The sequence below is a fragment of the Plutella xylostella genome, chromosome 21 (genome assembly GCF_932276165.1).
Source record: "Plutella xylostella chromosome 21, ilPluXylo3.1, whole genome shotgun sequence".
NCBI classification, from domain to species: domain Eukaryota; kingdom Metazoa; phylum Arthropoda; class Insecta; order Lepidoptera; family Plutellidae; genus Plutella; species Plutella xylostella.
In genome coordinates this window covers 4,877,279-4,949,367 of record NC_064001.1, presented here as the reverse complement: position 1 = coordinate 4,949,367, position 72,089 = coordinate 4,877,279, and the positions used below count along the sequence as shown (strand labels likewise).

At 36.1% G+C, this 72,089-nt stretch overlaps 2 protein-coding genes across 2 annotated transcripts; one reads left to right on the top strand and one right to left on the bottom strand.

The window, feature by feature from the left end:
* Window positions 1-7,239: 7,239 nt before the first annotated feature.
* Window positions 7,240-9,779, top strand: LOC125490196 (uncharacterized protein K02A2.6-like). Its single transcript, XM_048628663.1, has 4 exons — window positions 7,240-7,408; window positions 7,655-7,810; window positions 7,853-8,227; window positions 8,605-9,779. The coding sequence occupies exons 1-4, from the start codon at window positions 7,240-7,242 to the stop codon at window positions 9,777-9,779; spliced, it is 1,875 nt and encodes a 624-aa protein (XP_048484620.1).
* A 25,904-nt stretch (window positions 9,780-35,683) lies between these two features.
* On the bottom strand, window positions 35,684-61,741 carry LOC119693224. Its single transcript, XM_038116055.2, has 8 exons — window positions 61,553-61,741; window positions 53,001-53,100; window positions 45,859-46,026; window positions 43,068-43,243; window positions 40,679-40,892; window positions 39,798-40,230; window positions 39,254-39,357; window positions 35,684-36,443 (listed from the first exon to the last, which is right to left on the bottom strand). Exons 2-8 carry the CDS (start codon window positions 53,059-53,061, stop codon window positions 36,322-36,324), a joined length of 1,278 nt encoding a protein of 425 aa, XP_037971983.2. The 5' UTR covers window positions 53,062-53,100; window positions 61,553-61,741; the 3' UTR covers window positions 35,684-36,321.
* Window positions 61,742-72,089: the final 10,348 nt, after the last annotated feature.

The following is a 72,089-nucleotide window of genomic DNA, read 5'->3' as shown; positions in this document are numbered from 1 at the left end:
GATAAAATTCCATGTCGCTATCAATAAAAGAAACTGGTTTCCCGTCTTGAAACACATTTAGGAAATTATATTAGAGTAGGATCTACTTAGCTGACAGTAACTTTTATGCGACGTAAATTTCCGAGTATTCATCTACCTATGTATCAAAGCGGCGGGTATGTTTAAACGTATCCAGAATTAATTCAAACTTGGTTCCACTCATGCATATCAATTAGCTATACGTAGTTATAATTTATGTTAAGGAGTTTGACGTGTTCAGATACTCAACTGATAGGCGCCTGGAGGGTTACTTTATACTGACGAAAAACAAACGAACGAGAGCTGTCGTGCAATCGGCACGCTTACTACAACGAGATAGAGTAGCTCGCGCAGCAGCGCTCTGAAACTTCGTTTGTCATCGTATAGAGTGACCTCCCTGGCTACATTGTGGAACTTGTGCGGGACTATGAAGTATGACAATTATATGCTAAACAGTGGCAGCCCGTATTTGGGATTATTTACTGTGAGACTGCAAGGCAATGCCGGAATATACCTAATCGTTGAAAGTGATTTTACACGAGAAGTGGTTAAAGAAGAGGTTTTTTTTGTACCAGCCAAATTTCTGAAAGCTGTAGCACAAACGACGATCAAAATTTCAAGTTTTGTAACTTAGTATACTTTTGGAGTTTTTCACTCACTCGTCGTGAAATGTCATGGTCAGGTTTTAGATCTTGCATAATTATATCTGTCGTGAGAAACGGGCTCTTGAACGACTGCCGCTCTTTGGACTGCCACTGACCTATAGTATCCCAAAGATATAACCTCTATATAATAATATTATATTAAAGTAGTTCATCATCCTGTGAGAGTAAACTGAATTATTTTTCTTCCGCACGGGTTTAGACAAATGGCCCAAAGGGTCGCCATGACAGCTTGTATAATAAATATAAGTAGTTTGGGGCGTATTTCCGGTAAGTTTTCCAATAAAACGAGTCATCCGACCAAGTTTGATAGAGCAGGTAGGAGAGGTGTGTTGAACAGGACTTTTAAATTGAATACATGGGTTGATATGAAAGAAAAATCATGTATTTTAAAAACTCTGTTTAAAATATCTGGGATTTAAAATCCTTTGAAGACTGGTGGTGTAGGTATTATGTGCAAAATTAATCAAACAGAAAAATCTAGCATTGAAAAATTTAAAATTGTTATCAAATTAAAGAAATAGGAATTCTATTTTAATCAAAAGTTTCATTGACACAGCACAGATGGAACTTTGTGTAATACAAAAATACAGTTATGTGTAAAAGCTCAAAAAGGCGCTCACGGGACAAAAACCCCTTATGTTATATTATGTGTAAACAAGACACGTAACGCCTCTACAATTACTACATCGCACTTGTGACGAAGGATCGCAGTTACACGGCGCATTTTGAGAAATGTTTACGCGTAAATCCTGTTTTCGTGTGGACCGGCTCTTCTTAAGGCTCAGCAACTTATTGGGTTCTTCTTAAGGCTCAGTTACTTATACGTTCCTTAGGCCGGGAGGGTGTTTCATAGTTGCAGTAAGTACTTATTTAAAATTTTCATTTAAAGCATTTTAAGTACCTAGGTTTGTTATTTTATTTTATTTATAGAAATATAATATTGCTTGAGCGTATAGTACATATGTATAAGTATCTCAGTATAACTTGTACAAAGAAGCACATAATAAAAAATATGCAATTATACATATTATCATTCAAGTATAAAATATGCAGGGTGTTGCAAAATTGTGTATACAATATAATTATGATATAATTTTAATCTACACTTAAACTTATAAACTTACCTTCGTATTTCATACAATGAATATAACCTTTAACCTTAGGTAAGCACTTACGCCTCACACCACCATAACATTTATCCTCAATAACATTCTAAGATAAAGTTTCCAATGTAGCTGGATGACCCCAAATCGTTTGTTAGAACTGGATACTAAATATTTTATTATAAACCATAAACGCAGTATTGGGATTACGGTAGTAAGGGTGTAGTTTTATAACCAGTGAAATATCCACTTACGTGTTCAGTAACAATTTTGAATAAAGTGTACCTACTCGTATTTTTAACCGTTATCAAGTTATTTTTTTTCATTTCACTTTTAAATATAAATAGTAGTTATTTTTTGTCCCGTAACATCAAACCCCGTGTTTATTAATTCAATTTTATGAAATGTAGAAAAAAGTGTCCCCAGTTGTGTTTGTCAACGGCATAACACAAAATACAAATTACAGTATTTACCTAAAAGAAAACACGGGTTTTGTACGTATAGGAAGGAAAAAGATAAATAGTTCCTATTTCCACTATTGGATTAATTAAAATATCACACAACACACTAAACACCTTAGGTCCTTAGTCCTTCACTAAAACATTTTCACAATACATATAGTACATACCTACGACCGAATGCTGTAGTGGTTAGTTATCCTGACTGCTATGCCGACAATCCGGGTAAGAGTTAATATTACATAATAATAATAATATGTATCTGTGTAGATATATCAGTTTTCCGATACCCATACTAGGTACTTTACGGCCGTGTGTTAATTAGCCCCCATATTATAAAAAAACAGGGTGGTCAATGTGAAAACAACCAGTGGCTTAGACAAACAAAAATAATAATATACCTACTTACCATTATTATAATACTGTATAAAAGAATATCTCATTTTTACAAATCACCTATCGCCGCGACAACAAAGTAGGGTAACAGTCCGTTATGAATTACATACGAAGAAACATACCTACATTTTGTTGCTTTGTTTTATTAAAAAATCACCTGCAGTATTTTACGATATCAATACAAACTGAATGTAGGTATGCTTTGCAAGCTAAATATTCAAAAACGCATCCGAGCCGTTAAAAAACGAAACAACAATCCTACATACATAGTCCGTATATTGTGTAGTGTGTACACTGAAAAGTTTGACAATGTAAACTGATTTTTCAATCTAAATTGTGAGCGTTGGTTTGTTAACTGTTCGACAAATCGACATGCATAGTATAGCTATGTTCATTGTAAATACCACGTCATATTGTGTTTTTTCCTATTCTACTACCTATGTCTAAATATTGTATGTTCCTCAATGACCAATGCCCAATAACCCAGGTCCGAGTAAGTAGGATATAGCCACCTTCTATTCGTTCCTCAATAAAATTCTACTTATCCTAATAAAAAGTGTGGTTGATAGTAGCGACAGAACCACATAAATAAGTAAATTGAGCCGACATGTTGTACCCTCACTCTAAGGCTAGCTAAGTGCGAGCACCACTAAAAATCTTGACCCAAAACTGTTTCTTTGTCCCGGTGTATTCACAAAACACCAGCGCTGCTATTCTCACAGTAAGAGGGTGATTATTACTTTACGTTTAACGTGGTTAAAAACAATAGTTTTTATTTAAAAATATCGTAACTTTCTTGTGAATAAGTTTTTGCCCAAAACTGACACGTTTAGCGTCCTCTCCATGCTAATTAAATTTTTTGGAGAGTACCTAGCAATCTTATGGATTGTAACGAATTGGTAAATTACACCTAGTGCTTTCATACATAGGTATTTAACAAAATTAAAACATAATTTATTTATCTACTAATTACTGTTTATCAGTTTAATGTTAAAATGTGATTAAATTATTCTATGATGTAATAGACCTTAATAATGAGTTTTGGTAACCGAGATCAAATTTATCTCAAATTAACATAAAGAGTTTAATTCGGGATGAAAGTCACGCATACTCCACTACCTATATAGGTGTACATTAGGGTGTCCCGTCGTAGTATGGGGAAATTTCGTTTTCTAGCTACAGTATCAGAATAGGCACCAAAACTTGCGTAATATTACACTGATTAAAAAATTACTAAAAAAATAGAATTTCTTGTTATCTTGGGGAGTCTACCTCACTTTGAATTTTTGTAACTTTCATACAAAAGAAAAAAAAATACAGAAACAAAAGTCATTTTTTTCCAGAATACTCGATAAAACACTTCATGTTTTATGTAATAGCTATAAATTTGTTAATTAAAGAGGTATCTTTTCAATTATAGATATTTTTCGAAGTTAAACTTGAGTAATTGTAAAACTCGCTCTTTATTGGATTGAAATTGAAGTATTGATCCAAATATCGATGATCTTGACATTTGTTTTTATATTCACATACACTAATAGCACATTAATGTGTAAATTCTAGTTCAAAAGTAAAAAAAAATGTATGGTGGATATTTAAAAAAATGCAAAATTTTGAAAGTTTGAACATCGGTGGAGCCCTGAAGATATATATTTTTTAAATAAAAAAAAATATCGTGATGATATATGACCAAATACGCAACTTTTAAGAGGGGTTGTGCAAGTACTACTACATTTAATATAATGTGACGTGAGGCATGGGCTAAAAGTTTGAGTAACTATACAGGGTGTTGCAAAAAGGGTATACTAAGCCGAAACCTACGTGTGCAGCATGTTATATCTAAGCCCGAAACTGAAATCAGAATTTGAAAATTCGCGAAAAAATATTTTAATTTTCCATAGAAACTTTGTTGGTCACGTGACTTTTTACTATGAAAAAAAAAAAAATATTTTTCGCGAATTTCCAAATTCTGATTTCAGTTTCGGGCTTAGATATAACATGCTGCACATGTAGGTTACGGCTTAGTATACCAATTTTGCAACACACTGTATATATAGACGTAGTTAAGGTTTGTTTGGTGATACTGAGTTATACCTACATAGTTACGAGTAGAATGAAAGATATAATAACTAAATATCGTACTAAACGCATGTAGGATTTTGAAAATTTTTTAGCATTTATTTTAACAGATTTCACATTGACGAATTAATAATTCACCGATTCCCTCAATCCCTTAAATTGCGAGTAATCCATTACGTGGATGATTTCCTGGAAATTATTGGCATGCTGTATGTTATTGAAACATAATATTGGTTGTTATTATTAATTAGCGAGTTTCCTCATATCAAGTGTTTTTACATAAGAAGTAGGTATAATAATGATTTTCAATGTGCTAATTACTGTATGTATGAAGCGTCCGTAGTCGAGCGGGCCTCAGTGATCGTAACTGATCACTGAGGTTAAGCAACAGCTGGCATGGTCAGCCATTGGATGGGTGACCAATTTCAAGTGGTGCTTTTCTGGACGCTTCCGTGCTTCGGACGGCACGTTAAGCCGTGGGTCCCGGTTGCTGCTTCGGCAGTAGTCGTTAAGCCTAGGCAGAGGCCTTCGGGCAGCTTGAAAACATGTGACAGTCGGGTTGCCCACTTACCCGACAACTCTCTCAGCACAAGGTTGCTTGTGTTGGGGTCCACCAACTGTAACACCATTATTTTTGTAACTTAACATTTCGTTTATTGTTTACAATAAACATTATGTTTGTTGTTTACTTTGTTAGTCTTGTCAAGTATCAGCTGTCAAATTCGACACACAGGATATAGTTTCAGTTGTTGTCTGTGGTCTTTTGAGAAAACTCGTGCTAGATCGTCATCGGACAGTGGTCAGTGGCGATATGACGCTCAGAACAATGATGATGTTGACTGGCCACAGAGTAGTTTTGTGAGCTGGACCCGACGATGAGCTGGCATCCCGGTGAAGGTTTTTTCTTTTTCGGAACTGGCAAGGAGGCGAGCCATTCTCTGTCAGAACGTCTCGAGTAAATGTGTGGTTAGATTTTTCTTCCCGGTCCGCGTGGCACAGGCCGTATTGGTACCAAGTTCCTTGCTTCATATTTCCTGTTACCAGATACGTGCCACAGACACCCACGCAGCATCACACCACGTGTACCTAACCAGAATTGCCGACAATTTCAATCCTGCCCGGTGAAGCGTGCGATTGCCAGACGCGTGTCACCTGACCCCAACCTCCAAGAAGGTGTCGTTGGTGACCAGAGCCGTCAGCGAGCCACGAGCCGTCCGGAGCTCCTGTCCTGGCCCCGTCCGACAGTCCAGGTTGGCCGTTGTATGTTCGTTGAGCGGATACTGAGGAATTTCCTTAGGATTTCCATTAATCTTCAGCGGCATCAGCCTTCTAACGCCGCTGCTGAATGTAGGATTGCAAAGGCAGAACCCGGGTGGACTCTAGCGGGTTAAAACCTTTATTTTATTATTTTTTCTTCATAGGGAGCCCCGTTAGAACGGGCAGTAGTATCTAAATTGCACTTTGAACCTTTTGTAGGCGCTAGGCTATCAACGTCCTTCGGTTACGGGGCCTTAACGTTAAACTGCTATCCCATTGAAGTAATATAGGAGTTCCTCTGTGGTTAATACCATCCTTCTACCCCTGTGGCGTGAAACGCAGCGGTGGAACCTTGGTTTCTCCACTCTTATATAATTTCTTTGCAATACCTTGTGTACTTCAACCAGACAATTATAAGGACTTAATCCCTGGTCTCATTTAAGTAGTATAAGAGTTTCTCTGTGATTAATACCATCCTTCTACCCCTGTGGCGTGAAACGCAGCGGTGGAACCTTGGTTTCTCCACTCTTATATAATTTCCTTGCAATACCTTGTGTACTTCAACCAGACAATTATAAGGGCTTAATCCCTGGTCTCATTTAAGTAGTATAAGAGTTTCTCTGTGGTTAATACCATCCTTCTACCCCTGTGGCGTGAAACGCAGTGGTGGAACTTTGGTTTCTCCACTCTTATATAATTTCTATATAATAAATATTAATAATTGTACAACATTCTGATATTTTTATGTTCCACCTCATTGTAATTTCACCACCCACTACACAGTGGAAAATAAGCTTACATTTGGCGCCCGAACAGAGTTTAATCCGTTAGCTTATAGTCTAATCTATCGCTTAGACAGGCCTGAGTCCACAGGTAGGAATCGCATAAAATTTCACGACAGCTGACACTTCCCCCACAGCTAACGGGTCAAGGTCCACAGTCGCCGGGTTTTTCCTTCTACCAGTTACTGTAGGGGAAGTGTCAGCTGTCGTGAAATTTTATGCGATTCCTACCGTTACATCGGAGTTGATACTAGGGATGAATTTCTGGCATGCCTTCAACATAGCTCCAGAAGTACTGAATCTCTTGAGTAGCAGAAAGGTTTTACAGAAGGTGAACTCTCACGTTAACGAAGTTAGACATTTGCATCCTTTCAATGAGCTGAGTCCTTCTGAACGTACCGCAGCGGATGAGGTCATACAAAGGTTTGAGGACATCTCTTTCGAAAACATGGGTTTAGGTAGAACAGGTCTAATAAACCACATGACTGACACCGGAGACGCTTCCCCGATTAAACAACGATATTATTATATGTCCCCCGAACGCTTGAAGGAGCTCAACTACCAAGTAGATGAGATGATAGAGTTGGATGTTATCGAAAAAAGCAGTAGTCCATGGAATAGTCCAGTCACGATGGCGCCGAAGTCTAATGGTGAATTGCGGTTTTGTTTGGATAGTCGCAAATTGAACGAGGTGTCAAAACACGACGCATACCCTTTGCCTTACATCCATAGTATCCTTGACCAACTCCGGGACGCTAGGTATCTCAGTTCTATTGACCTTAAGGCGGCCTTTTGACAAATCCCTTTAAGCGAGGATTCGAAAGAGAAAACAGCATTTACGGTTCCTGCTCGTGGGTTGTTTCAATTCAAAGTAATGTGCTTTGGTCTTACTTCAGCTCCAGCGACACAGCAGAGACTCATGGACAAATTATTTGGTCCGGACTGTGGCGAGAAGATCTTTGTCTATTTAGATGACATCGTGGTCGTGTCCTCCACGTTTGAGGAGCACCTGTCGTTGCTACATAAAGTGCAGGAACGCTTGAAATCTGCAGGTTTGACGATTAACTTATCAAAATGCTGTTTTTTCCGGCGAGAGCTAAAGTACCTCGGATTTGTGGTAGATGAAAAGGGCCTGCGCACAGACCCTGACAAGGTAAAATCTATAGTCGAGTTTCCTACTCCGCAGAACCGCAAAGATGTGAAGCGTTTCTTGGGGACCGCATCTTACTACAGACGTTTCATTAAGAACTTTAGCCATGTTGCTGCGCCTTTGAACCGCCTGACATCGACGCGAAAAGGGGCACCTTCTTTTCAGTGGAACCCGGAAGCAGAAATCGCATTTAATGAGTTGAAAACAGCTCTTACGACCGCTCCAGTCTTGGCGTGTCCGGATTTTTCCCAACCTTTCACGGTCCATACCGATGCATCGGAGTTCGGAGTAGGCGGCATGCTGACCCAAGCTGTGAATGGTGAGGAACACCCGGTCGCTTATTGCAGCCGTTCACTTAATAAGCAAGAAAGGAATTACTCTGCTACAGAAAGAGAAGCGTTAGCGGTCGTCTTTGTTGTAGAACATTTTCGTCCTTACCTGGAGGGTAGTCGACCTTTTAGGATAATCACTGATCATTCGAGTTTGAAATGGTTTTTGAACTTAAAAAACCCCACTGGAAGACTGGAACGTTGGGGTTGTCGTTTGTCCCCTTACAATTTTACCGTCGAACATCGGAAAGGGAAGGAGAATGTGGTACCTGATGCACTGTCTCGTGCAGTGCCCGTGAATGTTGTTTCCTCCAATGATGACTCTTGGTACGCAAATATCCTCTCCCGGTGTCTAAAACGACCCCAGTCATGCCCTATCTGGTGATCATCGAAGGTAGGCTGTATCGGTATACCAAAAGCAACTCAACCTTGACGAGCGACTTCGACTGGAAGGAAGTAATCCCGCCGGAAGAGAGACTGAATGTTATTATAAAGAACCATGACACGCCCATGGGGGCCCATATGGGAGCTGAAAAGACATACAAGCGTTTAAGACTCCGCTACTTTTGGCCTGGCATGTACGGCGATGTAGCGGATCATGTGGCCAAATGCGACATTTGTAAATCTTACAAGCATCAAAACCAACTCACTCCAGGTTTGATGGGTGAGCCCAAAGTTTGTCGTCGCCCATTCCAGTGCATCAGCATGGATTTAGTTGGTCCACTGCCACGGTCGCGACAACAACACGAACACCTTCTGGTAGTAGTATGTTGTTTTACCAAGTATTGTCTACTCTTCCCGCTCCGCCGTGCCACTAGTAAAAATGTCGCCGGGATTCTGGAGGACCACATCTTTTTGGTGCATGGTATTCCACAAACAGTAATTGCAGATAATGGACCCCAATTCATCGGGCATGAAGTAAAGGACTTATTCCTCAAGTATAATATCCCCCAAGTCCACTACACACCTATTCACACTCCTCAGGTTAACACTGTCGAGCGTTATAATAGGACCGTCGTTACCGCCATCGCTACAATGGTAGGGTCGGATCACCGAACTTGGGATTGTCACCTCGCAGAAATACAGTTTGCCATGAATACAGCAGTCAACGATACAACGGGTTTCTCCCCATTTATGCTAGTACATGGACGTGAGGCTGTACCGGATGGACGTGTCTACGGAGATGTCGAAGACATTGACGACATACAGCTAAGCTCTCGATCGGAGTACATGCAGAAGTTGAGAGGACTCAAAGAGGTTTTCGTGAGAGTAGACTCAGAACTACAAAAATCTCATAGTCGCAATGCCCGTTATTATAACCGTCGCCGGCGTGATGCTTGTTACAACACCGGGGATTTTGTTTGGAGGCGGACACATAACCGTAGTGACGCCGATAAATTTATAGCTCTTAAGCTAGCCCCGAAGTTCGAGAAGTGTGAGGTGATACAAAAACTGTCAAACCTGGTCTATCTTTTGGAAGATGTTAACGTTAGGCAAGCGGAATGCCATTTAAAGGATATCCGTTGCAAAGTCAGTGAATAGTTCCGTAGGCCACCGTTGTGTGTGTTGACTTACTCTATTGAGTAAGCCAGCAATGCCAAGGACTCATTCACTATGCGTCGTTGTGTTGCAAAGTCAGTGAATAGTTCCGGAGGCCACCTTTGTGTGTGTTGACTTACTCTATTGAGTAAGCCAACAATGCCAAGGACTCATTCACTATGCGTCGGTAGTTTTTTTTGAGACTTTTTCCATTTAATTTATTTCAGGGTTTACCTCATTGCTTAGGGACTTTACTGAGTTGGTGAGTGACCCACATATTCCGATTGTTTTAGGTGTTTAGGATTTAGAGATGGAGGGCCATCTTTGAATTTTTCTCATACCCTCGAAAAATTCTGGTGGGGACGGGGGTAACACCATTATTTTTGTAACTTAACATTTCGTTTATTGTTTACAATAAACATTATGTTTGTTGTTTACTTTGTTAGTCTTGTCAAGTATCAGCTGTCAAATTCGACACACAGGATATAGTTTCAGTTGTTGTCTGTGGTCTTTTGAGAAAACTCGTGCTAGATCGTCATCGGACAGTGGTCAGTGGCGATATGACGCTCAGAACAATGATGGTGTTGACTGGCCACAGAGTAGTTTTGTGAGCTGGACCCGACGATGAGCTGGCATCCCGGTGAAGGTTTTTTCTTTTTCGGAACTGGCAAGGAGGCGAGCCATTCTCTGTCAGAACGTCTCGAGTAAATGTGTGGTTAGATTTTTCTTCCCGGTCCGCGTGGCACAGGCCGTATTGGTACCAAGTTCCTTGCTTCATATTTCCTGTTACCAGATACGTGCCACAGACACCCACGCAGCATCACACCACGTGTACCTAACCAGAATTGCCGACAATTTCAATCCTGCCCGGTGAAGCGTGCGATTGCCAGACGCGTGTCACCTGACCCCAACCTCCAAGAAGGTGTCGTTGGTGACCAGAGCCGTCAGCGAGCCACGAGCCGTCCGGAGCTCCTGTCCTGGCCCCGTCCGACAGTCCAGGTTGGCCGTTGTATGTTCGTTGAGCGGATACTGAGGAATTTCCTTAGGATTTCCATTAATCTTCAGCGGCATCAGCCTTCTAACGCCGCTGCTGAATGTAGGATTGCAAAGGCAGAACCCGGGTGGACTCTAGCGGGTTAAAACCTTTATTTTATTATTTTTTCTTCATAGGGAGCCCCGTTAGAACGGGCAGTAGTATCTAAATTGCACTTTGAACCTTTTGTAGGCGCTAGGCTATCAACGTCCTTCGGTTACGGGGCCTTAACGTTAAACTGCTATCCCATTGAAGTAATATAGGAGTTCCTCTGTGGTTAATACCATCCTTCTACCCCTGTGGCGTGAAACGCAGCGGTGGAACCTTGGTTTCTCCACTCTTATATAATTTCTTTGCAATACCTTGTGTACTTCAACCAGACAATTATAAGGACTTAATCCCTGGTCTCATTTAAGTAGTATAAGAGTTTCTCTGTGATTAATACCATCCTTCTACCCCTGTGGCGTGAAACGCAGCGGTGGAACCTTGGTTTCTCCACTCTTATATAATTTCCTTGCAATACCTTGTGTACTTCAACCAGACAATTATAAGGGCTTAATCCCTGGTCTCATTTAAGTAGTATAAGAGTTTCTCTGTGGTTAATACCATCCTTCTACCCCTGTGGCGTGAAACGCAGTGGTGGAACTTTGGTTTCTCCACTCTTATATAATTTCTATATAATAAATATTAATAATTGTACAACATTCTGATATTTTTATTTTCCACCTCATTGTAATTTCACCACCCACTACACAGTGGAAAATAGGCTTACACAACCCGCACTAGGCCAGCGTGGTGGACTAGGCCTAAAACCCTTCCTTCATTGGAAGGAGACCCGTGCCCCAGCAGTGGGGACGTGATGGGTCGTGATGAATTTTACTGTATAGATTGTTGTATGTAGTGGGTATAGGTACTTAATTGCAATTAGTATTATTAAGCTTATAAGTATTGTATAGCAACTAGTTTTAAGTCTTTTTTTGAAAAGATGGCTCAGGAGTTTCTTGCCTCCGTTCTTCTCCTTAGACAGAAAGAGCCCCCCCTATCCGAACCGAGAGTAGTTTGTAAAAATTGTCGTTCATCAGAAAAAAATATATTTACTTATACGATGAATAAATATTTAACTTTGACTTTGCTTATTTCCATTTTGGAACATTGTTAAAATTGCCACTTCAATACATACCATGTAGTATAACATAATTCTATTGATAAAACACCAAACACGCATCACACTTTACAAGTAGAACAATAGTAGCTTACGCGGTCTTAGCTCTTAAAGCAATTCATGCTATCTTAAATCCGAGTGCATAAAAACACATACCTATTTCTTCTTCTTCAGCATAATATATTATAGCAGTCAAATGCTGGACGTAGGCCTCTGCTAAATCACGCCACTGGATACGAACTATAGCTTTGCACTGCATAAAAACACATAGAGGCCTTTAAATAAAAATCCACCAATTACGGTACGAGGGTTATCCATTTGTCACAGTTCGCAAAAAAATGGCGCGGCCGTCCCTCTGTCATTCCGTCTGTCCATCAGAGACCTATGTCAAAACCTCGAGGACAGCCCAAACCACGTATTTATAACCTCCTTTTTCTTTGTTACACTCGGAATAGGACCCCGCTGGACGCTGTGAAATTAATAACTATGTGTTGTGAATTGTTGTGAAAAATACAATGGTGGAAGGGTTTCGCGTAAATCTACATCGACGCTTCCTTCAGTGGGCGATTATCCACTGATTACCTAGGTATTTCTCTCATAAAAATACACGTTAAGCAAATAAGAGATTGATTGCAAAATGTATTTGGTTGACTTTCTCTTTACAAAAATACCTATATTTTATTCTTAATTGTATACTCCATTGTGATAGTGAGTATTGTGGCACAGAAAAAGAAAGAAATGAAATTCATCCAATCCTTCCGCTGATAGAAGAAGCCAGATCTTTCCAGCGACACTGAATCTATTGATTCAATTCACTATCGAATTGAGACAAGACATTTTATTTCTATCTTGTCCCCGTAGCACAGTAGTAGCTACGAGTTCTCCAGCCAGCTACTGGCATCTTCAGAATGAAAATACAAGCTCACGGAACAAAAAGGACTTGTTTTTTTATATTCTGTGAATGATGAAGATATAACATTAAACACAAACTTTTTGTATCCATCGAAATTTCAGAACTTCCACAATTAAAAAGAAAAAAAGTTTGTGCTCGTTCGCATAAGCTAAAAACGCCATATATGATAATTTATTTGTCTGCTTAATAAAAACCGATTGTTTATACCTTTAAAAAACGCGTCATGAATCTTTCTTTACAATGGTTTGTTTAAAATTCGGATATTCTGATCCGATCAGCCGAAATTAATGACTCGGTTATAATGTTCGGGGTCACCATGAATTTCAGCGATAAATATCAATGCAGCATCGGTCGCCTCTTTGTGAGTTATCGCTTTAGTGATAAATACTGAAAGATTATGAAGAATTATTAACATGTAAGAATTAACTGTCCATAACCGACCTGTCCATGATCGTCCACTGCAGATGATGAAGGCTGGAGTTATGGTATTAGTAATCGGTTTAGATTATGGTTTAGATAATATCCTGATTTGATACAATACTACTGACAGGCACAAATAAAACTGTCTATCATCTTTATGCGAAATACAAATAAAAGTAAAAATTCTATTACATATTTAACATGACCTAAAGGTAGAGATACGTATGTATATCTCATACATTAGAATTATGCTGCTTTATTTACAATAATTTAAGGGTAAGGCAAGTACAAGTGCCACGATTTTCCTTGTAATTTGGGCCCTAATAAATCACTTCAACGTAATCACGCCTCATTTTCACGTCTTATTCAAGAGTACTTTGCACTCATGAGAGTACTCGCTGTACTCGTATTTGAGTATGTACTTTGTATTTGAGTATTAAAAGTACGCACGCTCTTACAAGACCCGTTGCTCGGTGTAAATTATTCTGAATAAAATAATTCGTTTATATTATTGTCTTTTAAATTTACTCGCGAGCAATGAAATAGTTCCACTTACAAAATGTAGACCCCAAATGGCCCCCATTTTTTAAAACATTTATTTTAGAATTTGATCAAAATATTTACGTTCTAGTTGGTAATATTCTGATCGATTTTGCAGACGTTGTCATTAAGCTAGTCTTTTCTGTTTAGGTACTATTGATTCATTGCTCGTGAGTACGTAAGTATGAAATCCGTCTTCACTTACATTGTATTGATCTTTATGAACCCAGTCAGAGAAGAAACTTTATCTTACTCTTATTCCTACTGCTCCTCACTTTTATCCTCGTTGGTAAGAAAGCATAGTAGTAAAGAACATCACAATATTTAGTGCATTTCATGAAATCACAGAAAATTACAAAAAAATATTAGGTATTTAAATAATTATTAGGTATTTATACCTACTTACAAAATATTAACAAAATATGGATATTCAGAAATAAATGAATTATTATTATATCCTACCTACCTAATATCAAATTTCACTAGAAAGAGAAATAGTCCTTCCATTGTGATTCGCAAAATGTATACCCGCGTTCAAAACTTTGGGGCTTACTTTGTAACAAATGAGAGGGTTAAAACTCAAAGTATTGATCGTATTTGTTTCCAAATAAATCTACAAATCATTGGTAATACTGCAATAAGAAGGGAAACTTTCCGAGTTTGCAAGAACGTTTTCGAATATTGCGTTTCACACTTCGTATTGGTATTGAAAAGGGTATGTGTGAAAAAGGGTCTTGATCCCTGTGACGCACAGAGTGCCTTTTTGTGTGATTAGCACCGAACTTGAGAATGAGAAGTGTGCTTGAGAAACCTGAGTAAATGGACGCTTAAGTGGTAGGCCGCCATTTTACGTACAAAAGCTATGTAATTACAACCCAATGTTTATTCCTGAAGATCATTACTCGTAAATGCTAGGAAAGTTTACGCTTTAGGTATTTATTTCCAATCGAGACAGGTGATTTTGTTACAATAAACTTTTACAATTATTTAATAATATATGCTTAACCCCTCGTATGTCGTGGGATCTATAAAAGGTCTCATGATCACCGAAAAGGACCACTTTTACAAGAACAACAAGTAGGTATATTATTGCAACAAATCAAAACGGCAATCAAACTCCATGCAGCAACTTGCCGAAGAGAATTTGCAGCCAGTCAAGTGAATTTGGCATTCAAAAGCAAATTCATTAACGGCGACCCATTTCAATTTCCTCACCTTTATGACTAGTCTGGTTAAGCTATCGTTAGATTTTAGTAGATAAATCATTGGTTTAGGCATCTCCTACTTGTCCATGTCATTCCATGTGCCCATTATTAACCATCTGTTGTTATATACAGGATATTACAATAGTGGTATACTAACTAGGTAATACTATTATCATTATCATAATAGGTGCCTATAAATTAAGTTAAAGGTTCTATACTCCTCCGCTAAACCTCTTAACTCCATTATAGTATGAAGCATGGTAGGATAGGCCTGAAGCCAAATAATAAAAATGTACTTCATACGCGAACGATGTAATGGGAATGGGTAAAGAGAAAACACGTTATTATATTATATTAATTGTAATTGGCTTGTAATTGGCTAGTAGCTGATATGTTCATATTGTGTTGTAGCTGTAAGTTCTCCAAATACAATGAAATGAAATGAAATGAAATGAAGTGAAATGAAATGAAATGAAATGAAATGAAATGAAATGAAATGAAATGAAATGAAATGAAATGAAATGAAATGAAATGAAATGAAATGAAATGAAATGAAATGAAATGAAATGAAATGAAATGAAATGAAATGAAATGAAATGAAATGAAATGAAATGAAATGAAATGAAATGAAATGAAATGAAATGAAATGAAATGAAATGAAATGAAATGAAATGAAATGAAATGAAATGAAATGAAATGAAATGAAATGAAATGAAATGAAATGAAATGAAATGAAATGAAATGAAATGAAATGAAATGAAATGAAATGAAATGAAATGAAATGAAATGAAATGAAATGAAATGAAATGAAATGAAATGAAATGAAATGAAATGAAATGAAATGAAATGAAATGGGACGCCTCCTGCCCGCTGGACTGACGACCTTAGGCGGGTACCCGGTAGTGGTTGGATGAGGAAGGCCGAGGACTGAGTGTTGTGGCGCTCCTTGGGAGAGGCCTATGTCCAGCAGTGGATGATTATTGGCTGATAATGATGATGATGAAAGAAGGTATGAAATTCACTAATTATTTTTTCAATCGGGACATTATCTTTTTATCTGATTCAGCGTAGCTGCTATTTAACTAACATACTCGTTCCCAATTGCTTACGAACAGATATTCAGGTAAAATTCCAATATAATTCGAGGAAAATGAGAAAATAATATCGTTAACACGGAACCGCTCCATTACAAACGGAAAAGTATCTCTATTTCCCTCAGCTACAAAGTTGTTTGTTTCCTCCATTATATTTCTGGGCCTCCGTCACATGTACTTTTCTTTTGGGAATCGTTCTCTTTTAACAAAGCAGGCAGAATGTAAACGTTTTAAGATTTGTTTGAGCCACTGGAAGTCGTTTAATGAGTGTGTGTAAATTTACATCAACTGAGAACGCGTTCTATAGGTATGGCGTTCACATATTTATTTTAGAAACCTGATTCATAGATCACCTTCCTCAATGAAATATAACTATGATTCCCTGGGCTCCAAAATCCCCAACTTAAATACCAATCTTGAAATGGGCTGTAGCTATATAACATTGTATAGTACTTTATTAGATTCGCTGAGGCAAACTTGCAGCTAATGCTATAAACAGCAGTTTGACCTGAATAAATTTGGAGCAATCAAATTATTTGCCCAGCAAACTCTCGCCTATACTTTTTGGCTAGAGTGCTCTAACGATTCCATTTAGCTGAATTCGATAAAGCTGACGCAGTAATTACCCACAAGATACTACGTGATGTCCCTTTTTAGTTAATCCTATCTGGACCGGTAATTATTAATCTTTTATGCTTCCGTTTAAAAAAGCAATTAAACCACTGTTTTAAACGCGTTTTCGTTTCAACTTTGTTTCTTTGAAGGAAAAACCTTTTGATGTGACATTCTTTACAGTGGTTTGAGGTGGTTAAAGCAGGGTCGGACGAAAAAAAATTAAAACCGCCATTTTGGTTCGCTAACGTTTGTAAAAAGCAAAGCGCTGTTCACGACAGTTTTATGAACTATTACTGAGATTTATTATACAATTTTTGATTCCGCAACTCTCTAGTAATATAAGTTACAAACCGGAGTTAGGACAACGGGAAAATGATTTTTTTACTCCATTATTCATTTTCTTGTCGTCCGCTGCTGAAATAAATCTGGGTGTATAGAGTTTCCTTTTCAAAACTGTGTTTCAGTTCCTACCTTTTAGTTTTGTCATTCGAATTCGTAACTTAATAATGAATTCTGCATTGTAATTTTAAAAGTAAGAAGCAGTAGTGCTCTTACTTACATTTTGTACTTATCTTGTTTCTTCAGATCTTTATAATTTTTATGACTCTCTTTTTTGTGAAAAACTAAACTGCATTTTTGTTATCACTATAACACATAATCCTAACTAATATTATAAATGCGAAAGTAACTGTGTCTGTCTGTCTGTCTGTCTGTCTGTTACTCTTTCACGCCAAAACTACTGAATGGATTTGAATGAAATTTGGTATACATACGGCCTAGACCCTGGGAAAGAACATAGGCTACTTTTTATCCCGGAATTCCCACGGGAAAACTTTTTAAGGCGAAGCGAAGCGCGCGGGAACAGCTAGTGGTATATAATAGTTTGTGCAATATTGTCGCCGTCTCTACACAAAATATTGTGAGTGAGAATTTTGGAAATTGTTATCTTGCATCTAAAATGTGATGAAAGATAATGAATTTCAAGTAAAAGCTTTCTTAAGCCAAGCCCTAGATGAAGTTAACCTTATAATTGAGGTGATGGGTATTTTTTATTGTTGATATTATGTAATATATATTTTTTGACATTCATACCTATTTTTAATATTCGCGTATTTTGTATGAAAAGCACAGTGTTAACCTCGCCTCGTCTCGAGAGAATCCCCTTGTTTAGTCCTTCGCGCTATTAGCGCTCTGGCTGTGCATATATGTATACGCCAAACCACGCCTTCACCCCTTGGGTAACAATCTAATATTTAAACTGTGTATTAGTTAAAACATTTGAATGCTAGCAAAAAATAAGTAATTATCATAAAATTATGAAAATAATGGTACAAAACCTTTCATGCGACTAAAACTTTGTCGTTATTTTACATTATTGTTCAATTAATATTTTAATAAAACATATTAAAAATACACGCGAATTTATTTTTGATAAATCACTTGGCATCGGGGAATTTCGTAAAAACAACACAGTGTGAATGTTTAGAAGAATTGTGTACATAAGCTGCTATACCGTATACCAGCGTACAGCATTTATTTACATTTGAAATGCGAGGGCTGGGTTTCATTAGGTACCCTTTGTGAAGGTTATCCGTGAGCACACTCCTAAGCAACACGGATTTATGTGTGGTCATTTTTCAGGCCATTTTTGTTGGATTAGGTTGAACCCTCAAATATGTATAGAATGCATGAGAAATGGTGGGTCAAAATAATAGAGACGTAGAGCAATAGTGATACGTCGTGCACCCCTTACGTAAAAACAAATAAAATATATATAAAAAAAAGATTCCGACGAATTGAGAACCTCCTCCTTTTTTGAAGTTGGTTAGTAGTGGTTGGTTGGTAACTTAAACTGTAAAATTGATTTGAAACAGTAAACTAAACTATAGTTTTTTTCCGACCATACCGTACCACATTTGTATAACTAATACTAACAAATGAATAAAATATAACTCTCAACTTCTCCGCGCCGCAGTGTAGATCGCTGGATTCTGTAAACATCGTGAAAGCAGTGCTCGTTATACAAGAAAAACGGCTAGCTTCCAGATAGTTCCATTTTTTACTCCGCATACCGATGTTTACTATGCAAACGACTTCACACCAGCAACACGAAGCAGTCTTATCTAAGGCAGATGTTTGTAAGACGAGTCGCGTCTTGTGTTTGGTTTACAATTTAGCAACTATGCAAATTGTTGAGTCCGCATTCGTGAGTCCCAAACAGCGAATTAAAAGCTTCCCGCTTCATAAAATCTTAGGAGTTGGCGCATTCAGAAAGCGAAATTAAAGTGCCTCCAAGACGCTTACACGTCAGCCACGCAAATGAAATTGCGAGTATTCAAATGAGTTGCCTTAATAACATTTAATATTTGTGTTTAGAGTCAAGTGACTTTGTTAGTAGGCTACGAAAATGAAGGAACATCGGTGCGTGATATTCAGACTCTAAAGGCTGCAAAAGACGACCTGATTAAAACTAATACAACCATTACTTCGAGATACATAATTATTGGCAACTAAATAGGGACTATGGGCCATTGAAAATGATTTAAAGGATAATTTGTAAACAGTCGAACTCACTAAGTATTTACTTTTCAAACAAAGAGCAGAGAGTAGATTTTATAGGTATTATGAGGTATGTAACGTTTAAAAGTTTTAAAATAGCATAGCCAAGTACTAGATTTCCTAAAGATGCTTGAAAGACTAACTCGGCTAGAATCGGTAACAGTAGCAAGACGCCCTTAGTAAGTAGTTTCATTCATTACGGTTCATGTCTGACTTCCAAGTTAATGACTAGTAAAATTGCAATTCTGCCTCACGGTGATAAACTGAGTGTAATGGAAAGTTATAAAGTATTTCGTGCTCGTTTAAAATTTTGCATTTGTTGAGTTTTGAGGATACGAGAAAAGTTATGAATTATTATTATCTTATTATCAGCATACATATATATAGTATCTATAAGTTTGTTAGAACAACGCGGACTCTGTCATACCTACAGCAATTTGCAGAAGCTATATGTATTTTTCTTATAAATTATCGTGTCAAGTCAACATTACTTACAGTTACTGATAAAAAATATAACTCCTAGTAGGTACATTATCATAAAATATTATCCATCCGAACATGAATCCATTTGAATAAATGTATATGGAAGTAAGTTGTATGTTAAGCTTCTTTGAGGTAAGGGTTGCAGAATTAATCGCTCGACTAATTTTATAATTATCATCAAGACCAACGAACATGTTGCATGGAGCTCTGGACCCAAATTTTCGCACAATTATTTTCACTGGAAATTGTGCCAGGTACAAAAGGCGCATTCATAAAACCAAGCATTTTTCTGAATTTTAAATCCAACAGCATTACGGTAAAGCAGGTCATGCTAATATTATTCAAACAAAATTCATTGTACGAAAAAAAACATACAACAACCGCTTTTATATGTTTTACAGACCACCTTTGTTTCTACCGTGGTTTTAAAAATATTTAAGCATTTTTGAATGTTGAAGTTAACAGTTTACTGTAACATGTAGTACAATGAACTGCATGAGCAATTTGACATCATATTTGCTTAAATATTTATTTGAATTCATGAACTATAATTTAAAGAATCAATTTTATTGTAATATATAAAGACCCATGCATGACCCAATTTAGTTACATTTATTTATAATAGTCCAGTCAAGGAATGAGATGTAGAGTGCGTGAGCAGGTAACTAAGCGATTCCTTCAGAAACTTGTTCAGGGGGCTTAGGTTGTTAACATACCAAAAGTCCTGACTCCTAGGTGATGAGCGGGGGGAAGGAGGGGGGGATAAAGGTACGAATTTTTGGTTTTTAGCTTATATCTCGAAAACGGTGCATCGGAGAGAAATATTTTCAAGTAATAAAATAGAGCTCTTAAAATTATCTAAAACTTTTATATCATATGTTTTTTTCTAATTCCTAACCGTTTTCGAGCTATTACCCTCGGAAAAGTTGAAATTTACAAGAAAAATTCATTCATGTCAAAACATTCATAAACATTGCGTCATATTGTCTAAACCTATTCAGAAACGAATAAAATGAAAAAGAACGAAGTTGTAGATTTTTTAATTCCCTTTTAGAATATATATGCATATGCTGGTCAATGTCCAACCGGCCTAAAGTTACAGCTATTTTAAACTTGCATTTTGCTAATTTCACTGACATAACTCACCGAGTTAGTAAGCTTAAGTGTAAGTAAAATAGCTGTAACTTTAGGTGGGTTGGACATTAACCAGCATATCTATATATATTCTAAAAGGAAATTTAAAAATCTACAACTTCTTCCTATTCATTTTTTTCATTTATGAATAGGTTTAGACAATATGAAGCAATGTTTATGAATGTTTTGACATGAATATTTTTTTCTTGTAAATTTCAACTTTTTCCGAGGGTATAGCTCGAAAACAGTTAGGAATTAGAAAAAAACATATGATATAAAAGTTTTATATAATTTTAAGAGCTCCATTTCATTAGTTCAAAATATTTCTCTCCGATGCACCGTTTTCGAGATATAAGCTAAAAACCAAAAAATCGTACCTTTGTCCCCCCCTCCTTCCCCCCGCTCATGACCTAGGAGTCAGGACTTTTGGTATGTTAACAACCTAAGCCCCCTGAACAAGTTTCTGAAGAAATAGCTTAGTTACCTGCTCACGCACTCTACACCTCATTTTGAGTCATTTATTGACTGGACTATAATAGATTTTGCACATATTATTCCATGAAAAAAAACCATTCGAAACGGAGATATTCTTTATAATTTTGTTTTCACCTTTTTACTTATTCAAAAAATGTAATTGTTATTTGGAAGCCTTAAAACAAAATTATTTTCTTCAACAAAAGAGAAAGGCGCGATTGGTGCTATTTTAAAAATGTATTATCACGTCTAAGAAAAATTATAAATACTCTGTACCTACATATTTTTTTGTTAATATTTAAAGTAAAAGAGATAAGAACGCCTTTGGTGTACATACTAATTCTAATCATAATGTTTAAAATATAAAATTTTGGTGTTTGCAATAAAGTGTGTATATCTACTAAAAACGTTATGTTATGCGTATGGGGAGTCAATACTCAATACTATACATAGGTATAAATGTATATTTTTATCTTTGAAAATTATATATTGAGTTATAGAATTAGTCATACTTCGTAGTAGAAGTTTCATTGCAGTTGCAGCTAAAGGATTTTTCGTTTAACTTTATGATAAAGAGAAAAAGTTTAATTTTAATGTCACTTGCAAGCTGCAAAGGTTTTTTCAACTTAATTAATTAAAACTATGTTCTTAATTTTCGTCCCGCTGAAGTTGCGAATAGTTATTTCAAGAAAAACTTTTTTTAATCAGTTGTGGACGGATTATTCCCGTTATTTTAACTTATCCTTTCTACTTAGTTGTTTTTTCACAACCAGAAGTAAGTAGGTATTTATTTTGTTTGATTTTTTTTTTGTAAAAAAACGCTAATTTCAAGAAATTCATAAGTAATAACACTTTTAAGTGTCCAGTAATATATATGTCAATGGTCCAGATTCAAATATTCCATTTATAAGAAATGCATAATTTAAAGGTCAAAATATCAATTACCTCATAGAGTAATAGTGGTATCGTAAACGAACAGAATATTTTTCCACGGGTGTAAAAATCCCAACATTCATCTGAATAGCAGATTTATTTTGCGATCGAACTGATATTTTGTGTAAATAGAGGTAAAGCGACGCTATATTCACCGTGCATCGGACTGTATGTAAATAAGCGAAGCTGAAATGTTACTAGACTTGTGGGCGACAAATGTTTTACTCCACTTTTTAGCAACACTGGATATAATTTATTAATAATCGAACCAAATGTAGATATACTACAGATTAGACCTACAGATGTTTAGATCCGTGTCAAACGTGTAGAGAAAAAAAAATGCCATAAAATTATTGTCTTGTATTGTATTGCCGACTTTGGTGCATTCACTTGTAAACAAATTGTACTTGTAATCTAATTATGTAGGTATAATGAGTATGAAAATGATGATGAAATGATCTTCGGAAGAAAGGCCGCACAATTATTTTAGAGGGTTAGATATTCTCGCCCTACCAAAAAATACTAACGAATTTCTTTTTCGTAACCTAGAGAGTGACCCCTTTGACCGCTTGACCATTCGGGGCTCATTTAAATCTCGTGATTCAAGATTTGTGCTTTCTCCTGGGTAATAAAGTATGTCTCGCAAAATTATCTTATCTGCTAGACATAGCCTAAGTACCGTGTCCCACAGGAACCTATATCAAAATGCAAAACCTAGTTAATTTTATCCATGACAGAGTTGTAAGAAGCTTTTTAGAATAGACTTTTATTTAGCTGCAGTAAAAATACATTTATAATGCTTCCTGAAGAGTATTTTTAGTTCCTCCCAGTTTCCAGTACTCGAGCTTAGACCAGTTCAATCATTAAAATACTTGGAATACTCGCTCGGATTCCAAGACAAACGTCCGGAATACCGTATTGAGGTCAACCGTACCGATCTCCATTTCTAAACGGAAACCGATTCTAAACAACACCTTTTCATTACAAATGATAATCTAATTTGTTAAATTGTATAGAAACGCCTAAAGAATTCCCTTTTGTTTACATAAATCATCCGAGCAGTATTCTCAGGGCTGATTTATAATGAAATGAGTCTACAATAAGGCCTTGAATTAAAAATAAAGGAACCAACAGGGAAATGAGCGACGCCTCTAAAAGAGCGGTCGTTATCTTCGAGACAGGTCTAAAGAAAATAATCAACGCCTAACAAAGAAAACAACAATGTGAAGAACTGGCGGAGTCAGGATTTTTGTGTGGTTCATCGAATTTATTATCCACTATGGTTTATGCTGCGACCTCTCTTCAACAAGTTTTCCCCATGGAGTTCCCGGGACAGAAAGGAAGGTTTCATTATTTTTCCCCGAAGCTCCCTTGCCACAAAAAACGTGCTCTACATACCATACCGTCGCTCCGTTGCAATGTGAAAAAATTACAACCAAAGCTATTTTCGAACGGATATCGTAGACGTTTAGGAATTTAGTCAATTTATAACCCATGTGCCGTTTGTTCATTATTCGCAACCATCAAAAAATATCCAATCTAAAAATACCCCAAGCCTTTTTATACTTAACATGTAGAATCCATAGGTAAAAGCTCAATTTCTGAATCCAATATTTTCTTTCCTTTCCCGAAGGCAAGGACTGTCATTACCATTTGTATGCCATTTGTCTCTCTCCTTCCTACTTTATTCCCTCATCGATAAGTAGCACTAGTTATCGTATTGAGTAATAGCGGATTCGTATTAGCTCTTAATGTGAAAAGCGGTAACGTATGAGCGAGGGCTGTGGTTGATGCCGCTTTTATCTTAAGTCAAATGGATTTTTTAATGAGTTTCTTTTGCGGTCTTCTCTCTTTTAATGCAGGTAGCAAAGACAAAAAATACAGTAGTAAAAGTAGTTCCCTATTGCTGTATTAGTTATTGAAGTTATGCATGCTAGTAATACCCGTTGTATTGTACGATTACATTATTTCCACCCCTACCTGTACATTTCTTGTACAATCTCGACTGACATTACCCAAAACATTTATCACATAAGCCGTGTGACGTGAAACCAAAGCTTAAAGTAGAAAGCTGTGTTCAGATCCAAGCGAATTAGCCTCGGAGCCCACGCTATAAGGGTTTATTCTAAATTGCATATTCCCTGGTATTCTATTCAAGCGACAATACAATCCTGAAGCTATTTCGTAACTTCCCTTACGAATTTGCCGAATAGAATTGGCCCTTAACTAAATATGGCACGTGGCAGGTAGCGTCCATGTAAAGGGTTATTTTGCTTGGGCATTAATGTGTCAAAGCTACAGATCAGATCTGTCAAGAAAGAAGAGAAACTAATAATAATCGTGTTATTGAAAAGAATACTAATAGAATACTTTTATAGAATTCTATTATAATTTGTCATTTACCTATGTTATCAGTTTAGTAATGTCATATTTTTTATAATTAATCATATTAGGTAATGATAACTTTGGTATATACCTACAAACGTATAGCAGTATACCAGTTTAATGCTGGGAATAGGTCTTTGTCGTCGCGTCGTAACGTACGCTTTATATTAACGCATAATAAGCTCTCATGGTAGAAGAATCATCTCCTTCTTCCTATCCTTCTTATGTAATTTTATGCAGGTCTGCTTTGTGCGCCCACACCATTTTACCAAATCCTATGTCATACCCTCATTCATACCATACTCTATCATATTTAATGGTGGAAGAATAATAACTCTAAGTGCCAATCTCTCCATAGTCGGTTAGAGCATAACCAGGTATTAGTGGTTGACTTTTGACACATCTGTCAAGAATTTTATATGGAGATGACGTATAATTTATAACCGATCCCTGGTCGGTTAGATAACCGACTATGGAGAAATTGGCACTAAACCTTTAAATTGAAAAGTTACAGAGAAGTAATTGTGGTGTTGGAACAAAATTAATTTAAAATAAGTCTAAGTACCTATACCAATTTTTTTTGTACATTTTCAAAACAGATAAGAAGCCGTAATATTATTTTCTTAAACCGTTAAAACCGGGCGTGACGCCAAGAAACTCGATATGATCTTTGTTGGTTTAGTCCCGCGGTCTGGAGGTACATTCAATGGATATTTGTTTCCCTCCTACAGGTGGGGGCTACTTTATCTTCCATTGTGCAAATATCCATTATACCCGAGGTCAGAATCTTCAGAGCTTGCTTGTTGTTTTAATAAATTATACGCTTTTTCTTGCCTGCTTTGCTTTGAAAAGTTTTTCTACGTAAGTAATCGTATCCTATAATGACTGCTCGATTTAATTTATAATAATTATACCTAATAATAATTAATAGGTATTAGTTTATAATGTTTCATTAAGTAAAAGCCAATAAATATTTAACGTAATCGCTGGCTATTCAGCAAGTTAACTCTGTCGATGTCGCTAAAACGATGCATGGGGGATTATTTAAAATAAAGAGGGGGTCCTCTTAATAAACCAAATACATTTGACGAGATCTACATCATACATTTAACCACTATATGTAAAAATTATAACAAGTACCAAAAAAACCAAGTATCCGGCATAGAATCTCAACAGGCAGTCGCTCCCAGCCTTTTGTATTCATAATGACCCCAACTCAGTATAAATAGGGATGTCCATACCACGTATGGTAGGCTGTTAGACGGACAATACCGCCCAAGTGACCTCTAAAGGCTCTGGTGTATAAAATACTTGACGATCCTTAAAGTCTATTTTTATATAAAGAACGGGGTATTGTTAGTTAAGTTAAATTTTATCGTTTACATAATTTTAGTTTTTTTCTGGTGAAATACTTTATAAAGACATACGTTTTACTCAATAGTAGGTACTGAATAGAAAGGGGTTGAATCAGGGGGGTCATTGTAGAAAAAAATATTGAACAACTTATGAAAATAATTTTTTTTTTGTTGCCATAATTTCCTAGTGATAGAGGCCTCGATATTGGATTTGTGTTATTTTTAGGTTGGAAACGTCACCGTAGCATTAAGGTCCTGCAATATTCTCCTATTGCAGTTTAAATTCAACTCTTATGACGCACGACTTAAGACCGTGCCAAGAGAAATTGTGACGATGTGTAGCCCCCACTGTACTAGGCTTGCGGTTAGACAATGAATTTGCATTCTAGAGCGCTCGCCCGCGTCAAGTTGCTACTCTGTTGAAACTGCGGTTGCAGTGCTGAAACTGCACAGGGTGATTTTTATTTATTTTATTTTACTATAGGAAACTTACAGCACAATTTGATGGTTTGTCAGTTAATAGAATGAGCAGTATAGGTAAGTCCTTTTACAAGTTTCCACTGATAGATCTGTGTTTTAAATACTCACGAGCAATGAAAAAATCGTTTATATTATTACGTCACTGGAACTTTTTCATTGGTCGTGTATAAAGATTGATATTAAATTAAAGTAAACGAAAATGAAGAGGAGAGTAAGGTGGAGGCAGTTTCTGAAGCATCTTAGAATTCATTTGGCTACCACTGTAGCCTCGTTAGGAAATAGATTTGGCATCATAAACAAATCTGTTTTATAATTAATTCATAACCTCCTAAAATGATGTAAATACATTATCTTTAAAGCTTTATCACTCTAATTGAATTAAACCTTATGATATAAAATATTTATTATTTAGTATTCCGGGTATCGTCGAGGTCCAGTTTTTTATAAAACAGTAAAAAAATTAGCTAGAGACTTTAACGTACGATTTAGTAAGTAGGTATCATGTAATTTCCTTAAACTTACAAATTATTTAGTAAGTTTCTGCGTGGTTAATTGTCGATGGAATTTAAATCACCCTGTACACTAACGTCCTCTTCTCGCGGTTACTAAATCGCCAGTAGCTACATAAGACCGGCGGAAAATGTTTGTCACACAATTAACGGCACTTTGACTTTATTTTGAAGAGTCATCGATTTGACGCATCCAGCTAATGGACGATACCTACTCATTGCGGCTACCTCTGTCACTTATTTATACTCGGAGAGCCTACAAATGCTGTAAATATCTATATATAATATATTTTTTTATAGAAACAACACCTTGTACTAATGTACTCCCTTGCGGGGTAGGCAGAGGTGCATTGATGCACCCACTTTTCGCCAGTGTTTATGTTATGTAAATACCTTAAATATAATAGTGATCTTGCCTAAACTTTATTCGTAATTTTACCTTCCAATGCGATGTAAAACATCAGATGTCTTCAATGTTTGAAGCCATTATATCTACATTAGAACAACATACATTTTATATTTTTATCGATGTTTGACGCTATTATAAGTACATTAACATACACACCGGTGTGCAATAGGGGCTGCATGGCACCCAATTTGCATTGTGAAGCGGCCATGTCACGACCAGCCACTGATTCTTCACACTCCAGCCCTAGTGGTTTCAGCTGGGTTTGATGCCTTTAGCATATTATCGATAACGTGGAAAATTTAGCTAGTGTAAAGTAATTCAATTTCAGATTTTAATCAAGGATATTCTAAATTATGCGGCGTTTAAAAGGAGCGTGGTAGTGAAGTGGAAATTTTTGAATTACCTAGATGATTTAAAACAATTATACTCGCTATGATCGTAAACTTTACCTAATCAGATTATAAATTGGTAGTTATCACAAGAAGCTAAACTCTGTGTTGTAATAAACTACCCCTAATCTTGCCTAATTTAGCAATAAATAAATAAACGTACCTCGGAAACTGATCAGAACTTTCGTGAAAATTTAAAACAAAATTAAGTTAACGACTTGCAAAACTTCGAATACATCTTAAACCTTTGCACTACAAAAACTGAGTTTTAAACAGGGCAGCTAAAGTTTTAAAAATATAAGGCTTTTCCAACAGCTATTAGGTGCGGTAGTTTTTAAACCATAATGAGTTAATGATCGTTAGAGCGGACGGTCTTACTGAAAGCGTGGTTTCTCTCTGCTTAGCTATGTTCTTTATTATAAACCACAAAGTAAGATTAACTTTTTTTAAGTCCTTAATATAATTTTTTTTTTAAATGACAGATTGGCAAAATCGATCTCTATTTACTATCAAGATAGTACCGGGTGAATAAAATCATTTGTAAGATGTGGCAGGATTAGAACCCACGGCCTCACGAATAAGAGCCGAGACCTTATTAATTACGCCACCGTGTCTCTTTTATGCTAAAAAAGTAAATATGCATAGGATTAGATTAGTGTAATTGTAGTCTTGTTAGAAAGTAAACAGAGTTAAAATTCATTTCACGATTCGACCCCGCCATGCTTCGCAAGGTTCCAAACTTAATTATTTCATCTCTCTCTTGCTATTGATATAGTATATAGGTAGGTGTACAATAAAATGCTACCAAAAATACTAATTTATTGATACCAAAGTTACCATTTAGTGTTGTGGTGACAAATATGAGAACTGAACTACCTGTGTCGGTGACCACCGTTGTCACCGTGGTGATATATGATTAGCCAGTCAGATTAGATATCAGTCGCTGACTGCCAACATCGACCATTCGAACTGCCAACTAGTAATGGACGTTTTGGCCTATTCAATTGATGACAGTACTCGTATTGCTTACATAATGTATCAAGCGCATTGTTTAGCACCGCGTGGTGGCTAAACTAGTAGGTGTGTCTTTTCACATCAGAAAATGTGTGCTAAGTATAAAGTCTGTTAGATATATTTTATATAGAGTAAGCATAGATAAATATGATAGGATTTACTCACGTGGGCAAATCGAAGATCCAGGACTAGGCGTCGGGTCCCCTCGAAGATGAAATCCGAAGCAATCTTGATTTTCACTCACAAAATTCACTTTGTCTGTTTATAATATAGTAAACAAATATAATGCATAGTTGCAGCTGGTTACATTTGACCGATATTTCTGAAATTCACTATTAATCCAATAAATTACAATTACGAGCGCTCCGAATTACAAACACCCGATTCCGCGTTGTTCTATGTAATGGAAGAACAACCCGACAAACACGACATCTTGTCAAAGTAAAATTTAACCTACCGTACAAAAATTTGATTTCTATCTACCCATATACAAACATTAAAAGTTTTCAACCGCTATCGCACAAAGTCTTTATCATACTTACCCAGTTAGTTAAAAGCACTCTAGTGCAAAAGTCAATTTACTGAAGGGTCATATTTTTTACTGCGGCTCTCCCATCATTTGGCTTGAGGCGCGGGCGGCATCCCTTGAACACTGAATAGAAAAGAGTGCTCCCAGTGTTATTTATGACCACGGCTTTGCCACTTACAATGATGTCGGATTTCCGCACTACTAAATTTATGACTTTTATGAAGCCTGTTGAACGAAGAATGCCGATTTTACTGGTTTCCGGTTCTTCAATCAATATTTGACATACATAGATGTTGTAGGTACATAGAGCGATATGGTTCCCAAACTATCATGTGAGTACCAATATGCTGCGAAAAGTGGGTGGCTCGCTTGTGAGCCACCTCTGACTAACCCTTCGGGGATTACAGTCGTGAGTGCATATTATTATGTGTATGTATAAATATAATTGTAAAATAGATATACATTTAGGAACCTACTCGTACAATACAAAGCAGAAGTCTCTTCTACTAATAAAAAGTAACAATAATTATTTTATATTTTTATAACACTGGTACAAAACTTTAAAACTCAATAAAATCAAATCCTAGTTAGGTAGCTGTATTGAACAGTCTGCAGCTAATTGACTTCTTCGAACTGTTGAAGTGAAAAGTTTCTCTTGATAGGTACAGCCCCATTACCTACTTTTGGAATATTCGTTTCAAGAATTTTATTTGTGTTTATTGATTGATCCCCCTATAATATTATAGTTGTCTGCCATATGGTGGAAAAATAATTATACTCATACTTATACATTTGTAAAAATAAAACATTCATAGGCCGTGGTAAAACCATGCTGTTATCTATCACAAATAGCGAAAACTCAGCCAATAGGGCATCTTCTGATATTTATTTGGATCTTATTTTACCTTATTATAAAAGCAAGGAGACATCAAAAACAAAGAAATAATACTGAAAATGTGGCAAAACGGACACGTGTTGTATAGGTGAGCAAATCTCGCTCACACAAGCCAGTAACATGTAAGAGCAGATGGCATAACTTCCTATATTTCCGTGGACCAAAAGGAGGGTTCTCAAAGAAAATGCTATAAAACGCATCGAAAGTAAATTGAATGCGAAACTATCTCCTTTCAGTTTCGACTCACGTACAAGAGATCCTCTAGCGCGTCCGTATTCTGAAGTGGAAAAAAATACTGTTTTGGATTCGCATACTTCAGTTTCAGGGCACTCACGAGCAATGAAAAAGTTTCAGCGACAGGGTAGGTTAATGGCAGGTGGCACTTTTTCATTGCTCGTAGGTGTATTTACATAAATTAAAATAGGTATACATAATATATTCAAATTTTAAATACTACTAAATTTTCAGTTAAAATAAATAATACGTTTTATACATAATTACATGCGAATGTTTTTAGATTGAAGTCTAAAAGACTCACGAAAAATTAAAGTTGCAACTCACTGAATAAGAAGTGGTCTTGAAATAAAAACGTTATCTTCAACGTCGAAGAGCATTTCAGACCTGCTTCACTTTAATTTGGTTCCGTAATGTGTCCTATTTTTTTACATAACGAGATTTAATATTATTATTTACTATCCTATCAGTGATATGAAAAGTTAAAAGTCGTAAAATTCCTTATTACCTACTATATTTTAATTGACTATATTTTAATTGTTATGTATCTACTAAAAAACTTAATTTATTAAGTATATATTATTTCTTTAGCGGTTACAATTTATCACCGCGGTGAAAGGATTAGCAAGTCACATTACGTAAGTAAAATATCAAAAGTCAGTATTTTTCCATTTACTTACTCCGAGAAAATAGAAAAAACCTGCAAAGATGACTCCCTCGGCTGAGATAATGAAGATAACGACCTTGGGATCTTTGAATCGGACTATTTCAAGGAATATAGCTTCTCGACAGATTACGCTCTAAGGAAATTCTCCAGTTTTGATATCCTAGCGGAACCTCGGCGCTAATTAAGTACGATATTTAATAGGGATACTGATGTAATTTTAAATCATAAGTACTTAAAACTCTCTCGATCTCATATTATTAGTATTTGCATGATCTTTATTACCTACCAATTCTGGCTGTGCAGAAATGAATCATTTATCAGTTTTTCTGAATAACTCTGACTCAGTGTACCGTTGTTGTGTGTGTTATGTGTGTTGCATAAAAAAATACACTAGCATAGGTTTTTTTCACCCAGATTCGTTAGAAATGTTTGCATGCAAACTCACGAAATTCTGGCAAAAAAGTAAGCAACACAATCACTGCTAACCACAAAAGTATTCCGACATTACATAAGGTAGACAACTTTACCTTTACACCCATCAAAAATATGTTTTGCTCCAGATCTCAGATAAAAGAATTTGGAACAAAAGTAGTAAAAGCCCTACGGGGAGACGGTATTACCATTTTTTTGTGTCAGAATTTGCATCGAGCCTACTTTGTTCCAGTAAACGGGCTATAAATCCTGAAAGTAACTACCTACCAGTCCACCTGCATAACGATTACCCCTATAGTTTTTGGACTGTATACTTTACCGATATTACTGCGGTAAGCCTCCTCTTGCGAAATCTACATAACAAATAGCTACGAAAAATTTAAACAACGGTAACAGACGTGTTTTGTAGAATTTTATAATTTTGTTACCATATAAGTTGACGCAAATGCTGTTGGTTCTCCATGAACAATATAAATAAATAAACAGATCGAAGAAAATTTTGTATAAGTACCAATTTGGTATGCAAATTTACCTTAGCAATTAGTTTTAAATTCTAATGTTCGTCAATGACAAAAAAATATAAATAAAGGTACCTATTGAGACTTTAATTGAAATTTTTCTCTATTAGCTCAATTTTAGCTAAAAAATAACATGCGACATAAACTACCTAAATTGAAATAATTATTATAGGTACACCTAGTATACATACCTTAATAACTTTAGATACCTTGCATCATTCATAGCATTACTACATTAACTAGGTACTTACTTGTAAAAGAAACGGGCGTTTCCTTTTATATTAACGCCATAACTCACACCTTTACTTATAGAAAAACTACAAGAGCTTGGTTATTATCTGCCCAAGTCGGCTGTATGATTGATTTTCTACCTCAGCGACACCCTTCCCTATTTTCCCAGGGCTGATAATAGAGCTGCGGCGCAATGTGGGTAATAATACCTTCGTACAGAACACACCACCTATAATGGATATGCTTAGGTACAGTCAGCTGCTTTAGTAGCTATTCACTTTTGTACCTTGTCAAAATACCTACTAAACAAAACGTCAATGTTTGAATGAATGAATAGGCAGTTAGTGAGTTTGACAAGGTTCAAAAGTGTATAGCTACTAAAGCAAGTGACTGTACATAGTAAGACTGTGGAATAAGAAAAGTGTAGAAGCTTTGGGGTAAACGGTGTTTTGGTTTTATGTACCTACTCTCGGTAGAGAGTATAGTGTTCTGTGATGTACCGAGGTAGTACTCGTATTTATCTATGGCACAAAGTGAAAACGTAATGAGTTTTTTTTTAAATCTGATATCTATGTGAACTCTGACAGTTAGTCCACTGCTGACGTGGCCTCTTCCAAAGCACGCCACTGCATGTGATCTAAAGCCATTATATATGTCGCAGGCAACTGGTTTAATCTTCTGTTTGATTGAACCACTAGCCCGTTCATTGGATGGCGCTATTCAGTTGTATGACTAAAGGACAACTCGTCAAGTCGTTGATTGTAACGTTCGACGTCTTGACTGAACGTCATTCAGCGAAGTCGTTGAATGGGATATAGTATAGCAACTTTGTAATGTCTGGTTAGGGTGAACATCACCAGACAAGAGTCAACAAAAAGACTATGTTACAAATCTCTTATCTCACAAATTAACTAAACAATAACAATAAACGTACCTTCATATTGTTGTTCATAATTATACAGTTTCGCCACTTTTTTTCTTTGAAACTATCCGCCCGCGGCGTAATAATAGTTAAATCCATGTTGTCACACTATTTTAACACAAATAACGCACTTTAAAGCTAATTTATTTGCAAAAAACTAACAATATAGGTGCCTGTTGTGTCAGCTGTTAGCTGTTAGACGCCATATTTGTTATATTCACCACCTGACTGATTTTAAGTCAGCTAACTAGTTGGACGTTTTGTGACGCTTGTACAATCAACGTTCGGCCTAGTCATACAACTGAACAGCGCCATCAAATGAACGGGCTAGTGGTTCAATCAAACAGGAGATTAAACCAGTTGCCTGCGACATATATATGACTGTGATAGAGCAACGCAGCACTGAATATAAAACTCTTAGTGTATGGTATGTTTTTTGTAAAAAACTTGGGAAAAGTTAAGCACTAAGCAGTGGCAAAAATTCTTTAACATACCCACACATACCTTTCAATCTTCATCCGAAAAAATGAAGACTGAATTATGATGGACGTTTTTAGAAACATGATCCATCATTTAGTCTTATCGGAATAGCATGTTAAGCGATATCCCCCCCCCCCCCTCCGCTCAACACTTGGAGTATGGAAGCCACATTATGTACAGTCAGCAGAAGATAATTATAGACTGATTACGTCCCCAAAACAAACACTCTAATTTTAAGCTCCACGGATGTGCGTATGTAAACTATATTCATCTATATTCCACCATATTCCAGCAATATATTTGGAATATCATGGATATGTCGCCGGCATCTGGTTGACAATCAACGACTTGACGAGTTCTTTAGTCATACAACTGAATAGCACCATCCAATGAGCGCGCTATGGATTCAACCAAAAAGGAGATTCAACCAGATGCCTGCGACAGATATATTCTGTGCAAACTTACTAAATTCAGAACATTAAAATATATTGGGTTTAGTAAAGTTTTAGAGCTGAATTTTACAGTAAGAAAACACTATGTAGATTTATGTTTTCTTAGGTACTTTATTGTAGTTAAATTTACATTCTTCAGAACTATTACATTTGTTTTAATAAAGTCACATTTTTTAAAACACATAAATTTATAAATACGTAATTATTTAAAAATTTATAATGGCTTAGCCAGTTAAATTTAATAACAAACAATTTTATACTTACAGTAAATAAATTAAGAAATCATAGCATATAATTTTAAATCATTCAATAATTTACACGAGATTTATAAATAGTCTCCCCTACCTCAACATTAATATAATATTAAGAATATTTTCCTCTTAGGATACTTAAAATAAATCTATAGAATGTAGGTATAATGCTATAATGTTTTATGTACAATACGCGATGGTAAATTATGAAATTACACTAAAATGTGTAGGTCTGCCTCAAATTTAATATTTCAAAACTAACATAATACCTACATCAAATTCAAATTTAACGTTACGTTAGCAAATTGTATAAATATAAATACCATAATATCTATAAATTTTGGGGCCATAAATAATAAGGATTTAATTAAAGAAGCGCCCGTAGTCGAGCAAGCTTCAGTAATCGTAACTGATCATTAAACGAGTATGTCTGACATGGCACCGTCACTTATTGGATGTGTGACCGATTGTTTTCTGGGTGTTTCCGTGCTTCGGACAGTCCTAGAGCTTAGTCAGAGGTCTTCGAGCAGATTGAAAACATCTGACAGTCGGGTTGACCACTTCCCCGACAAAGCTCGCAACACAAGTTTGCTTGTGCTGAGGTCCACAAACCCGCACTGGGCCAGCGTTGTGGACTAGGCCTAAGCCCTTCCTTCCATTGCAAGCGGACCCGTGGCTCAGCAGTGGGGACGTGATGGGTTGTGGTGATGGTGGTGGTGATTTAATTTAATACAATACCTATGCACATTATCACACATATCTTATTTTGCAACTGTCATTCGATAATATTCACATAAAAGAATATATATCTCGTAAGTTACAAAAGAGAGACTTATAATATACTTTATACATTATGATGATATTAATAAACACATTTTAAACTGATAGTATTATTTCCGTGTGAGATAGAATACAATACATTATTGAGTTGTAACTTTTTTAAAGTTGTTCTTGGTTACAAACCGATCTCATAACATGAAATATAAGTACCTACTTAAGAAAAAATTTGTTAAGTAAAGTTAGTTACAATAATTTAGAATACTTGTTCGCTTTACAGTTATTTTTATTTCTTTGATATTTAGGGCCTGTTTCACAATGTCTGGTTAGGTGTTACCTGTGGGATAAAATGCATGCTGTCACTGTCAAAAAAATAATAACAGAGACTGACAGCATGCATTTAATTTTTATCTCACAGGTAGCCACTAACCAGACATTGTGAAACAGCGCCTTAATAAACTAATTTAACATAATGATATTCTTGGTCAGCATGGACCGATACATCATAAAACAATTTACTTCGTGAAGTTATTATGTACAGTTACAGAAATCATTACTTTTCCACTCCCGCTTTCATGTTAGGACCTATTGACGAGTGTTAGAAGTTAGAAGACACAAAGAATAGTTAATCAACAGAGCTTGTGTATACCGATTAATTATTTTTCAACTCTTTCACCTTTTAATATGAAAGCGGGTAGGTACACTGGGGCCTGTAGGTATTTATCGACACTTTGTTCAAATGTTTGTATTTGACAGGCAATCAACAATATCGGGCGACACCTGCCTGTCAAACGGATGTTTCTGTGGAAAACGACATACAATTTTGAGAGTTTGACAGCAGTTATCGCGAGACTGTTCTCTAATGCATGTCAATTACTAATGTAGATGTAGGTTGTATAATGTAGGTAGGTACATTTAATAACATCGGAAGGAGTGTGAGTATTTAGTTACATTACACAATCATTTGGCACAAAAATTTAAACAAATGGTTGTATGTCATTATGTCATCCACGGTGTTTAACAATTTCTTAATTAATTAAAATAATATACACTATTTATACGATATAATGAGTACAAATGGCGTTATGGAGGCTAAAATAACATTCTGCGAAGTCCAAAATAAACTTCCCTTGTTCCACGTGTCGTGATGGACAGCTGCCTGATTTTCACCGGCTGTTGACAACAAAATAATATTAAATATTGCATTTTAATTATTTCACAATATACGTACTTTAAAAAAAAAACAGAATTTAATAGATATTAAGTGTAAGTAAGTAAATTATTATGCACAATATGACTTAACTTAGTAAAATACACTCACGTGCAAAGAAACAGTTCCACTTTCGAAATGCAGACACCAAATGACCCCAATTTTTATAAACCATCAAAAGGATATTTGAACAAAATATTTAAGTTTTTAGTTGGTACTATTCTGATGTATCGTTAAATGTACAAAAATATTGCAAAAGAGGCCGTTAAGTTAGTTTTTTTCGTTAAGGAGTAATTAGATTTATTTTTTTCATTGGAACTTTTTCATTGCCCGTGAGTGTATCTAGACCTTGGTACTGTTTATAATTTATTCTAGCGTTTTACTGACTGTTTAATCCCACTGTAGCTGCCTCAATATTTTAGCTCTATATCGATTATCGGACGAGAATATTGGCTTACTCGGAGCCTGTTTCACAATGACTCGATAAAAGTGACATTTCATTTTAAAGAGAGAACATTATTTTTTTCCATTGATAATAATTTGACGTATTAGATGTTTATTACAGTTTTTACGAGTAGGTTGTGAAAACGGACCTGAGAATACATAACGTAAGCTTTTAGCGAGCCTCAAAATCTGAAAACTCCCGCTTTCAGCCAGACTGCCAGGCACAGTCAGAGGCACAAGTGCTACACCTACTTCCGTCCCCTTCAGGAAATGTGATGTGCGCTTGACTGTACGCAAACGTTTTGACAGAGCATTGAACTGCGATGTATGTACCGTGATTTCAAAGGCGTTTCTATCTATTCAGATTTATGCAAACTTCCACGGCTCACATACCAACCAGGCAATAAAAGGCAGCCTCGTATGTACGATATACGCTCAAGTATTTACGAGTACATTTCAATTCATAATTTCAAGTTGTATTGCATTCAAACTGGAGTTACGGATGCTGTATTTGGCTATAGGAAAATTTAAAATAAATATGAATGAATCAAGGACCTGAATGCAGTACCAATTTCACTGCAAGTAACAGAAACATTTTCAATGTCAATGTTCGAGGGTTTAAATAACTTTGTTGTAAGCACCTACTTAAACTTCGAATGCCGAAGTCTACTAAATTTTCCAGATGTCATTTAACACGACGAAATTACATATTTTCCTACCAAATAAGTGTCAATTATGAAATTTCGGTGTTTACATGCAATTGATTTGACGCCTATAAGGTTTTTGGGGCCATAAACATAATATAATATTTTATTTGTGAATATTATTAATCACTTATTTTTATGTATTTATGCAATACTGTAAATGTTTTAGAGGCATAAAATTTTCAAATATAAAGGATAAAACGATCGCTTTAATTACAGGGTGTTCCGTTATGACATGGTAACGACGTTGAGTCAGATAATAATTGACAATAATGAAGCAGCCTTTGTTAGCGTTAATTTTGAAACCATTATGTCTAAACGGTTTAGGAAAATGAAAATATATTTACCTACTTGCGGTAAGTTCTTTCATCATAATATTATTTAGGTACCTTACCTACATACATTTAAAATAATTTAACATTGTGTTTTAAGAAATACCTGTTTGGTAGCCATGTCATAATTAAGTAGGTTTGTTCCTCATATTTCTAATCAAAGCCATTTTGATAAAATACAGAAAGTAGCATTAGAAAAAACTGAGTAATTTTCAAATTCTACAAGACTAATGAGATCTTTAAATAACTTATACCGTAAAAGTGCACTTTGCTACCTTTGTAAGGCTAATTTGACAGTCAACAAGCAACAAAGTGTACTTGAACTCGGCTCCAACTTACCTAGATGAGGATACCGACCTACTAAAAGTTATTTTGGTCTCAAACTTTGTGTAAAAATCTGAAAGGTACTAGCTTATTTTTATCCAAATCATTACGATAATTCATATATCCTTCTTACTTAGTATTATCTGAGGAAATTGATAGTTATATATAATAAATTGGCCTACCTAAAAATATATAAATAATCATTTCTATTGCAAAATGTCACTAGCACAGTATTTACTTTACTTACTGAATCGTACCTGTTGCGTGCTGACGTATTAAAAACTACTTTACGCTTTATGCTACAGATTCATAGCAATAACATGGAAAGCACAACATTGCTTTGACACTTTACGCACGGCCTACTTCATGCCTAGCTCCACTCTATGAATACGAAGTCTCGAAGCGCTGCCATTACATCACTACGTCTATTGAGTCTTTGTTGGCATAAACTTGATCCGTAACTTCGTTACCATGAAGTAAAACGGAGTGAACTTCGAATATCAGATTTTCTTTCAGAGAAGGTTTACGGAGGTAATTGGCACGGGCAGTGTCAATACTTTGGGCTGGACTAGCGCTGATAAGTTTATGGAAGTATAGATGAACCAGCGCGTAAGCATAGTCGTTCCGTTCGATAAAATATCATAGTTGTATTTAATAATGTAGTTGGGTTTATCCTGGGTTTAAGAATGCTTTGGGTGTACATTTGGGACGGAACCTACGCAAAACTTCTCCAAGAAATACTCTGGTCTTCATAGCGCATGTAGTAGTTAATAGTCAAATATATTATACCTACATTAAATTACTAAAATTATAATTACTACGTATTATTTATCAAACGGAACTGTGTTAAAGAAGGTAATATTGAACAAAAAGCATTGACGCCGCAACACAAATCCAAAACAAAGCATTCTTAAACCCAGGGTAAAGCCGAATACGCCTCGTTGTAACGGGAGTCATGGCAACACTTACCCATTAAAACGTGGACATTCACAATGGCCAGTGAATGGTTCTGCAAATGACAACTGTATGTGCCGCTGTCGTTTTGCGACGCCGAAGCGACGTTGATCGTTGCGCTGAAATAGGAGGGCTTTTATGAAACTATCTTCATCAACTCCGCTAGTCTAAATTAAAAATTTCGCATGCTACCCGCCAGGTATTCAGGAGTCAATTTTATTCATGAATATTTTTCATGCCTCGATTCTCTTGTGAACCGCGTTGGATATACATATCTCATGATATGGAGTAGTTAAAATTTATATAACCGTGGAAACGTTACTATTTTATGTACTTAACAAGTCTAATTTTATAGTTATATTATAGGTATTATACTGTCTGTTTCTCGAATATAAGTACATAAATAAACGATAAATTGACAGATGTAGCTGCGCGATTACAGAATCAATCGATACAAAAAGTTCCGAACTTCTATAATTCTAACTTGTGTATTTGAGTGATTCTGAGAACCGATCAAGCTAACGACCAAGTTAGGGGAACTAATTTGAAAGTTGCTCACCTAAAATTGCGCCACGTTACTCCAGAAACTAGGTCCTTGCCTTGCTTCTTCCAAACGACTCCAAACACGTTATTTACAACCAACGGTTTGGTTGTCGTTGTCGCAACGGTTGTCACCGCCGTGGTCGGTGGTTCCTTCTTAGTGGTCGTACTTATACTAACTGTTGAAGTTATCGTAGTCGTCTCGACGCTCCAACTCTTATTCATTACTAAGTCTATCCTATTAAATACTGTACTCAGTTTAGTGGTTAATTCTGTTGTAGTGGTTGAGGGTGTTGTTGTGGTAGGTAACTCGGTGGTCGTTGGTGGTTTTGATGGAAGAGATAAGACGTAGTCCTCTGATATGATACAAGCTAAACTTATTGAGCTACCGGCTTTGTAAAATCTGTCTTTTACTTCGTGTGTTTCGTCTCCATTTATGGTCAATATTGGGGCTGAAACAAAGTAAATTTCATTATTTATCACGCCATCGTAGCCACAAAATATACCGACGTGATGAAGGCGAGGGCTGAACATAATACAATTGTGGTAATTAGTGGCTCGTAAAGCGATTTCCAGGATCAACATAGATCAGCAATATAGCTACAAGATCGTTGGTAGGTAAGTAAGTAAGTAGAAGTAAGTAAAAACAATCAAGTCCCATTGTTGCAAGTTGCAAATGATCAAATCTGTGAGAAATCTAGAAACAAATACATTGTTGTATTGATTATGTATTGTATTCTGTGAGCGCTGCACGGGTTCGTTATCGACGTAGATAAACTGGTTTAATGCGCGATCCACCAATCCACCGTTCCACCGTGACGTTTATCAACTTCAATAACAAACCCATGTGACAGCAGCTGATATTTGTAAATCTCGTCGATGCGAGACTAGACTACTTACGCAAAACTGTTAAATTAGCTAATATGGCCCGCGGCGGGTGGGTAGATATCTGACACATGTAGAGCCCCCCGTCCGCCTTGCGCACGGGGTTGATGCTGAGCCGCCAGTTGTTGGGGTACTGGAACTTGACGGCGATACGGCTGTCGCCCGCGTACGGCGCCGGGCCCACGGTAAGCAGCTGCGCCGAGTCGGACGTGCGCCGGAGCCACATCACCTGGGAGGAATAATAGCCTAGGGTTAAAAAACGGAGAGGTATATGTATGAATATACTATAGCCAAAGTACCCAAATCATTTTTAGAGAAGTTTGTAGGTAAGTAAAAAAAAAAAAGACACTAGCTATTTATATTTATTTCGTTTGAACATCGAACAACGTGGACTCGGGTATGATTTTGAACAAGCATTAAGGGTGTTTTTATTGTCGTGCGGATTTGATCACGCACGCGGATAACGCGCCATTTTCCAGCGTCCCGCGTGCATATTCGACGCATTACAATAAATATTAGTATGAAAATAACACTTTTGGGTGTGACGCGCGCGGAGTTTCATCGAAATATTTTGTTTGTATAGGAGTTTCATAATATAGCTCTATCATAAATATGAGAAAGATTGATAAAAAAATCCACCGCAACCTTAATAATTTAACCGATAATTTCCCAGCCGGTGTCACGGACATTTTATCACTTGTTAGCATTTTTCCTAAATTGGACAGCGGTTTGTAAATAATGGCACCCCTAAATGGGTTTGTTACCCCGATAAATCTGACCGAGAATATGTCGTTTTTTTAACTACTTTCGAACGTAATCAAATACCTAAATTTCAAAGTGTAGTTTATTGATGGCGTTCTTCAAGTATCCGACACATTTACGAATACGCGTGGGATTCAAGCCGCGGTTAGTTTACTGAGTCGAAGCGTATAAATTCTTTACAACTTACGGAGTATATTTTTTCATCTTGTTTTCTCTATAACCATAAAAGGAAAATGGGTCTGTATATTCAGTTTTATATTTACTTCTTTTTCAGTTTGACCTCGGCTTGGGTTAGTCATTTGGGGGATGAAAACATTCATACACAAATTATGCTGATACCAGCCCAACACATGCCGCCCTCTGACCGGCTAACCCCTTTTATTCTAAACATCTTGCTCGTATCCTATAAAGCCTTGGCTAAATATTATAATTAATTCAAATGGCTAAATCGGGTAAATGTGCTGAGATTTTAATTAAATTTGTACAATGTACAGTATCTCGCTCATGGTATATTATATATTATAAATATGTAGCATCAGTAATTGGTTGGGGCAATCAGAAGGATGAACCCTTGTGATAATAAAATTGACAATATATTACAGACGGAACTCTGAACTCTAACAATCATTATCATATTGAATAGAGCAATCACAACAGTGGACAAATATACGAGGGAACAGCTGACAACCGCTCTAAACTTTATCTTTGGCGTTGTAAGATGTCTCCTAGGGAATTCTGAAAACGGGACGAGAAGAGACGCAACCGACCGTGAGAGACGGTGCAAGGGGGTTACTATAGATTACGAACAAAGGCAAACGGTAAGTTTCTCTCGTTCGTTCGTTTTTCATAAGATATAGTGACCCCCCGCAGTGCTCTGTCAATAAAGAAATAAGCCACGTGGGGATGTCAGGGGCGTCTCGGAGGCTCACTTTAGGTTTACGAATACGTTATTTTGGAGAGAGGCACCACGGTGCAGGCATGTCATTTTATGTATTTAAGCAAATACTGCTACTGTACCAGGATCTCCAATTTACGTAAAAGCAGTATTGCATAACTGTACCGTCTGATTTTCATCTCACATAACGCAGCAAGCAGATAAATATATAGGGATTTTTGTTGTATCGATGGCGGTAACTGGAGTGATATCATTACAGGTAAGAATGCCGGGATACACTAAACCTTTTCCTGTTACCCTTCAAGACCTCGCCACACCTCAAACACAAATATCCATCCATAAGGTATATACCTAAGTCCTCTGGATATTCATGCCAATATTCTTCAAACCCAAGACATAAAACTGAGTAAGGAGTGGTTGTAGCTCAGACAGGTAAGCACTCGCTGACATGTAGCTATGAGTTCTTTGAAATTTAAGTATAATGTATAGGTACCATCGCCCTTACGAGGAAGGAAACATCGTGAGGAATCCTGCATATCTAGATTTAGCACATCTCGATATGTAAACCCACCAACCCGCAGTGAACCAGCGTGGTGGGAAATGGTCCGAGCTTAGGAAGGCAGTTTAGACCTTGGGGATATGCACAGAGGTTCCATTCGGGAGAGCTTAGGTACAGGTTTGTATACCCCCAGAGAGAATATAATAGAAAAATGTATACTAGACAATGTATAACATCTGCAAACTCACGGTCTTATCCTTCAGCATCCCCACTCGGCAGTGCAGCAGGGCCTCGGCCCCGACGTGCGCGGTGACCTGCGACGCCCCCTCGCCCCCCTCCGCGTCCCCCTCGAAGTACGGGCCCCAGTGGTGCTCGTGGTGGTGGTACGCCTGGTACGGAGCATGGTGCCGGTCGTCCGGTTTGTCTGGAACAAGGTGGAGGGTTAATAGTGGAGTGGTATTGGGTTGATGGTGCTGAAGAGCCTGGTAGAGATGATTGGTGGAGAGCGTGATTAGGCTAAACATGGTGAGCCTGCTAAATCGACTGCCTTGGAGTAGTCGCTAGGTGTTGGATGATGAAGGCTCAGAAATGTTGTGACGCAGGAGAGGGAGACCTATTTCTAGTACTGGACGATGATGAATTTAAAAATATGTCTACAACTCAACGTCACGTTTTTTTTTAATCTAACGGGATAATGGTAACACAAATAGCTTTTCTATGAACTCGAAATCATGGAACGAACGGTGCAGGGGTTTTCCTTCAAAAGTAAATAACTTCTTAGCTCCAGGAAGCCGCATCCAATATAGCTAGTGGAAGCGTTAGTTTACTCACTTCCCGGTATTTTCCTTTGCCGGGGAGTGAGTCACAAGTAGTGTAAAGTGCCGGGCTGAGTCGGTGAAATAAAAGTAATGAGATCTAGAAGACTTGGGCAAACTGGATTAAACAATAATATTTATCATCATTGATAGTTTTTATGTAAGCCTTTAGAACATGGAGTTTCACAGCCATACTCAGATACCTAGATTCGAAAAAAAATGCGCTAATCTCAATACAAATTAAGACGTTCAGTTAAATATGTAATGAACCTTACGTTAAATGACGCCTCTGAGTAGGTACGGGTATTATAGTTTTAATTTTTACTTTAAATAAAGATGACATAATTTGGCTAAGTAATACCAAACTATAATTTTGTTGTAAGACAAAAATAATATCAAAATCGTTCCAAAATCACTTCAATCACAATCTTTTTAATATGGGCACTAAACGATGTTGTTTAAACAGTTAACAAATACCTATACCTATAGCCAATAAATCGTTTGAAAAAACCATTTCATGAACATTTTTTTTTACTACATTGTTTGGTTCTACGTTTCTAGAATATGACTTAGGACTGTCCAAGTGTATTGCGACCTAGTTTCAGTTTCAGTTTCAGTTTAGTTCGGTCATTTGTTTTGTCGGTTCTACTTGCAGTTGGGTCTTGGCTCGGCTGCAGACACAGTAGATATGTAAAACATCTTGCACCGTGTAAGTGTACGATTAGGTAACTACACCACAGAGAGATAATAATTATTTATTTATTTATCATCTCACTACATAGCATTGCAGTTAATGAGAAAAACCTCAGCGCTACATAGAGGCACAATAATGTCTAATACTAATGTCATGTTTATATAAATATACATCCTATATCCATATATATAATTTTAGTCATTCACAATTTAATTTTCATAATTAAATCCCCAGTTTTCAGACAGTAGTTTAAGCAATATTTTGAACAATTCTCGGAAGATTAACCTTTTACTTGTGAACTGGTTAGCCTTTTGGATCAGCATAGTAATACTGATGAATGTTAATGAAATTGAATTGTTCACAATAAGTAGGTATAAATTCTAAAAATTAATGATTATAATCAGCCTATAGCAGTCCACTGCTGGACGTAGGCCTCTCCCAAAGCACGCCACTGGATGCGATCTTTAGCTTTCCGCATCCAATCATATCCAGCCACCTTTCGCAAGTCGTCACCCCATCTAGCCGGAGTGCGTCCCACACTACGTTTGCCTAGTCGCGGCCTCCACTCCAGAACACGTTTACCCCATCGGACATCGGTTCTTCGACAGATGTGACCAGAAATTAATCTTAACAATTGTACAAAATCTACTCAAAAAATAAATGGCAGCAGTATTGCCTATTTATTTGCCAGGGACACCCAACTGAATCTCAATGTCGATATGTTTCAATACACAGACATCAAGTTCAGACAAATCGAGTGTGTCATGCCCATCTCTCATCGTGTGCCATTTCATACCACGCGCTGTCGAGCCCATTCGTAAACACGCTGTGGCTATGGAAATAAGAATAGTTTGTAAGATTTTTAGGGCTCATTTTTCAATGGTCAGATACCTAAGTGTTATCTGAAGAATATAATTGTTGCTGTCATTGTCTAATACAAACATTCAGATGTGACAGCTACAATTTTATTCCTCAGATAACACTTATCTGATTATTGACAAATCAGCCCTTAGAGAGTTTACATAAGAAAATGAACTGATCATTTTATTCAATCAATTATTTGTACTAATCATGATCAAAATCATTCAGGTTCATTATTTTATCCCCATTTCCTTACGTCTGATTTCCAAAACATAATTTGTTAAATTATCATAATAGATAAATAATATATTATATGTTATTACGTACTATAATACTTGGCACCGTGTAACCGTATACTCATCTGAGAAAATTACGTAAATCATGAACAATATGTAGTAGCTGCTGTAAAACTAAAAAGGCTGCCAAAGAAATAAAGCAAAAAAACACTTAGTACAGAGGCTATGAACCAAGCGATAGCGGTAACAAACACAGTGAGAGAGGTACACAGGATAGTCTTAAACACAACACATTATTATTAAGCCCGCAGAGTGACGCGACTTGACCAGGACTGACTGTAGGCGAGACTTTAAAAAACAAATGCCAACATAGCATGGTCGTCACGCTACCGCTTGGTTCATAACCTCGCCATAAATAAGGGCAGTTACTCACTGGGTAACAAACGATCGGTCTTGTCAGTCGCGCCCTCTCGGTTAATATTCTGGCGCAGTTGTTTCGTGATGTTCCGAAATATCTCCCTAGACAGTGCGAGTCCATCTTTCTCCTCACTTCGTCGGGTCCTCGCGCTGGCCTCCCGGTAATCTTCTGTTTGTAGTGGCTCTAAAAAGTAATTGAGAACAAATGGTGTGAATTTTGAGTTGTTTTGTTCTCGCTGCGAATGAGTGAGCTGTTAAGACCACTTTTAAAGTGCAAGTAATGTTTTATTCGAATCTGATTATAATGGTGATAGGAATATTATTCGGCTTCCTAATTTTAGGCAAAGGGCTTTTTTGTTATAATACACGCGTCGATCCTGCGCAACTTTATAAGGAAACGAATTGGTCAGTTATTGTAACTTTTGCATACCCATACTGCTTGTTAAAAGATGGTATACTAAGCCAAGAAGGTTTGGCTTATGGAGTCAGCACAGGATAGGTATAAGTAAATAAATAAATAAATATATATGGAACTAAAAACAGGCTACAAATTTTGCCTCTAAAGAAGAAAAAAAACTGCGTTTCCCATTTAACGATGCATGGCGTTGCAAAAGTGAATTCTCGATCAAAAACTTGACCAAACGCCATTTCAGTATTCACTGTGCAGTAACGAAATCCTTCAATTGGATTCTAAGCCCACCGATACAAGAGGGTTACTTTAGCTCTGCAAAAATCGAACAAACGAGAGTTGTCCAGCAAACGGTACCCACGTTTAATGCAACGCGATAGAGTGGTTTATATGGTGCAGCAACTTTTTTTTCTAAGCTAGAGTGACCGCGTAGGTACCCTTTACATTTTATATGTTGTTGTAGAATCAAACTTCGTCGCAAAAAATCTGGATGACGTTTTGCATGCATATTGGCTATGACCCGGAGTAGCAATGTAACCTAATTTTTTATCGAAGAAATGGAAACTTTATAAAGAAAATAGGAACTTTTCTTATCACGCCTAATACTATGTTATATAAACATAAACATAAACATAAACATAAACATAAACATAATTTTATTGTGCAATAAAAACTTAACTTAAATGGTGACGCCCTGACTCCTAAACTAGGAGCACCTGTATGTCAGGAGTCAGTGCCTTCCCAGAAATTGTACAGAAGTTTTGACGCTCTATGAATAATTAAATAATATGTTAACTAAACAATTTAACAAAGTATATTGTTAGTTTAATTATAATTAACATGCATACATGCAAAATTAAATAAAAATTAATGTAATCTCATTTTGACAATATTTTGTGGTAGGTATAACAATAATTTGCGATTGTATGTAATGTAGGTATATGTAATTATCTTTACTTTAATTATAGGTAAGAACAACAGCACTCTCTATAAAATTATACATAACAAAACAAACTAACAGTTCTGAGCTTTTCTAAGTGAGTACAAGAAATTACTTAAATATGTATACAATATAAGTATGCAAAGAAGTTAAACAAGCACGACACTACAACTTCTTGCTTATTAGATTCTCGAGACCCTCATAGTCAAACGTCCGCAGCCACTCGATTAATATGTTTTTTATTGCATTGTTACTAGCTGTCTTCACCTTGTATATAGAGTTAAATATATTGTAAATAGTGGGGGCTAGGTAAGAGTAGTGTCGCTTGGCAAAAGCACTTTTTGCTCCGGGTACTGGACATCTATCAACTCTTCGTCTATTGGGGGGCAAGAATGGGACGTCTAATCTGTGATATCTTCGCAGACATTGATACACAAAAAGTTTTCGAACACTTAGTACATTAGCTTTTTCATACAAAGTAGTAGTGGAATGTTGAAAAGGCAGGAAAAGAAGAACTTTAAGTATCGCACGTTGAGCGCGTTCAATTTGTATGAGGTGAGTTTTACATGCTCCACCCCAGGCATTTATTCCGTAGCTTATTACACACTGGCAGAGAGCTGTATAGGTTTGAAGGAGAAGGTTGTTATCGGCAACTAAGCGTAGGGCTTTGAAAACGTATATTAGTTTACGGATTCTCTTACTCAACGCATTTATTTGTGGAAGCCATTTGAGTTTGTCGTCAATAATGATTCCTAAGTATTTTATTGTACTACTTTTGGCCAGTGTGGGACATTGGCAGATATGATTAACGGTTCGGTTTCTATTGCAAGGGTATACATGAACCTTCACAGCAAATTCATCAGGGGGATTCGATATAGAAGTTTTTCCAAAACTAAGGTACTTGGTCTTCGATGCATTGAGACTCAGCAAACTATCTTCTAGCCAAGAAGTAACCACTTTTAAGCCTTCTTCAGTGTTTTTTTTAACTTTGTCCCATGTTTTGCCGTGAAAAACTATGGCTGTATCGTCCGCGAACATAATGATGCTGGCCGAGTTTAATTTAAGGTCACACAGGTGATTAATATATATCAGAAATAGTGTTGGGCCTAGTGTGCTACCCTGTGGTACTCCATATACACAACCAGCATCATCACTTGAGTGTTTATTCACGCGCACGCACTGGGTCCTATTGGTCAAATAGCTTTCAAACCATGAAAGAGAGTTACCTCTAACACCTATATTACTGAGTCGACTTAAAAGTATAGGTATACACACTGTGTCAAATGCCTTTTGCAGATCCAGGAACACTCCAATGCATTTGTCAAGTTTATCAACATGATCAGTTATACAGGTGGTCAGTTTTAAAATAGCCTCTTCAGTTGAGCGCTTAGGTCTGAATCCGTATTGGTTTGCAGAGAGAATATTGTTAGATTCAAGATAATTTATGAGCCTTTTGTTAACAATCTTCTCCAGAATTTTTGAAACACAACTTAGAACTGAAATCGGTCGGTAATTACTGGGTGACTTTTTATCATCATTTTTATGAATAGGTGTTACTTTGGCTTTTTTGAATATATTTGGAAATACCCCTGTCTCAATGCTCATATTACAGATGTGTGCTATCAATGGTGATAAAACAATGCTACACGATTTCAGTATTTTAGTGGGGATTTCATCAAGTCCTGGTGCACTATTAGTTTTCATATTCATTATTGTTCTGTTAACCTCGTGTGGATCAGTTGGAGTTATGAACATTGAGAAGGTGACTTCAGGTTTTGAGGCTTCGTCTGCTAGTTCTTTGTCGGTTTTATTTAGTTTTTTTAGTGTTTGATTTGCTAAGTTTTCGCCAGTAGAGGTGAAGTATTTGTTAACTACGTCTAAAGATTCTTTTGGATTATTATTAATATTTAAAAGATCTGTAGCTACGGTATTTTTCTTTCTATAATTGCATACTTCCTTCACTATCCTCCATGTTTCTTTTGTGTTACCAGTGTTTTGAGCTAATTTATCTTTATAGTAATGCCTTTTCAAAGATTTAATTAAGTTATTACAAGTGTTTCTATATTTAATATACTCTATTTTCAGAGTTTCGTTAGTGACATGTTCCCTTAACTTTTGGTGCAATTTGTCACGCTTGCGTATCGATTTGATAAGAGAAGTAGTAATCCACGGTTTTAACGGTCTTTTCCTATTTGCTATCTTTTTAACTTCGCTATTTTCCTCTATAAAATTTTTAAGGGTAGAGACTAGGTATGTTGCTGCGTCATCCACGTTAGCTAATCCATAGAAAAAATCCCAGTTTTTGTTTGCTAAACAGTTATTCACTCTAGGTATATTCGTCATAATTTGATATTCAATTTTGTTTTTTGTTAATGGTACATTATTAAGATATAATAAAATAGGAGCATGGTCAGTGAATTTTTCAAATACAAGTGTTTGTGCTTGGTGATAAGTTTTAATCATAAAGTGGTCGAGGCAATTACGTTCTCTAGTAGGCTTGTTTACAGCTTGGCGGAGGCCATACGTTGCCATCAAGTTAAGATAGTTAGTAGAATGTTCATTTAGGTTGTCTGGCATTATATTGATATTAATATCACCTGTTAATACTATGTGCTTAGTTTTTATATTACTTAGAAGGTCACTTAGGGAAGCTAGATAATTCGATGGGTTTTTAAAACAAGCTGGACGGTATGAACAGATAATGGTGTAATCGTTATCTATAGTTAATACAAGAATATATATAAAGTTATACATTTCTACAAGGAAGATTCCCTCAGCGTTTTTATTAGAAAGTTTTAATAATTAGTATATAACAATCTCCTCAAAATATGGTGGAAAACACAAACATTATACATAGAGGTAATGTCAATATTTCAAGTAAAAATAATGTTATAAAAAACCCCAAAGTACATTTGATCATAATATTATTATTTTCACCTTGCTCATCTCAAGAGTTAAATTAGATTAAAGTCAAATTTCAATTTGAATTATGGAATTGAGTTTTTGATTTAAACGAAGAAAAGGTAAACGAACTTTATTTTAATAATAAAATAACCAGCAAAGACACATTTTTTTTGCTGCCAAATTAAATGCATTTTATATGGTATTTGTTGAAACTACTTTACTAAAGAAAAGATAAGTTTTTTTTCGTATTTTGTTAGTACCTTTAGAGTTCTACCAAATTAGGTAGGTTTTTTCTACCAAATGAGGTAAGTATAAGAATAATTGACTCTTTATCAGATGGTACGAATAGGTGTTTTTTATTCCAAATTTAACTAACTGTAGTAAATTGAAAACACAACGGAAGTAAACGGTAGAAAAAACATTAGTTGGAATTTTTAAGAGGTGCTTAAAATTTACCGGACATTCCGTAAGAATCTCCAATGGACGCCATTTTCTTGCCGTTTCACTCTCATTGAATGAGTTAAAAATGTTTCAATTTTTCACATTAGAATTTTACAACAGAAAAAATATTTGTGTAGAAGACTATACAGGTTAGGTTTTGCAATACCCGGTAGAGGTGGGTTCAAAATCGTCTCTTCTATTTCACACCAAAATACTAAGTATTTTGATGAACAACACAATAATTTAGCTTATAAATAGGTATACATACTTCATAAAATAATTCATCTACTTTTAATTCCGTGGCTTGTAAAAAAACAGCAGTATTCTCGTGTAAATGATTAATTCGATTAGTAATTCGAAGTGTAAAAAGTGTGTTAGATTTGGAAAAAGTTTGATTATCCAATTTAATCTAGAACTTCTCAAACCCTATTATTGAATAATAATTATGCTCTTTAGATTTCATTCCATTTAATAAGATCTTAAGATTCCATTCTAATAAATATTCAACCTATCTATAGTACTTTTTTATGAAAAGTTATCCCAAACTATAGTTAAATTACATTGTAGAAGACAACGTCAATGGCTCTGACGAGGGTCCGCGGAGTTACTCTAGGTTACGAAGAACAACTTTTCGGATGCTAACTGCGATAGCTACGAGTCTTTGCCGTTGAATTAAACGAAGAATTTCATGACAAGTCTCAATCGTTCATTTTTGTCAAGCTAAAGTAACCTTCCAGGGTACGAAGCCCTCGTTGGAACAGTCACATTGACTACATCTTATTCGGGGCTTGATTTTGTTACTGCAAGTTTTGACTGTAATAACATGAATATAAATGTAAAACCAAAGAAAAAGGTAAATAATTCTACTTGGATCTAAAATTTTATTAGATAAAAGTAAATAATATAACAAGTTAAGTAAGTAAAAATATGAATCAGTATTTGTTTTTCAAAAAAAGTAGATGAAAATTAACTTGTAGCCTATCAATGCCGAATACTATAGTTATTACTTTAGACGAAGGCGTTAAAGAATAGTACCTAAGTAGCTAAGTTAATAAAACGTGATATGAAAAAGACAGTCAGCTAGAAAAATTGAGCTACCACGTAAACCACGTTCAAAAGAACATTGTCCGTGGAAGAAATAAGTACTTTGTAATCTGTGGCCAGGACTTTCCACTTATGTGAGAACGTCAGAGAACGTCGAGGTGATAAGACTTAACAAGAACATTTTCTCAACTTAGAATTTCGTTCGAAAGTTTTAAGCACATTTGTATAAATTGCTCAACTGAAACTCAAGTGTTACTTGAAAAGGGGTTTATGAAAATAAACTTTGTAAGTTACTAACAAAATATCTCGCAACTTAGAGAGGTGGTTTGAATAATAAGGATTAATTGTAGTACACGAAACAAGGGGTTTAGAATCAATATTAATGTTTTACCACAATAGGCTGTTGTGGGATTAAAAACGACCACAAACAAGTAATTAACCTAATTTATTGTTACAATGAAATAAAGTGACTTTACGAGCAGTAAAATTTGCTTGGAATTCTTGCTTTGCTTTAAACGCATAATTTTCAGTTATTTCCTTTCGCCAACACGATAATAGTGTGAGTAGAGCGTCCACATTTTAAAAATGAAAATGTACAATGTATAAAAACATTGTAACGAAATGTCATGTCATGTGTAGAATGTCTGTAAAACAGTAAAAAACGGACGGCACTATTCTGAGACACTTCTTTCCCTCAGGGATTACAATAATAAGCATATCCTTATACATGCAAAATAGCCTCCATACATTTCTGTCATAATCTTACGGACCTAACAACTCCTTTCATAGCTAATCCGTTTAATTACGCTAATAGCCGTAGCAGAACATTTACATTAAACTAAATACGCACGCACACATGTCACACGTATGCCTACGCACGTGTCGACCCTCACACAGCGACACTAGACCACAAACAACCCCTACAAGGCTCAAGCGACGTCGTCGACCATTCGCCGGACGCCTCAATTATCCATGAGATTATGTAATCAAACAGTCACCAGCTCACAGATTCAGTGCAAACAAGCGTTTCAAAGACTATAGGTACTAGTGTACTGTACTACTGTAGATAGCCACTGTTGATTACGTTTGGCATCGCCGAGCTACGATCGCCTTGAAACAGCATGCGGTAATCCAAAGCCAATCCAAAGTTATGGTCTTTCAGATATTCAATTTGACTATGTATGTATTGTATGTAACGTACATAACAATAATGTTATCAAGCAGAGAACACTAAAGTAGACCGATATTCGCGACGATACAGTATCACATCAAAGAAAACTGTTACGGGTATCATCAAAGCTCTGATGTGCTAACATGAAGAAAAAAAATTAAAACCGGTCTACCTAGTTTTTCACGGTGATACGATGACGCAAAGCAATAGGAGCCCATGTGCTATGGATAAAATAGGGTATAGGCTTACCAGAGGCCGCGTGTAGGCAGCACACCGCTACACACATGAAGTAGAGAGCGCCGCACTGCATAGTAGACGGTACATCCCCGACGCACCCGCACGCCCTCACCTGCGAACAAATTCATAATTAAACCAACTTATAACCAGTTGCCGCAACTTAGATTAAGAAAGCCCGCATAAATGTTGCACAAGAAGACAAATTGGTTTCGTAGTTGTTGCTTGTTTAGTGTGTTCGGGGGGATTAGTAATTTGCGGGGGCGTAGACATGTGTTTTGCGGTTCTTCGCTGTTCTAAATTTTATTATACCTAATAAGATAATAATATATCGTTAATTGAAACTTAATTTTCCATCTTAAAAAAGAACTCAGTTTCAACGTATCCATTAGGTACCTACTGAATCCTCTCATCGAGCCGCTCACAGGCAGCACACTTCTACATCTACAAGCTAAAATAACATTGAGAATACGGAGCAAAAACGGACAAGTTTACGATGTTGCCCTAACATTAGGTATGTGAAAAAGCTTGATTAGGGTTTTCAGACTTCGCTGCCGCTCCGAGTGGCTTTCATCGGATTTTGTACATGACAGCAACTTAGTGAGTCTTTGCACACAATAAAATACTAGACTTTATTCGTATCTCGACCACAAATAAAATATTGACAGACTCGTGTCCCAAATAGGGGTGTTTGCATAAAGAAACGCTTCACTAGTGTACGTGCCTTGCTGGTATAAGTTAGTAGCTTTGAACATTGGAAAACCTTATTTAGGTATTATGACAAAGTCGTCATAAGAAATTTTAGATTTTTAAGTTTCTTATTTACTATTTAACGCGGTCGCCCACAATTTTTCTGCGATTAGGCGATGAAAAATACCTACTTATCTTTTATCAAGCAACGCACACTTCTACTATTCCAGTAAACTTTGCGACTTCTTTTAACTCAAGTCGAAAAGAAATGTCTAGAATTAATGATTTTCAGTTCAAACTCTGTAGAAAAGAGCATTGAATAATACCAGCTTTCTGGGTCTCTGCTGAAAACTTTACGCTTACAGTCAGGTCACGAAAATTTAATCCAGTTTTCACTTTAGTTTTCGATCTACCAATTTGTGGCGTTTCTGGAACGTTTTCGATTTGGTAAAATAAAGAAAATTGTTCAACGTGGTCCCTAGGCGGTCACAAATAAGCTAGGTACCTACCGGGAGAATTCCACCACATTTTGTACCTAGGCACGTTGTAATGACTTGTTCGGAAGTTTAATCGCCCAGAATTGAGTTATGGTTAATTGGTAATTTCAAACTTATATAAACTGTGTTAATTTATGAGTAAAGAATAATTTTCAATGTTCCGATATATTGTAGTCGTAAGAGGTCTCACGTCAGAAAACTATATATAAGTACTTAATATTATAAATTATCAAGGGGTGAGTTTATTTTTGGCAAGCCAGCTTAATATAACTACTAGTTATGCATATAACGATACAATTTAAGGAAATATGTATGACAATATGACAACATTTTCCAGTATGTTCCAGCCTACAAATAAATTGAATGCTCGTTACCACAAATCGATTATGATGAGGTAGACCGTTGTCACATCAAACTATAATTTGAAAACGCATTGCCATTGTTGTCATCTCAAAAAAGGCAAATTACCTATCATAATAGAATGTTAGAAAAACATGCTTTTTTACTATAAAAAGATGAACTGCCTACGTTATCGAGAATTTAAGTTTAGTAGATATACGAAGTCAAATTCACGCTCCATTAGTTTTATTAAGTTTAGAAAGCCCAAAGGGTCGGCTTTAAAATAAAAAAATCAAGACGAAGGCGGTAACTCAAAGTCTGCTACTAATTAAAAAGTGGCCTGGTACGAGTTAACGAGTAAACGCTAAGGGTTCCATTCCTAACTTTAGTGAAAAATATGTAAGATGCTGTTGAATTCAAATTTCGTGACAATTGAAACTTGTACTTAATCACAAATTAAGTAACAAGCAACAATTAAATATACAAAGATGTGAATACTCATAATATATTCTTCGTAAAAATCTCTCCATCTCTATACGGAACCCTAATAACAGTAAAAAACAGTAGAACATAAAAGTCCTAAATACTTTTGTGGTTTTACGTGAGTATCATAAAAACGAAAAAAGAAAATAAATCTTAATTATAAAACTAACTTAGATAGATACGTGAAATGATCAACATTGTTTCAACCACAGAGGATTTTAGAATCATGCCATTTCATTGCAATGCAGAATTTAGTTATTTTGTGTTTTGTATATTTTGCTCTTCATAATGTTATTTTCAAACCTTAAATCATAATATACCTACCAAACATACTTTTGCGTTTACTTACATTATAATCTCATAACAAACTTACTGACATACGAGTTCTCACATCATTGCATTGCCAAGATAAGCCTACTTCAAAAGGGCTCAGAGCGACAAATTCAAGCCTTAGAACCTAAGATTGGCTTGAAAACTTTTATGAATTTATGTAACAATTTGCATATTATCTTTAAAAAGACAACTTCGCCTCTCTGTCGGTGTGGATTACAGTTTAAAACAGCTTACAGAAGCTTTTGACATTGTTTAAAGCAACTGTTTTCAACAAGCGTGAACATCGCTCCCGCTTCTACATTCTTGATGGCCTGTACTGGCCGGGTCACATTGCTGCATCCCGTTTCTACAAAAGGATTTACTATCTATATCTACAATAATATAGTACGATAGAGCGGAAAGATTTGATTACATACTCTCGATTGTTATCCCTGAAGTGTTAGTCAGAGGTGACTGGCAAGCGAGTCACACGCTTTTCCCTGTACATTTGTACTCACGTGATAGCTATAACGCCGTTTTTGAATGATTAAAATACACTTAGGATACACATCTAGAATCTAGCACGTGCAGGGTTTCCTCATGATGTTTTCCATCACCGTAAGAGCGATGGTACCTAATTGATGGTATACATTGTACTCAATAATAAATAATAAATTATCTTTATCTTAAATTCAAAGAAGTCATTGGTTATGCCAGCGCCGCCGGGATTCAAACCCGCATCTCTGGACTGAAAAGCGGGCGCTTACCCGACTGAGCTACCACCGCTCCAAGATTTGATTGTTACGTTAAATGACAGATTCCTTTCGCCCAGCATCGCTTTGAAACATTGTATTCGTTGGCTGGCGTTCCCCTCGTTTCCTAAACGTGGGTCAAACATATTTCAAGGCGTTATCTGCGTGGTTAACACCTGGTCACATAGCTGCGGCACGGGTGTGGGTAGGCCTGCCTGCGTGATACGGTCGGCTCTAATAGCAGTTCACACCAAGTTCAGATTTACGCTGCGGGATAAGAAGCGCCCCTTTCTACACGATTTTAGGGGAATGTTTAATGTTTTAAAATGTCACTCCCTTGCATATAGGGCATTGGCAATTTTTTTGATTATGAGTTGTGCCTCTTTTCATCATGGTAAAGGATTACGACATTCGATTCGTGTAAAACTTCTTGTCAAAAATATGATCAGTATAACGTTTTCGATTAACACCACTTTGAATCCAATTTCCTACTAATATCATAAAGGCGAAAGTTAAAGTTAAAGTAGAAATAATGTGTGTGTGTATGTGTGTGTGTGTGTGTGTTATTGGGTATATTTCTTACTTCTTCACGTCAGAACGGCTGAACCGATTTCAATGAAATTTGGTACAGAATAGCTGACACTCTGGATTAACACATAGGCTACTTTATACCGCGGAATTCCTACGGGAAAACTTTTCAAAAGTGATGCTCGCGGTAACAGCTATTTTAATATAAGATAAAATTTATTTGGACGGTAAATTGAATTGGCAGCCACAATCATAGCAGTAAAGATGTGTAAACGAGACCCTTAATTAATCTGATGGATTTCGATAAATCAGTTGTTAGTACAACCAAATGAACCCTAAATTCAAATCGAACTAATCTATAACGATCATTAATTTATAATTCTAAAAGACGATTAATACAGACACAGTGTAAATATAGTGTGGAAATTTATCAGAGAGCATTTAGATAGCCTGACGAACGTTAATTAGAATTAGTAAAAGTTGTTTGGTTTGCTTGGTACCTTTTGTAAGTTGGCTAGTAGAAAATGATTTTAGCTTTAAGTACACCCTTTTTCTTCACTTGTTTATAAATACTTACTTAAATGATTCAGAACTCTAAATTATTAGCATTTATAGCATCGTATTACTGACATAATAGTACTTAAATAATATCTTCTGAGATTCTACAAAACATTAGCATAAATACTAAAACCATTTAAAGAAATCACAAGTAAATATACCTACCTAAATATTTGTTTCAGATTGTGTGTGTTTAGTAAAAAAAAATATCCTTGCAATTTTACGTTTTATAAAAGCCTTTTCTAACCACAAGACAATGTCACAGATGTGTGCGGTGTGATAGCGTCACCGCCGCATTTCCCTCGGGGGTGATCCAGCGCCGTGCGTACCGAGACTCAGACAGAACTTTTAGCACGATACCACTGATGCTTTTGAAAAAAAACAGGTTTTAATTTTGCTCAGATTTGAAGTACAAACTCCCACTGAAAAAATGACCAAATTACGCCTTATCGGAAAAAAAAATATTAATCTAATTACTCCGTCTACAATATTTAAGTTCAATTAACGGCACATTAGAATATTTTCTTTGCTCGTGAGTGTATTTATTAGTGCTCATACTTTTTTTAAACAAATTAAGGTTAAAGATTGTGCAAAAGTACATAATAATAATGAGACAAACGTGGTATTTCTAAGAGGCACTAGAGTTGGTGAGCGCAACCACAATCATAAATAGTCGCAAGAATATTGGGCGTTGTTCCAAACACAATAAAGTAGCAATTTTATGGGGATACAATGTTTCAAATCTGTTTCTTTTAGAGAATTTTCTGTTTTGGAGGTCAATCTTCCTCTTTTTAGCGTGTCATTGTCATTTACAAACACTGAATCGAGCTGGTATAGAATTTGTCACTATTTAAAAATTAAGTTATAAGTCGGTAAGTGACTCAACTATACTCGTACATCATAAAAAATATATATAAGATAAGCTTATTTTTTTTTATTTTAGCAAAATTGGAACAAGCTGATATTTTGTTTTACGTCGGCCATACCAAAAACATTCTACTCAATTAATAACTCTTAGGTTAGGTTAGGTTAGGGTTAGTGGTACGGTTTAAATATTTCACTATTCAACCGCCTTAGAAATGCAGCTTCCGTCACTGCAGCGTTATAAAAAATCTTTCTGGAAGCTCCAGATTCTATAAGCCACTGGGAATCTGTAGGTAACTCAATTCGTTCCACGTCGCAGCAAAGTACGGGGCCAATCCTAGACAGCCACTACCTTCACTTGACTTTCGTAGCATAGCGTAGCTGTGGTGAATTCTTCTCTCATACATGTTATGTATTAGAAGCGACAGGGTTGAGATATAGGAATGTTTAAACGACAAATTGTGAAATTTTGTTTTAGAATTGTGCATTTTCATTTACAAAACCTAATTAATATTATGTTTATAGAAATCGCAAAGTCAGAGTATTACCCCAGTTAGCCGCCTGCCGTCGTAAGATAGTAACCAGAGTTTATATCAAAGAGCTTTGCAGTGCAATGGGAGAATACGGCGGATTGGGCTAAGCCTATAGAAGTTGTTGCAAAAGAGGTTTAGTAAGTTGAAGGGGTGACTGAGAGGTTGTTATACTGAATAACTTTTGCAAATTCTTAAAATGACATGAAATCATGACATATATAAATTAAAACAACTAAAATGTAACAAAATAATTGATGATGATAAATATTCTATGTGACAGTACATAATTTTTATTTTGGTGCGGTAAAAAACTATACCGAAGCATTATGGCCCCAACTTCAAAAAATATAGTAAGGTCAGGAAACAAAATAGTAGCAGTATTATTTAGCTTTGTTTTTGCAAGTGATGTGTATCTTCTAGTCTATCATGTATTCGTGTATCTTATTCTTCTTTATATTAATTGTTCATCAAAATATATTAATTTTGAGATGATTACAAAACCGTTTCAAGTTTTATAAAATAATTATCTTCACCTGAAGGCTTCGCGCCTTAGATACCATTCACGAGAGAAATATACAAATTAAGAGCCATGATGAAATGTAAAAGGCACTTTTCTGGAGATTTCCTCAAAATTTTCGATAAAATATTTCTGGGCTAAACTTTTTTATTACAGCATTGAAACTGGATGTTACTTAGCAAAGTTGGAAATTTTGGTGTTGGTTTTACTTTAACTTGGTTAACGATAGTAATCTTAACAAGAAATAGCTTATTTATTAAGAAAACCATATTTCTAATTGCCATTGTGAACGGAAAGATAGAAAATCTTTTTGGCGAATAATTTTGCTATACCCATACATATGCTCACGACTGTAATCGCCCAAGGGGTAGACAAAGGTGAGTCGCAAGCGAGTTACCCGCTTTTCGCTGTACATTTGTACTCACGAGATAGGTCCCGAGCCGTATCGCCGTTTTTTGCCCGAAGTCCTCTGACTAGGCTTAACGACTGCTGCCAAAGCAGAAACCGGGACCCACGTCTTAACGTGCCGTCCGAAGCACGGAAGCGTCCAGAAAAGAACCACTTGAAATCGGTCACCCATCCAATGGCTGGCCGTGCCAGTTGTTGCTATACCTCAGTGATTAGTTACGAACACTGAAGCCAGCTCGACTACGGACGCTATAATATACTGTATCATTAAAATTTAGGTACATCCCAATATAAAATTATTTATAGTAGATATAAATTTTAGCTTAATGATTGACCTACAATGAAATTATAAAAATTGTTTCATTTTTAATGTAAAAATTACAATATTTATGAAGAAACACAATATTATAATTCAAAAGCATATATTATTTTTGTGTCTTCGCGTCGCGGGATCTTTTGTTGAAAGCTTCTCCATTATTTCTTATGAAGTTTAATTTATGAGTTTGCAGAAGCGTACTTGTGGTTCTAAATGTTGTACCCTCATACATAAATGTATTATTATTATAAACAATATATGCAGAAGAGATATTTGATTATTATTTACTGTCGGGGTACGCGTAAACTTTCTTTCTTCATTTAATGAATTGTAGCGCTATATCTTTTAACATTTTTTTTCTCAGTACATGGATGTTCCGAAAAGAAGGCAATACCACTCCTTATAAAGTGCTTTTTGTCTATCATGCTTATCTATTGGGTATATATTTGGCTTCTTCACTTCCCGTGGTACTCTAACTTAAAGATATAAGTTAGAAAAACAAGTGGAATACTGTATAGCGTATCGTCGAATTTGGTGGTAGCCTATCTTAAAGTCTAGAACATCTTGAATGGTCGCACAGAGGATAAGTTTCACATGTTTTTTTTAAACCGGACTAGCAAGGTTACTCTCTAAGGCGAAAACAGAAGTATTGCAGCGCCGCTGCTTGAGTCACTCGTTGATCCAGCCTCGATCTCGATGTATTAAACATTTGCACAACAGCAGCTCTCGTTCGTTCGTTTTTCGTCAGTATAGAGTAACCCTCCACCTTGCATGTCCTCATGGTCCATGCTAGCGTTCTGGGAGACGCCCTCCAGATAGTACAGATAATCTTAGATATAGTGGCTGATTGAGGGGTCACTCCTTGGGGCAAACCTTTACAGAAGTACAACATTATTAACTAATGATGATGATATGAAAACCCGACGGGAAAATAGGGTAGTAACGATAGTAAGATAAACCACAGCACATTCTAGCACAGTTTCTAGTTTGTATTCATAATGTCTTCTGTTATTATAAATAAGTACTATTTAGAGTAATTCTCGATTGTCATTCAAATAAGAAGCTTCGAATAGTATGAACTGATTTTAATGAAGTGATGCTAAGAGCACCCTCAATTAATCCAACTTTCAAACGAAAATCTATGTAACTGTATTCATCTGTTTTGAGAAAACAATAGGTAGTCCAAGCTAACAATAAATTGCGAAAATATGCAACGCCGTGTAACCTTTTACTTTCCCATTTATAAATGAAAACGGGTAGGTCAGGTACATTGTTATTATAACAAAGTTGACCTAAGGTACAAACAAAACGGTCATTCGAGCGTTTCTACGGAAGTGGGCAAACATAAATTCATACTTTATACTCGGATAAGCCACCGCCGCCGCCGCCGCCCATACGACTCGTAACGTAAAATCTGCTTTAAAACCCCAGTTTTAACATTACGTTTATTTAGGATGACCTCTGTGAGCCTAAAACCATAAAAATATTACTTACGGAAAGCCGTCCTGAGCGGTATTTGTTATTTTATGTTGCGGGTGCCGGTATTAATTTAATTCAAAAATATCGAGGAATTAATCAAATTATCCTTATACTTATTGAATTTGTTTAAACATTTAATTATGTTCTAGTATTATATATTTCGGCCTCGAGTAAATGTAATAAATCATTAACGACAGTTTAAGACATCTTAATTTAACGTCTTACACATTGCCAATCACCGGCCTTACCAATACGGCTAATCAACCGACCAACTAATAAAAAACCACTTACATTGTAACTTTCATAGTCGTCTGAAGTTGCTCGTACTTCAAAGTATCCAGTAAGCACAGAACTTAACACCGCACAGCACTGATCACTCCGCGTCCGTATTCTGGTGAGGGGGTGTATTCTGGTCGCGGCGACGTCGACATGCGCCTCGCTCAGAGGGTGGCGAGCTACTGAGGGAGAGGCCCGAGCGAGGTCCACGCGGCTCTCGCCAGCTCGCACGGAGCGTATCTACGTATTCAGCCGTCGACAGCGACCGTCATTTGAATACGCAAACTGGAAAGGAAGGCTGCAACGGAAATGTACGGATTTTTCGGTTTCGGCTCGAAATGTGTCGTTTTCGTAATTAATTTTAATCGGGTTTGCGAGCTTGTGTTTCTGGTTAAAGTTTGTTGGGTTTGGTTTGTTTTAGGTATAAAATACAGCGGCTTTAATGTTACTGTTTTACCTGCTGTGAATTTTTTATAAAGTCCAAGTTAAAAAGACTTTGAAATGGTTGCTGACGTTTATTTATTTATTTATTTATTTATTTATTGGAACACAATACAGAGAGTTAACAATACATGAACAATATTATATATAACACAAACACAGAAAACAGTTAACACTCCAAAAAATATGTGTCCACAGCATGCAAGTAGTAGTTAATTAGGTACATTTAATTATTATATTTAACATATTAATTATATTAATTAATTTAACATCAGATTACATTTTTAAATATTAAAAAAGTAAAGATAATAATATATAAGTAAGTAGGTAATATAATTTGATTCAGATTATTATTAAAATTAAAATATGCCAGAAAATTTGAAATTCTTATTAATACTGATTATTTATTTGAGTTCTTTTATGGCGGTATAGACGAGACGACGGTAGGTGGGATAAGAGTTCCAAAATATGTCAATATCACAGTCAGTTGTGTGGATTTGATTGTAAAGGCGACACAATCGATGCACAGGGGAGTTATAACTAACATTGATGCGACAAGTTGATACGTAAAACAGTTTAAATCGACGACCAGACCTAGTTCTACAGTCTAAAGCAATCTGCGACAGCACAACCGTATCAATTTTATTATTTACAATCTTGTAAAGACAAAACATATCTAATAATCTTCTACGATTCTCAAGACTATCAACTTTAAAGATTGCCAATCTTGACTCATAGTTGTTCAGTTTATACTTATAACCAAATCTAAAACTAAGTATTCGTAGGAATCGTCGCTGCACTGACTCTAAGGTTTGAATATGTGTATCATAGAATGGGGACCAAATCACTGATGCATATTCCAGTATACTTGTTTGTTTGAAAAACGTTTATTCATCAAATAATACAATAAAAACATACATTATACCCCAAACAGCAGTACTGTTTCTCGGGGAAGATACACTCTAGAAAAAAAAAAAATATTTATACATAACTAGCCATTATACCAAAGCCTACAAATAACATCTAAGTTAAAACTTAGTAAACTGTGCGGATACAATATAAGTTAAAATAAACATTATAGTTTAGTAATAATAACGGATCACAACTGTTTTAAAAAATGACTTTTAAGCAGCTTTTTCATTATTACAAACTTAAATGGTATTACACTTTTAGTTGCGTCACTCATTTTGTTAAAAATTTTTGGAATTATGTATTGCTTTGTTCGTTTACCATACTCATTGTTAACTTTAGGTACAAAAAACTTCGCCCTGCTTACTTGTCTGGTCTTTATCTTTCCTACAAACTGTGTTTTATACATGTTTGACCAATACTCTTCTTTCGCTAATTCAAAGTGGTATTTTTTATCTACTGGTAATATTTTACAATGCATAAATAGTCCCTCATAATTATCTCTAAACTTTCTTTTAATGTTTTTATCTACCAAAAGTTTTATAAAGCGGAGTTGAAGCTGTTTTATTTTGTTTATGTATGTTTTAAATGATCCACCATATATAACAATGCCATAAGATATCAAAGAGTCTACCAAGGCGAAATATAAACAATACAGGATTGATCGCGGAACAAAATATTTCAATTGATTAAATTTTCGTAGTAATATTCTTAATTTATCAGTTAAACTACTAATGTGTTTTTTAAAGTTAAACTTATTATCTATAATAATACCAAGATATCTACATTCATCAACCTGGGCAATCAAGGGACATTTACAGTTCATACAATTGATGTGCAGACACTCGTAGCTATGACCTTTTAATAATATTTTAGTGTCTTGTTTTTTATGCGTAGAAGAAATACACATTACATTTGTCTTTTTTACATTGAGTATGATGCCGTTATCGTGAGCCCAACTTGTTATGTTGTCAAAATCATCCTGTAAACATTGTTGGATTACATTCACATCCTTATGATTATATAGAAGACATGTGTCGTCGGCAAACATATATATCTTGCAATGTTTTATTACATTAGGCATACTATTAACGTGCATAATATAGCAGGCGGGCCCGGTCACTGACCCGGTCGCCACACCATAGCTGACATCCTCGCACCCTCCCGTATGGTTATCCACTTTTACGGTCAATTTCCTATGTGATAAATATTCTCTAAACCAAGAGTTCAGTCTGCCCCGAATTCCACAGGACTCCATAGACTTCAGGAGGACATCATGATTCAGCGTATCAAATGCCTTCCTGAAGTCTATGAAGATAACACCGACATGTTGTTTGTTATTTAAGTAGTTATTTATATCGTTAGCAAAACTGGACAACAAAGAGGACGTGCTTTTCCCTTTTTGAAAGCCAAATTGGGAATGTGCGATGACGTCATGTTTAGATAAGAAACGATGGATCTGTCCAATCAGGGCTTTTTCAATTATCTTATTAATGCATGACAAGATTGCAATAGGCCTATAGTTTGTTGTTTCACAATGGCTACCACTTTTATAAATAGGTCTTATAATTGAGATTTTGAGGTGGTCGTGGTACTTAGATTGTTCTACAAAAAGGTTAATCATTCTCGCAATTACAGGGCCGATAGCAGTTTTTATTTCTTTTAAATCAGATAGCCTTAATTGGTCAAACCCAGGAGACATATGGGTATCAAGTTGTTCTATTATCTTTATTACTTGAGAAGTGGTAACCCTAGCGAATCGTATGGAAGCGTTTACAGTTTTATTATAATTTTGTCTATTTAATAGTTCTGTGTTACAATTATGTTCTGATTTTAATTGCACAACCTCCGTAGCAAAGGTGTGGGCAAAGTTAGAGCAAATTGACTGAATATCCAACTGGGTACCCATATGTTGTAAAATAACCTCATCTAACGATTTTTTATTACGGCCTAACCAATTATTTATATGCTCCCATATTTTTTTACTGTTACCTTTACATTGTTTTAATAATTCTTTCCTATGGAGGTTTTTTGACTTATTTATTAATTTGAATGTTCTATTCCTGTATCTAGTATATTCTAATCTTTTAGACATATCATTTGGACAACTCCTCCATTCTTTATACAATTTATCTTTATGAATGATACAATTCTTTATATCTTTAGTTAACCACGGACACGAATCTATTGTTTTATTTCTAATTTTAATTGATCTTACATTTTTATTATAAATAGTTTCAAATATTTTACACATTTTTTCATACATTAATAAAGGACATTGAAATGTTACCAACTCCGACCAGTCTATGTTCTTTAAGTCTTGCTTTATAGAAAAGTTATCAAATATTTGTTTTATCTTTTTTCCTTTATGTTTAATTGTATTTATAGAAAAGCCTATGTTTACAAGATGATGGTCGGAGGTACCACACTTAACAATGTTTGATTTATAGTTAAACAATTTGTTTTGTCGTAGCAAAATATGATCTAGACATGATACAATGAGTCGAGAATCCCTAATTTCCTCTCGGGTCACTCCAAATATAGTATTTAAGAGTCCACAATCGCTAAGAGTGTCTTCATACAACATTGTGTCGGTATTTTGTTTTACAAGCGTATTTATGTTTATATCACCGATGATCACAAGGTCACGGTCACGCGGGACCGAGTTCACTGCACTTTCTAGCTCACGCACAAACACAGGCACTTTAGACTGGGCTAACACAGACGTAGGGGGCCGGTATACGGCCAGCAGCTGCAAGCGGGCCCCGCGCACCTGCACGGCGCCCCCCAGCGCCTCGCACGACGTGAAGAAGGTGGGCTCCCGCTGGAACACGTGCTCCTTCTGGACATACATCAGTATGCCACCGCCTCTCCTGGTCTCCCGGCATGACGCGAACATCTCGAACCCCGGCAATTGATACATCGATACCATGTCGTCTTTTAAATTAATTTCGGTGAAGATAAGTACGTCTAGATACGATAAGGCGTCTCTTAGTTGAGCTATTGTCTCGTTAAAGTTTTTCTTGAGAGATCTCACATTTAAATGTGCAATGTTGACATTTATAATTTTGTCATCAGATAAGCAATCTATCCATTGTTTTGGACTTTCATAGGTTTGGTATATTTTTCCTTTAAATAATCGTCTTGTGCATTGAATTTGAGTGGTTACAGGTCACACATTTAGGTATGCGCTAAAAGTAAGACTGACATTAAATATAACATAAGCAGGTACTCAGGGTTTGGCGAGAGCTTCGAGGTCTGCTCGGGTAGTGATGTGCATCGTTTTCGAATCATCACCTTTTTTACACAGGATACGCCCTTTCTTCACCCATATATATTTGAATATCCCTCGTAGGCTTTGCTTCGTGTTCCAAAGCAGCTCTCGATTGTACCTAGTGAGATCTTCATTCACGTAGATAGGTGTATCGGGCTCCTCCGGAAACAAGACCTTGTTGGTGCGGAGGAGGCCTCGCTTGCCCATCCAGAAGTCCCGGGCCGCCTCCTGTCGCAGGCGCACGACGATGGGCGGCGGGCGGAGGACTTCGTACCAAGCTATTATACAAAGCGATAACACTGTGTGGTTTTTTAAATTTTTTGGTAATCCTAAGCACAAAACCTAGCATACGATATGCTCTTTTAACCGTACCATCTACATGCTCAGTAAATGTCAGTTTATCATCCAATACAACACCAAGATCGCGAATCCGGGATACCCTTTCCAGCATGTGATTATTTACTGTATATTGATATGTTACCTTATTGCGCTTGTTAGTAAAGGATATCACAAAGCACTTTTTTGCATTTAAGCTCATGCTGTTGGCATGGCACCAATCTTCTATAGTAACTAAGTCAGCTTGTAATTCATGACAATCTTGCTCACAGGTTACATCCTTATACAATTTGAGGTCATCAGCGTATAGCAAGAAATTACTTTTTAGATCGGCTGTAAGGTCGTTAATAAAAATTATGAACAGTAGTGGACCCAAATTAGAACCTTGAGGTACCCCAGACGTAACAGAAATTGGGTTAGATGTGAAACCCTTCAAAGCGACAAGTTGAGATCTTTTCGAGAGATATGAAATTAGCCAGCGCAGCAATGTGCCTCGTACTCCCATTTTAAAAGTTTTCAGGATAAGCAACTTATGATTTATCTTGTCGAATGCCTTTTTAAAATCTGTGTATATAGAGTCAACCTGTATTTTATTGTTTATTTTAGAACTTAAATATTCAGTAAATTCCATGAGATTAGACATAGTGGATTTGCCTCTTACAAACCCATGTTGCTGTCTAACAATATCGACTTTAACGTGATTGTAAATATGCTCAAAGATCAAGCTTTCAAATATTTTAGCAAAACAATTCAAGATACTAATAGGGCGAAAATTAGAGCATTGGGATTTATCATCAGATTTATAGATTGGGACTATATAAGCATTTTTCCAGACCTGAGGAAACTTACCACTAGCCATAGATTTATTAAAAATTATGGTTAAAGGTAGGACAAGTTCATCACTACAAGATTTTATAAAAAGAGATGGAATACCATCAGGCCCAGCGCCCTTGGAGGGATCTAAGTCCTTTAGCATTTTTAAGACCTCATTTGACGTAATTACAATACTACTAATCAAATTAGAGGATGACCCATGGTCGGCGTTCTCATACTCAACCTGATGATGAAGATTATGATTTGTATCATCATAAACAGATTTAAAGTAATCAGAGAAGAGTTCGCAGGCTTCAGAATAAGAAGAAGCTGAGTTTCCGTCAAAGAACATGGGCAAGGGAACATCACTACTCGTCCTATTACCTTTAACATATGTCCAAAAAAGCTTCGTAGTATCAGACATCAAAGAATCTTCTACTGAACCAATAAAATTTACGTAACATTCTTCAATCATGGTTTTACTACGAGTTCTTAATAAAGAGAAACTGTCGTAGTCTCTGGGGTTGCCAAACTTTTTAAACTTTTTGTGAGCCCTATTTTTTTCTTCGATACATTTTATAAGTGGCTCAGAGAACCATATTGGATACTTTTGACGTGATTTTTTCTTATACGGCGTGTTCTTTATGATAATTTCCATGAGTAGTTTATAAAATACACTAACGCATTCATCTATGTCAGGATGGGAAAGAAGTTCATTCCAATTTATCTTATTAAGTTCACTTCTGCATGATTCAATATCTGTTTTTCTATAGTTTAACACTCTGTCTACGTTTTCTTTATGAACTCTAAACTTTAGCTCTATATTAACATGGAATGCCGGATGGTGTCGGTCCTGCTTACATAAAGAGTCACAAGAATTTAAAATAACACTAGTAAAGCTGCTGAGAAATAAATCAAGAGTGCGATAATTATGATTTTTAATAAAATTGAATTGTCTTAAGCTACCGATAGAGATAAGGTTTAAAATGTCTTGGGATCTCTTATTATTTATGACAACATTGGGCGTACAAATACTCGTCGTCTCGTCTCGTACCCAGTCTAGTGAAGGTGTGTTGAAATCGCCTAATATTATTGTAGGATTGTCATTATTTGATAGAATGTCACATGTTCTTGAGTAGAAGTTATTGAATCGTTCCGCCGATACATCAGGTGGAATGTAAACAAGACAGATATTAAGTTGTTGACGATTGTTCAGCGTAAGATTCAACCATAATGTTTCAATATTAGTCTCCCAATCATGCCGACGTACAGCAGTGTAACACTTCTTTAAGGCGATCAAAACACCACCACCCGACCGTTTATCACTAGAGTTACTATGTCTATCATTCCTAAATATCAAATAACGATCATCGAAATATTCTTCACTTTTAAAACTATTTTCTAAATTTGTTTCTGTTATACATATAGCATCATAATTATTTCTAAGTACATTTAATTTAAATTCAATTGATTTCGAACGGAAACGATTAACATTTTGGTAATATATTAACATAATTTAATAGGTAGAGGATTGACAGTGCATTTAAAACTGAATATATTGTGAGATAATACATATAACTTTACAAATTTATGACAGATTGTTTAGACACTCCAGGCTTTTAATACGCAAGTAAGGTGATTTATCGTCTTTTCTCATAAACACTCGGTTAAATTTCGCCCATACAAACTTGTGGGATTTTTCTTTGGCAATTTTTCGTGCAGCAGCATGGATCTCTTTGACTGCAGGAGATAGGTGCTCAGTTACAAAGATAGGACAGGCTTCACCAGTTATTTCCAAGTCAGATGAGTTTAATTTATTTGTAGAGTTGGCCTTGTTGTATCGTTTCACAGCCGAGATAATATTGTCCCGATGGCGCATGGATGACAGTGTAACGAGAATGTTCCTTGGTCTAGAGGAAGATTGATCCATCTTGGCCACTCTTCGGCAGGCATGAATCTCTGAGTCAGTCATAGGAACGTTTACCTTCTTGCATAGATTTTTAACGTGAGTTACAACATTTTCACCTTTCCTTTCAGGCACAGCTTGTATTTCCAGATTAAGGCTACGCGACATCTTTTCTGCGGATTCAACACGACGTTCTAAGGATGTGACAAGACTTTGCAATTTAAAATTCTTGGCCTCCAACTCTTTTATGTCTTTCTTAGATGATTCTATTTCGGTTTTTAAGTCTTTTTGTTCAGCTGCTAGAAAGTCTGTGGTTGCGGTGAACTCCTGCATTATAGTTTCAAGTGCAGAGTTAACAGCTGCGTTAACTTCCCTTTTTATAGATATAGTTATCTCAGATACTATGTCGGTTCTCATGCGATTCAGTAGCATATTCATTTGCTCAAGGGTGATCATTCCGGAGTTTTCAGCTTCTATAAATTTTTTATTATTATTAATAGTTAACGAGCTTACTGACTCGTCACATGACATATCCAAGTTATCTTCAAGGAGTGAATACTTGTTTTGTGAGGTAGTAGGTCTTTCCGACGGCGGAAGCGCGCGTCTTGTTATGTTCGTACAAAACGAGCATTGCCAATGCGACTTACTCTGAGGGGTGAGCGCTTTGTACATTATAAGAGTTATATTCAGACACTCAAAATGAAATGTATTATTACATTTTTGGCACTTCAGAATATCAGCTAGTTTAATAGATTTCATACAAGATGCGCAATTAGGCATTTCTGTTGCCAGATGTTATATAAAAATTAAAAAAGAGGAATTTGCGATCTCGAGATTTGAACCAGCGTCTACGTATTACGTCTCTTCTTAAGACGGCGCGATATCCAATGCGCTACGCTGCCTGATACTTCGGCATGCAAAAATATGGTACCAATGCGGCGCACTGAGTAATCACTGTAGCACAGAATAATAACTAGTACCAGGTACAGAAGTCCATCTTCGCAATGGCTATCAAAGAAATATGACTCCATCCCATAAGCAATAAGATCTAATTTAGATCGCGCTCCAGCCGCACACGTTTTTATTTTCTTACCTACCAATTTATTTTTGAGGGAATATGCGCCTTATTTCACTGGACTACGGTGCATAATAAGTTATACGTGGTTATACGCATTGAAAAAGAACCCACCTTAGGGTTGCCTCAGCACCACAGACTACAACGTTTACTAAGCAACGGACTGACTTTGTAAAAAGAATGTCATGATATTAAAACAAATTAATTTGAATTTAGAATACAAAGCTATTCCAAACTTTTTTCTATTGGAAATGACCATGCAGTATTTATGCGTAAATCGTTTTTTTTAAGTGTAACCCAAATCTTTCCTTGCGTAATATGTAATAATACCACAGAATAATAACTAGTACCATAATACTAATAATCAATAAGCAAAAGACTTGGAGTTTGTAAAATGAATGTCATGTTTTTATTTATTTGAATTTATTATTTGAATTTATTTGAATTTAGAATACAAAACTATTCCAAACTTTTTTTTCTATTGGAAATACCCAGTAAAAACAATGACAATTTCATAGTTAAGATATTTTGAAGTACATAAAATATGTATGAATCTAAGTAACTAAAACATTTAATTTTGTGAAAACATGTTTTTTTTTCGTTATAATTTATATTATGATACAGAACGTGTTAGTTTCGTTAAGCACTAATCCCACTCAGCGCACATTTTATAATCGATTCATTAATACATTTTGAAGGTAATTGTGTCTGTAAAATTAATACTTTAACGAAAAAAAAATTGTAATAGACTTTGTTCAACATGGAGAAAAAAAGGGTTTGTAGTTCGGATTAATTTCATTTTAAATAAGGAACGTAGAAGAAATCAATAAAATACTTAGATTAGTTTTACCTGTCAGCATCTTTTGGTAATCTAAAAAAAATTAAATTTGCATCACGATCCGTATTTAAGCAATTAAATACGGCACAGTATTTATTGCTTAAATACGCTGCTTTTTTTCTTTTTATGTCCATTTTTCTATTCATAAATTTTAATAAATACCTAAATACGACATTTATAAACTAGTAAGTACGAAATAGGAACAAATAGCGCGCGCGTGTATCGTCTTCGGCTTGCGGCAGCCGACTAGATTCGCCCTCTCGAGGCGGCAGGCGCCAGGCCGGCGCCTGCGCCGCCCACGCGCGGAGTGACACAGGCCTGACTGTAGTAGACCGCTAGACCGGTTAGCGGTCGTTGCTCGGGCACGCACTTGAAGGTCAAATCACTGTCACCATTTGAATTTTAACTGAGTAATTGTGTGATTGTTTAGGTAATAACTTGCTTTTACGTTGATTTAAGATAACTTTTTTACACAGTTTATTAGTTTGCACTATGAGCTTTAGAAATATTTACAGAATAAAAGCATTACATTAAGTTTTTCTATTCTAATTTCAACAGTGTTTTTATATGGAGAAAGTTGATGGTTTGACATTAGACTGAATGTTGTTGGTTGATGATAACAAAAAAAAGACGAATGACAGATTCACAAATAAAAAACCGCATAACTCGATATTTTCAGCCATCTGCCATCAATATTGAACTCCCGCCAACTCCCGGGTAAAGTTTGTGATATCTGTCGGAGATTAACCTGATAGCATCTCAGTTTTCTCTTACTTATAGTTGACGATAGTTATACCTTTCATCAGTTCAACTTATCCTGGTCTCTGGCACACCCTGGACAGGAAGTTGTCAGTAACTGCTTGTCCATCTAATCAGACTGGCTAAATGCTTTAAACACGATGACAAACCCTAGACCAGTATTGTTGGTAAACGAAATGCTTAGAAAAATCTGGCTGATAA

Excerpts from the sequence above, each read along its gene's own strand:
- LOC125490196 (XM_048628663.1), top strand. The coding sequence starts at position 7,240 with ATGACTGACACCGGAGACGCTTCCCCGATTAAACAACGATATTATTAT. Across the intron at positions 7,409-7,654 it reads GATGGCGCCGAAGTCTAATG|CTCCAGCGACACAGCAGAGA; the intron begins GTGAATTGCGGT and ends GTCTTACTTCAG. Across the intron at positions 7,811-7,852 it reads GGAACGCTTGAAATCTGCAG|AGCTAAAGTACCTCGGATTT; the intron begins GTTTGACGATTA and ends TTTTCCGGCGAG.
- LOC119693224 (XM_038116055.2), bottom strand. The coding sequence starts at position 53,061 with ATGCAGTGCGGCGCTCTCTACTTCATGTGTGTAGCGGTGTGCTGCCTA. Across the intron at positions 40,893-43,067 it reads GGATGCTGAAGGATAAGACC|GTGATGTGGCTCCGGCGCAC; the intron begins GTGAGTTTGCAG and ends TATTCCTCCCAG. Across the intron at positions 36,444-39,253 it reads GAATGTCCACGTTTTAATGG|CCGGTGAAAATCAGGCAGCT; the intron begins GTAAGTGTTGCC and ends TGTTGTCAACAG.